The 50,925-nt window shown below is 36.5% G+C and overlaps 7 protein-coding genes across 11 annotated transcripts; 4 read left to right on the top strand and 3 right to left on the bottom strand.

Moving 5' to 3' along the window:
- Positions 1 to 6,019: 6,019 nt before the first annotated feature.
- Positions 6,020 to 7,381, bottom strand: LOC132272995 (F-box/kelch-repeat protein At3g23880-like). The gene has a single exon (XM_059774042.1). It carries the CDS (start codon positions 7,379 to 7,381, stop codon positions 6,020 to 6,022), a length of 1,362 nt encoding a protein of 453 aa, XP_059630025.1.
- Positions 7,380 to 12,872, top strand: LOC132272994 (uncharacterized). Its single transcript, XM_059774041.1, has 8 exons — positions 7,380 to 7,487; positions 9,454 to 9,538; positions 10,067 to 10,194; positions 10,409 to 10,474; positions 11,278 to 11,346; positions 11,589 to 11,664; positions 11,743 to 11,807; positions 12,057 to 12,872. The coding sequence occupies exons 1-8, from the start codon at positions 7,380 to 7,382 to the stop codon at positions 12,126 to 12,128; spliced, it is 669 nt and encodes a 222-aa protein (XP_059630024.1). The 3' UTR covers positions 12,129 to 12,872.
- Positions 12,873 to 13,895: 1,023 nt separating this feature from the next.
- On the bottom strand, positions 13,896 to 16,370 carry LOC132274700 (S-adenosylmethionine synthase 1). The gene is made up of 3 exons (XM_059776037.1): positions 16,249 to 16,370; positions 14,306 to 15,389; positions 13,896 to 14,177 (listed from the first exon to the last, which is right to left on the bottom strand). Exon 2 carries the CDS (start codon positions 15,378 to 15,380, stop codon positions 14,307 to 14,309), a length of 1,074 nt encoding a protein of 357 aa, XP_059632020.1. The 5' UTR covers positions 15,381 to 15,389; positions 16,249 to 16,370; the 3' UTR covers positions 13,896 to 14,177; position 14,306.
- Positions 16,371 to 17,148: 778 nt separating this feature from the next.
- Positions 17,149 to 28,481, bottom strand: LOC132274697 (protein GFS12). Of its 2 annotated transcripts, none has more exons than XM_059776029.1 (16): positions 28,307 to 28,481; positions 28,095 to 28,183; positions 24,930 to 27,107; positions 24,428 to 24,755; positions 24,126 to 24,341; positions 23,898 to 23,970; positions 23,603 to 23,808; positions 23,442 to 23,504; positions 22,545 to 22,753; positions 22,303 to 22,414; positions 21,666 to 22,187; positions 20,149 to 20,459; positions 19,798 to 20,041; positions 19,653 to 19,726; positions 18,358 to 18,496; positions 17,149 to 17,487 (listed from the first exon to the last, which is right to left on the bottom strand). In XM_059776029.1, the coding sequence occupies exons 1-16, from the start codon at positions 28,430 to 28,432 to the stop codon at positions 17,338 to 17,340; spliced, it is 5,040 nt and encodes a 1,679-aa protein (XP_059632012.1). In that variant the 5' UTR covers positions 28,433 to 28,481; the 3' UTR covers positions 17,149 to 17,337. The 2 variants fall into 2 exon arrangements, with proteins under 2 accessions (XP_059632012.1, XP_059632013.1); XM_059776030.1 differs by having other exon boundaries at positions 28,095 to 28,180.
- Positions 28,482 to 30,416: 1,935 nt separating this feature from the next.
- On the top strand, positions 30,417 to 36,810 carry LOC132274695 (signal recognition particle 19 kDa protein-like). 2 transcript variants are annotated; one of them, XM_059776028.1, is made up of 4 exons: positions 30,417 to 30,595; positions 31,989 to 32,195; positions 32,355 to 32,454; positions 36,177 to 36,810. In XM_059776028.1, the coding sequence occupies exons 2-4, from the start codon at positions 32,019 to 32,021 to the stop codon at positions 36,308 to 36,310; spliced, it is 411 nt and encodes a 136-aa protein (XP_059632011.1). In that variant the 5' UTR covers positions 30,417 to 30,595; positions 31,989 to 32,018; the 3' UTR covers positions 36,311 to 36,810. The 2 variants fall into 2 exon arrangements, with proteins under 2 accessions (XP_059632011.1, XP_059632010.1); XM_059776027.1 differs by having other exon boundaries at positions 30,418 to 30,595; positions 32,012 to 32,195; positions 36,177 to 36,809.
- Positions 36,811 to 39,954: 3,144 nt separating this feature from the next.
- On the top strand, positions 39,955 to 43,064 carry LOC132274694 (probable E3 ubiquitin-protein ligase RHA4A). Its single transcript, XM_059776026.1, has 3 exons — positions 39,955 to 40,380; positions 40,531 to 40,616; positions 42,287 to 43,064. The coding sequence occupies exons 1-3, from the start codon at positions 40,165 to 40,167 to the stop codon at positions 42,498 to 42,500; spliced, it is 516 nt and encodes a 171-aa protein (XP_059632009.1). The 5' UTR covers positions 39,955 to 40,164; the 3' UTR covers positions 42,501 to 43,064.
- Positions 43,065 to 44,044: 980 nt separating this feature from the next.
- Positions 44,045 to 48,934, top strand: LOC132274693 (uncharacterized). Of its 3 annotated transcripts, none has more exons than XM_059776025.1 (9): positions 44,045 to 44,678; positions 45,780 to 45,893; positions 46,387 to 46,455; positions 46,561 to 46,580; positions 46,654 to 46,706; positions 46,809 to 46,839; positions 46,999 to 47,077; positions 48,364 to 48,503; positions 48,663 to 48,934. In XM_059776025.1, the coding sequence occupies exons 1-9, from the start codon at positions 44,504 to 44,506 to the stop codon at positions 48,666 to 48,668; spliced, it is 687 nt and encodes a 228-aa protein (XP_059632008.1). In that variant the 5' UTR covers positions 44,045 to 44,503; the 3' UTR covers positions 48,669 to 48,934. The 3 variants fall into 3 exon arrangements, with proteins under 3 accessions (XP_059632008.1, XP_059632007.1, XP_059632006.1); XM_059776023.1 differs by having other exon boundaries at positions 44,057 to 44,678; positions 48,644 to 48,934; XM_059776024.1 differs by lacking the exon at positions 46,654 to 46,706 and having other exon boundaries at positions 44,053 to 44,678; positions 46,792 to 46,839; positions 48,644 to 48,934.
- Positions 48,935 to 50,925: the final 1,991 nt, after the last annotated feature.

Below are 50,925 nucleotides of genomic sequence, written 5' to 3'. Positions count from 1 at the left end.
ATAGTTTTTTGTCATCAAGTATCATCACAATTTTACCTTTCTTGGTAACACACAATAGCTTCAAAGAACTTATATGTCTCTCACGTATCCAGTGTGGGATGACAATTAACTTGGTCCAAGAATGATGCTCACCATATTGCTCCATAGTCCACGCCTCAAAATAGTTCATATCACTGGTACTAAAATATAAACTGAGGCATCCCTTCAAAACCGTCAAATCAAACATATCTCCATCATTTATACAATTTGGTGATGGCATCTCCTTGAACTTGTGATCCACCATGTCAAAGTAAACAATCACACACCCATATTGCTTCTTAGATTGGTTTGTAACGGGTTTTGCATTGCAAGAAACGAGGAGATGTTCTTTGTAGGAATCACCGAACATAAAAGTTGGTGGATCAGAGGTTCCAACCATGCCCAATTTACCGGGAGAGGGAGGTCCAACTCTAGCAGAGGTCGACGACTCTCTATTATCATTATTATTGATCAAGGCTTTATAAGCAACCATGTGTAACACTCCATTGACAATAACGCCAGAACCACTGCGACAACCCAAATAAGGGAAGTGCCTAGCCTCTGTCCAGGATTGACTTCTGAAACTGTAAACCACAAAATCTCTTGCACGGAAAAACAGCACCTTGTAGTCATCCAGGAAAGAATCATAGCAAAATCCACGTGGTGGATAATTGTGATATTTAGGAGGACGTGAGAACCTCTTGTATGCTCCAGTGGATGGATTCCACAGTACACATATGTCGTCCAGAAACGACAGTACTAAACCATTACAAGAACAACTCAATACAGCAGCTTTCCTATACTTCTTAAATGGAAAGCATCGTTTTTGCTGTGAATTATCACTGCAGTCATAGGCTATGGAGTCGAAATTTTTGTGATTACGTCCGTTGTAGCCCCAGCGGATGATACTTTGACGGTCAAACTTAATTGATTCATTGAGACGTGATCTCGCGAATTGGGGATCGGAAATTGCATCAAGCCATGATTTACTAACGCACCTGAATCGCAACACAGACTTGACGGGTAGTTTCAAGAGTATAATGTGTATGATTTCATATGGCGTGTCACCATATGAATTTCTTCGCATTTTTCTTCGTTTTATCATGGCTTCGCTCTTGTCAGCGGCACAAGGATTCACTCGTTTTATCATGGCTTCGCTTTTCTCAGCGGTAGAAGGATTCATGCAGGAAGGGGAAAAGTTGGCTTGATGAGCGCAGATGAGGAAGCCGGGAGCAAGACAACCACCCCGAATCTGCTGGTGGCGTAGCAGCTTCTTTCTGACTATATATACATATATAACAAGAGGGTCTACTAAATAAGTTACCAATTAAAATAATAATCCTATTCTACTCGGGATTTATTTAGTTCAATTCTAACTCTTTCCTAATCCAATTCTAATTCTCTTTACACTCCTAAAAACGAAGGAATTAAAACAAAGCCTAGTGTCACGGGCTTAGAGTTTCAGTACCACTCTAGCTGCTCCCGTGCGGCACCAAGACGTTGCTTTCACTCTCGCAAGTACTTGGTCAGCCTAACTCCCGTGCACACCTTAGCCAACACACTCCCCTCGTGCGCTTACTAGTGTTGTAGTTGCCCTCGCCCTCTCCTCACCTGGCTTGCACACTCACACACACTAAGGCACTTAAGTTGGCAAGGAAAGAACACTTCTATTACTTCAAAGAATGCTTTGTACAAGGCTAGCACTCAAGCTCTCTACAAGGCTCTCAAGACTCACTCTAGGACTTGTTGTTTGCAAAATGAAGTCCTACTCCTATTTATAGGCATCCCCATCCCTAATGGATGGCTAGGATGCATTCTAACCAACGGTGGAGATTGATTATCTAGAATCTTCTTCCACCTTCTTCACACTTCCATACTTATCTACTAGTATCTACAACATTCTAGAATTCTCCATACTACTCCACACAACTCTGGAGAACTCTAGAACCTTCCACACACTTCTACACATTTCTACACATATCTAGAATCTTCCACATAACTCTAGACTATTCCGGAAGACTCTAGAAACTCCACTTGCCATGCAGTTGTCATGCAGCGTCCTCCTCAGCGTCTGCGTGTCGCCTGCGTGGCACAACCTCCATAGGCGGGGCGTGACATTCTCCCCCACCCATTTCCGTGACGCCCTCGTCACGGTTTCTTCAGCTGACCCAGCCTCTCGCAGGTCATCAGCACTTGCGCATATGTCCTTGGCCCAAACGTACGAGCGCCCTTCGGGAGATGTGAAGTCCTCACGAGCTCCATCGTGTTGACTGCCACCTCTGGACTCTCCTTCCTGCCCACGAGCGGCACCATACATGCGGCCTTACCTTCCTCGCCTCCAAGTATCATAAACGCACCAAGGCATGGTAGTGGCGCGGCGTTGTTCCTGTCCATGAACTCCAGCCCCAGCACTATGTCGTGGTCGTCCATCTCCGTAACTTGGAAGTCAGCCTTGCCCTTCCATCCTTGCATGCATAGCTCCACCTCCTTGCACACTCTACTCACGCGTGCCTCCTCGGAGTTGACGGCCTTGATCCAGCCCTCCGTCTTGCGCATCTCCAAGCCAAGTCGTTGCGCCTCCTCCGGGGTAATGAAGTTGTGTGTAGCACCCGTGTCTACCAACGCTTGCACGGCTTTGCCACCAACCTGCGCATCCACATAGCGCACCCCAGCTACCTTCTTTGCCTTGCCCTTCTTCTTGGTGTCATGCGCCATGCTACTCAGCATCTGCATAGCCCCCATGCACCTATCTTCATCGCTGCCCGCATCGTCCACCCTGCCCTTGCCCTTATCCTTCACAAGGGCGCTCATGGTCTTCTTGTTGGGGCAGTGTCACAATATGTGCGGCCCTTCGCACAAGTAGCACTTCGGCTCCCACTTGCCCTTATCGCGGCGCTCCCCTTTGCCACTAGCCTTAGACCTCTCTCCATGGTCCTTACCTTTATCATGGCGTGGGCGTCTCTCCTCATCGCTGTGCTCATCATCGCTAGACTTGGGCGAGCCCCGTTTCTTGAAGCGCCGGTCTCCCCCACCTTTGCCGTGGTCCCTCTTGGGAGACGTGGCCCTCTTGTCATCGCGCCTAAAGTCTTCGAGGCGCTCCGCTATAGCCATTGCGGATGCCAAGTCTCTAGGCTCCCTCCTTCTCAGCTCTGTGGCTACCCAAGACTGCAACCCATCAATGAACAAGCACATGCGTTGCCACTCCGGCATCTCTGGGATCTCCAGCATCAAGTTGGAGTACTCCTTCACATACTCCCTTATGCTGCCCTTCTGCTTCAGGCGCCTTAGGTTGATCATGGCGAGGTCCTCAACGCACTCGGGATAGAACTGCCTCTTGAGTTGCCTCTTAAACTCCTCCCATGTATCAACTGCTCTTGCGCCCCTACCGGTGAAGCGCTGTCTCCACCATAGAGCGGCAGTGTCCGTGAGGTACATAGTGCCTGTCTGCACCTTCTCCTCATCATCCTCGATCTCCATGCACTCGAAGTACCGCTCCATGTGCCAGAAGAAGTTGTCAATCTGGCGCGCATTCCTTGCCCCATCGTACTCCTTGGGCTCCGGCGCCTTCTTCTTCCTTGGCTTCACCACGACCTCGCGCGCCTGGGAGAACTCCTTCTTGCACTCGGCAATCTCCACGCGCAAGTCATCTACCAAATCATGCAAGTCCCTTTCTTTCTCTTGCGCCTTGTTGGCGATGCCATCAACCAGCTCGTAGAGCTCCGCCATCCTTCTCTCGAGCCTATTAAACTTGGTCTCCGTGTAGACCAAGTGTGTGGCAAGCTTCTCCTCCAAGCTCTGCTCTAAGATGTGGACTTGGTGGTCTCCTCCGCTAGCCATGTCTACTCCAACAAAGCTCCCTTGACGAACCTGCTCTGATACCAACTGTCACGGGCTTAGAGTTTCAGTACCACTCTAGCTGCTCCCGTGCGGCACCAAGACGTTGCTTTCACTCTCGCAAGTACTTGGTCAGCCTAACTCCCGTGCACACCTTAGCCAACACACTCCCCTCGTGCGCTTACTAGTGTTGTAGTTGCCCTCGCCCTCTCCTCACCTGGCTTGCACACTCACACACACTAAGGCACTTAAGTTGGCAAGGAAAGAACACTTCTATTACTTCAAAGAATGCTTTGTACAAGGCTAGCACTCAAGCTCTCTACAAGGCTCTCAAGACTCACTCTAGGACTTGTTGTTTGCAAAATGAAGTCCTACTCCTATTTATAGGCATCCCCATCCCTAATGGATGGCTAGGATGCATTCTAACCAACGGTGGAGATTGATTATCTAGAATCTTCTTCCACCTTCTTCACACTTCCATACTTATCTACTAGTATCTACAACATTCTAGAATTCTCCATACTACTCCACACAACTCTGGAGAACTCTAGAACCTTCCACACACTTCTACACATTTCTACACATATCTAGAATCTTCCACATAACTCTAGACTATTCCGGAAGACTCTAGAAACTCCACTTGCCATGCAGTTGTCATGCAGCGTCCTCCTCAGCGTCTGCGTGTCGCCTGCGTGGCACAACCTCCATAGGCGGGGCGTGACACTAGGCTTGCTTGCGTAAGAAGAATATGGAGTGGAGTTAGCACTTTCACAATCTGATACGAAAAATTTCTTGAATTTAGTTTAAGTCGGTGAAAATAAGGCCTCCACCTGATGATGAAGGTGTCAGTGCCAAAGTTTATACCTTTGTCGTTATTTCCGGCTTTCATAAAGAGTAATGCTTTGGGGTTCAATTTTTTTATGGGTTTAAATTCTGGTTTGATGATGTGAAAAAACAGATTTTGTTAATTTTTGGATTGGGTATAGTAAAAAAAAAAATGCATTTGGCTAAAGGCAAAAGCAAATATGTCTAAATAACATATTCTTCTCACTAGGTTCTCCACAGACTACGTGACATCTATAAAACTGATTGATATATCATATATGTTACAAAATTGACATCTATTTTGCATTATTATTTGTGATGACAGAGAGAGAAAAAATAAGAATATGGTTGAGACTAATTTGTAGTAAATGTCATGAAGAAGATTAAGTAAAAATAATTTTCTCCAGTTACTCATCTAACAATGGTGATTAACGCCACCTCCCCAACATATCCTTATCATCATCAAGTCAGCAAGTTAAGAAAGAAATTTATTTTATTTTACCAAATATATGAATACCACTGTATACATTACACTTTATACAATATAGGGTAAATTACATTGACCTCCATTATGATTTGTCATAATTACAGGGATCTCTTCTATAGTTTGAAAATTTATCTGGACCTCGCCTAAAAAATGAAACTATTCAGACCTTTCTTCTGTTACGGTCAATGCCAATCAATGACGGATTCTGCTGATGTCATTCACTTAATTAAGTAAAATTTTCATAATACCCTTCATCCATCTACCCTCCCTCAATTTCTCTCTCTACTCACTTTCTCTCCCTATATTATATCCATCTACCCTCCCTCAATTTTGCTCTATGCAAAATTGCGAGTATCAATTTGCATGATTCTTTCATGTATTGGATCTAAGTTGTCATCAATTATGTTTGTAGCCTTGCTTATGCAAGGATTCCAGCTAAATTTGCTTTCGGATAGGATGAGAAGTGTTGTGGAGAGCTTCAATGATGAATCGTTGAGAGTGTGCGATTTTGATGCGTTTGGTGGACCAGTCTTTGCTATATGTCTTTATTTTCGTTTATGTTTGGGTGTATATATATATACACACACAATGACATAGTTTATTAGTTCACCTAATACTTAAAAAGTATACAACAAAATAATAAAAAAACAATAGTGACCTTGATGCTGATTATTATGAAGTTTAGGAATATACATTCTAATTATAGTAATTAATTAACACAACAAAAACAAAACATAACAATTACGCCATTTTTTTCCATACAAAAGGAAAAATTTATATTTCTTTCAATATCTAATATCAAACATAACAATTATCATAAGACATGAATTAACCTAGAAACTAGAAAAATAGAAATTATTTGATTGACTTCCTTACAATTGTAGGTTTTTTCCTCTTTCCTTTTCCTTGAGGTGTTGGAATGGGAAAAACCAAACTATCCACAATAGAAACTGCCCGTGGCCTTGTGTCAACCTCTGTTTGTCCAAGATGAGTGCACATGTTGTTTTTAGGATTATAGATGAATAGCTTTATGTGATCAAGTATCATCACAATTTTACCTTTCTTCGTAACACACAATAGCTTCAAAGAACCTATTCGTCTCTCACGTATCCAGTGTGGGATGACAATTAACTTGGTCCAAGAATGATGCTCACCATATTGCTCCATAGTCCACGCCTCAAAATAGTTCATATCACTGATACTAAAATATAAACTGAGGCATCCCTTCAAAACCGTCAAATCAAACATATCTCCATCATTTATACAATTTGGTGATGGCATCTCCTTGAACTTGTGATCCACCATGTCAAAGTAAACAATCACACACCCATATTGCTTCTTAGATTGGTTTGTAAGGAGTGGTGCATTGCAAGGAACGATGATATGTTTTCTATAGGGATCACCGAACATAAAAGTTGGTGGATCAGAGGTTCCAACCCTGCCCAATCTACCGGGAGAGGGAGGTCCAACTCTAGCAGAGGTCGACGACTCTCTATTATTATTATTATTGATCAAGGGTTTATAACCAGCCATGTGTAACACTCCATTGACAATAACGCCACAACTACTGCGATAACCCAAATAACTGCGATAACCCAAATAAGGGAAGTGCTTAGCCTTTGTCCAGGATTGACTTCTGAAACTGTAAACCACAAAATCCCTGAAACCGAAAAACAGCACCTTGTAATCATCCAGGAAAGAATCATAGCAAAATCCTCGTGGTATATAATTGTGATATTTAGGAGGAGGACTTGAGAACCTTTTGTATGCTCCGGTGGATGGATTCCACAGTACACATATGTGGTCCACCTTCAGAAATAACAGTACTAAACCATTACAAGAACAACTCAATACATGAGCCTTCCTATACTCCTCAAATGGAAAGCATAGTTTTTGCTGTGAATTATCACTGCAGTCATAGGCTATGGAGTCGAAATTTTTGTGATTACATCCGTTGTAGCCCCAGCGGATGATACGTTGACGGTCAAACTTAATTGATTCATTAAGATGTGATCTTGCGAATTGGGGATCGGAAATTGCATCAAGCCATGATTTACAAACGCACCTGAATCGCAACAGAGACTTGACGGGTAGTCTCAAGAGTATAATGTGTATGATTTCATATGGCGTGTCACCATATGAATTTCTACGCATTCTTCTTCGTTTTATCATGGCTTCGCTCTTGTCAGCGGCACAAGGATTCACTCGTTTTATCATGGCGGCCAGCGATAGAAGGATTCATGCAGGAAGGGGAAAAGTTGGCTTGATGGGCGCTGAGGAAGCGGGAGCAAGCAACCACAACCACCCCGAATCTGCTGGTGGCGTAGCAGCTTCTTTCTGACCATATATATATACTAGTAAAAAGCACGCACATGATGAATGTTTTGTAACTTATGGAAATTTTTTTTATATATATATATTTTAATTATTTTATAGAAATTATTTTATTTTATTTTATTTATATATATCCTTGTCTAATTAATTTTTTTTTATTAAAAAATTTATAATAAATAGGCAAATACATATGTTATATGTGATAAAGTTCTATTTTAAAATTAATTTAGTGTTTTATAGAAACTCTTTTAATATATCCTTATTTAATATGATATAGTTTTATTGAAAATAAAATAGGTAATTTGTGGTAGAATTTTATATAAATTATTTATTTTCTTAATATAAGTATCATTGCCTAATGAGATTTTATTTTATTAAAAAACTGTAATTTGTGTTAGAGTTTACAAAAATTATTTTATTTTTTATATCAATCAATAAATATTTTTTATATTAATAATTCTTGTCTAATTAGATTTTTTTTAATTAAAAAAGTCATAATAAATAGATATATCAGTAATTTGGGTTAGAGTTTTATATAAACTCTTTTAAAAATTTATTTTATTTTATTTAAATATATCCTTGTCTAATTTGATTTTCTTTTATTAAAAACCTCATAATAAATATATAAATTTAGGTTATATGTGATAGAGTTTTAAAGAAAATAAAATAGGTAATTTATAGTAGGGTTTTATAGAAATTAATTTATTTTCGGTAAATATAAATAGATAAATACACGTTATTTGTGATAGCGTTTTATAGAAAATAAAATATTTAATTTATGATAGAGTTTTACAGAAATTATTATTTTTTCTTTAAATATATTCTTGTCTAATTAGATTATACTTATTAAAAAACTCATAATAAATATATAATGTGATAGAGTTTTATAGAAAATAAAACCGCTAATTTGTAGTAGATTTTATAGAAATTGTTTATTTTCTTTAAATATATTATTGTTTAATTATATTTTCTTTTATTAAAAAAACTCATAATAATAATCCTATTCTACTCGGGATTTATTTATTCAATTCTAACTCTTTCCTAATCCAATTCTAATTCTCTTTACACTCCTAAAAACGAAGGAATTAAAACAAAGTTTAGGCTTGCTTGCGTAAGAAGAATATGGAGTGGAGTTACCAAAGTCTAGGTTTCTTCTTATAAGGCCTAAAGTAAGCATTGTTCATTAAAATAATCCGTTACACATTTGTTACTGTTGTAATATGTTGGGTAAACGTGCAACTAGATTAAGCAAAGAGCAGTCTTGGCCAAGATCAACTACTCCATCACTTCGATTCCAGCATTGCCCTTCCTCCAGCATTGCCCTTCCTCCAGAAGTATTCTCAATAATTGAAATCTGTCGCCCTCTTGCTACCGCCCTCCCCCAAGACCGCCGGACTGATTTCGCGCCTGTCATCCTTCATTAACAGCTAACAAGGCCGTTAATTGTGGTTATTAGCTTAAAATTTGATCCCCGACTATATTTCCCAGGTTTGGCCTAATTTTGGGCTTCTTTGCTGTCCCAGTTTTTGGGTATTTGGCCAAATGGTCCACATTGTAATTATACTTTATTCATTTATTACAGTTGCTTAAAATTCCCCAAAAAAAAAAAAATAAATAAATAAACTTTTGGTGGTCAACTGACATACCAGTGGAGTTTGAGTTCCATTTTTTCAGAGAAATGGGGCTATTACAAATAAATGATTTTTTACAGTTGGACTATTTACCTTTTTCACGCGAGATGACCAAATTACCATTTGACTACTCACTTTACCAAAGTCTTGATACTCTCTCGCACGATCTGATCTGCACACACCACCACACCCACATTCGAAACCCTAGCTCTCAGCAGAATGAACTGCTCGCAAGTAACTCTCGCCTTTCATATACATCTTTGATACACACACTTTTATCTTCACTTTGATCTCTGATTCGCCTGTTTCACTCTGTTCTTACAGTCTCAGGCGAGGTGCCGGAAAGCCGGTGGTTTCGAGGAAGTCTGGGTTTCTGTTCGTGAAGCGATTAATAGAGAGACATATATCGGTATGTTCTTCTTCTTCTTCTTCTTCTTTCTTTTTTCCTGTCTTGCGTGCTTTTCAATATGTTTTGTTTGGTTAGTGAGAAAACCGTAGGAAAAATGAAGAGATTAAGCTTCGGAATCTTACACGTTTCATTTTGAAGTTCTCAGGGAAAGATTTGCTTTACTCAGCTTTCTAAAATCACTCGCCCCTGTAGCAAACCCACCATATTCAATCTTTCAGTTTAATCAATCACTCTCAATAGGTAAGATTGTTCTGCACTCTACTCTGTGCATATATAATTTATGTAAACCTTAATTTTAACCCTAAATTTGTAAATCCTTAGTTTTAGCTTATGAAAATCTAACTAATATGATTATCTAATTTCTCTAAATAGTCGTTCCATTTGAGCTCCAAGCTCATATAGTGTGTGTTGCGTGAAATGGCACCGGGAGGGATAGATGTCAGCTGCTCTGCCTCAAAGGAAGAAGTATTACCGGCTAATGTTGTTGTCGGCATGGACCGTTTGGGAATCGATGGAGGAACATCTTCTAATCTGATTCTAATGGAAGCTCCCAGAGTGACAAGGAAGATGACGAAGGTGGTGTGCAAATCAACTGCTTTTCCGAAGAGTCGGATAGTGTTACTCTCCACTTTCAGATCATACGTCTTCAAAAACAGGTTGGTTTTCGTCATTGAACCTTCCTTTCATGACTTGATTGCAGTGTCATCACTTATGCAACCATTAATTTGATTATTCAATGATTTTTTTCTGCTTTATATTCGGATTCAAGCAATTTTCTTGATGCCCCATTTCACAATTGTTGGAACACTCTTATTGTTACTTGATTTTACTTGTTGAGGGTGGTTGTAATTTACTTTCGGAAAAACACAGATTATTGATGTGGTGTATGCGAAGCATTGCTCAGATGCAGTAAAATTACCCAATATAAGTAGTCAGGTTCGTATTTGTGTTTCTGTTTTTGTGTCAAAAACTAGATATTGTGTGATTATGTAGATTATATGCAGCTTTTATTTCCTGTGTAAGTTTACATTTATCATACTTTGTCACTGGATTATTATGTACTTTAACCAATCTTTTTAGATTTGGACTGTCAATGTGCTTACAGTTACATAAAGAATCAAGTGAAATTGATTCTCCAGGTCTAGTTTTTTGCTTTTGATTTTATGTTAATGTTGCCAAATTGAATTGACTTCATTTTTCCGAGAGATTATTAAAAGTCAAAGTGTCTAGATATTTCTTGATGCTGGCAGGAACTGTGTTCTGGATTGTGGGAGATGATTCTATTGACACTATATGAAAAATCACTTATTCTGAGGATACCACGTCAAAAGTCACTTTAACTAATCAATAATTTTATTTTATTATTATTATTATTATTTTTTTTTTTTTTTTTGTGCGTCAAAAGTCACTTTCAGAAAGCTCGTGGCACCCTGAACCATTAGGCATTTGTTTTAAATGAAACTAACTTTGTGCGAACAAAAGAAATCAGCATGATGCACATTAGAACTCACAATTATCTAATATATAAATTTTTTTTTTTTACTGTATTTATTTCTCTGTCTTCATTTTGTTTTTTTACTTGCTATGATATCATAACTGATACAAAGTATTACGCAGTCCTAAAAAGGAAAATAGGAAACTACTCAATGCTCCTAAACACAGATTTAAAAAAAGACTTTCTAGTCAGTTCTTTAGCTTTCTTCTCTCTGGTGGTTCTATTTTCTATACTGTTTTTGTAGATATATGCATGGATCGGTTGCAACTCAGCCAATTTCGGAAATTTATATGCCGCTCTGCTGGCAAGACCTGTAAGTTGACAATTTCTACATCATGCCTTTCTGCCATTCATTGTTGATTCTTTGGGATAAGATTTTCTATTATTTCAGCAAAAGTTTCAATATCTAAAGTTCAATTTTGATAATTTAGAGAGGGAATTATAAATAACTCCATGTGTTGATAATCTTGCCATACTTGCTTACAAATGTTCAAATCATCTGTCATTATTATTTGATTTGTCATCATCATCTTATAGTTTAATGGTTATGCGCAGAAAAACACAGTTAGTGTTACTTCCATAATTGGGGGAGCTTCTGATTATACAGGATCTGGCATTGCTCGTCGATTAGGTAAAATTGTGATATGCATTAATTACTATCACAATATTTTATTTGGGTTCATGGGCTGACATGCAACTGTCCTCACAGTTTTGAAGACTGGTCTCAATGTCATATTGGCTTGCAACATACCAAAAAACAGCCCCATGCTTGAGGTTTAATCTCTCTCTCTCTGTGTCTCTCTCAATGTGTATATGAACAATATAAATTTGCATAAATATTTTATTTCTCAAGTTCTATTTATTCCATATTTTGTGATGTTTAGCTATTAACAAACTGACTTGATAGTGTGGATTTCATCAATCAGCCTTGTTTGGGTGCATGCATAATTTAGCGTGTTGGATGTTCTTGTTCCTGGCTGTAATACATTGTCTGGCCTCTTTTTTCCTTAAGGTGGTTTTCAGGCAGATGCTGAGAAAAAGCTGGTGCAAAAACTAATCAATCTGGGATACGCTAGGCCAAAATCCAAAGGATGACCTTAGTAGCCGGAAGCTGAGACTGGTATGCTAAACATGAAAGATACAATTAGTTTGTTTATACTTTATAGCGATTCTGCTGGCACTGTGATACCCACTATAGCCCAGGAAACTGCAACCAGGAGTTCTGGCACCATTGATGGATCATGCTATATTGTTTTACATTCTGGTATTCCTTTTTCCGATGATCCTGTGCTTTAATGTCCTGTTTGCGTTAAGTTCAACTGTTGGTAACAAGGTCTTGTTACATAAAACTCTTACAAGGTTTAGTCTGTACGCTGGCTACTGTATAACTGAACCATTGTTGGATACTGTTGAAGCTCTCTTCCTTCTTACACGGGTCATCGATATAATTGCTCTATATTTAAAGGGTGCAACTGGAATTGTTAGTTTGCTTATGTGCAGTCTTTCTTAAGTTGTTGTGATGCGCTTCTTGGAAATGTGTGTGTTTTTCGGTTTAAAAAAAAAAAAAGGTCGTCACCCATTATTAGTACCCACCTATGTGGGTTTCTTATTGGAAGTGTTTCTTTTCTTCTTTTCATTTTGTGCGCGCGCCTGCTCTCGTCTTCCTAGGGTGTAAAGACTTGTCATGGCAAGCGATTCATTGAGGTACCATGTAGCAGCAAATCACAACAATGGACAATCAGCTTGCGGTATGTGTAATTTAAAGGCAGAGCGAAAGCCTAAATTACTAAGCGTTTGAATGATTTATCCTTCAGTTGTCGTTGATTGTCTTAAGAATAAGTATTCATTTCCTCCTTTTCAGTGTCACAGACGTTCATTGTATTATAATTTTCCTGCTTTCGGTGTTTGGAGATGTTCCTTGTATAATAAGGTAGAAAGGATAATGAAAAACAAATATAAAGGTTAAATAAGGCCTTTACTGAGGATTAAACCAGAGATTGAAACAATTAATGAGAAACCATGCATTTACTGATTACTTCACAGTTAACAGTGAAACTTCAACAATTGAGTGCATTCACATGTTTTTGAGTGTGTTTGAATGCTGCCGTTAGGTTGTCTCTGCTTCTTTATAAAAGATATATAGATACATTGTATTAGAGTGCGGTAGCGGTATCGGATAGGTCTATTAGGGTGCGGTGGCGGTATTGGATACTTAATACACTTTTCTAATATGCGGATATGGCTCGAACATGTGTGGATACGGGTACGGCTAGAAGAATTCTGAATGGTAAATATTTTGTTTTCTGGTCGGACACGGCTGAGACACATGGTGGCAATGATACGTTTTGGATACTTTCAGGATTAGTCGGGTTGATTTTATAATTCAAATTAGTGAGTTATTTATGACTATATGGATAAAATGGCAAAAATATATATTACTTATATCTTCTTCTTCTGTTTTTTTTTTTTTCTTTTTTTTTTTTTATTGTTGTATCCTGATGTCGGAGGTGGTGGTGGTGGTGTGATTGGGTTGTTAAGTGGTGATGACTGATATAGTGTATTGTATTTGGTATCTCAAAACAGAGAGGAGTAAAATATCGACTTCACTGCTTCACACCGACCTGCAACGGAGTTGATATGGTGGTATACACTCTTTTCCGGGAGCCAATCTTGATTCATCGAGAGTTGTGATTATGTTTTTTATTAACAGGAACAAACCAACTACAAAGGAAAAGAAGCATCAACGAATAGAGCATGTATCTGAGAGATGGAATAACAGACCACTCAAAGATAGATGACTTAAAGACCTGAAACAATGGTTAGCGATGAGAATTTACTTTTTATCACATAAAGATTTCATCATAGGAAAAATGATTCAGATAATACAAAACAACAAAAGAGAAACCAAATGAGATGTTTTCAACAGAGGAAAAATGATTGAACAACACTGGGTAAATACAAGCAAGCCATATTGTTTTCTATCATAGGAAAAATGATTCAACAAGCGGAGTAAAACAAACCATAGATGGCTAATACAAGCAAGCCATGTTGTTTTCATTTATTCAACAAGCTGAGTGAACAAACCATAGAGTGCGAAAGAAAGAGTCCCTGCGAAACTTCCAATAGACAGCAGTCTTCCAGAACCTGCCATTTGCACCCGTGCTAAGATTAAGAATGATGGCAACTATATCCAGATTAATGGCAAATATAAACCCAGGAAATAAAAATAAAAATAAAAAGACACAGCAACACAAGCAGGAAATTATGTGTACCTCAGTGACATGATATCCCAATGGATCCGAATCGAAGGGCTTCACAATTTCCTACCCCGTGAAATCCACCAAAAAAATCCATGGGCAGCATGGTCTTCAAGAAGCTGCCATTGCCACCACCCCTCTCGTGATCCAGGTTCATGGTAAGTATGTCCGGCCCAAAATCAAATTCCCTCTTCACAATATTGAGAATCTCCTCGTGGGAAATGGTGCCAGTCCCGTATGTGTCTACAGAAACAGACAAAGGTTCGGGAGCACCGATATCATAGTAAACATCCACTCTGCACCTCCGGGCATACCCCTCGGCCACAATGTGCTTTGCAGCCAGCCTGGCAGTGTTCTCTTTGGGCTCCTGATTTGCGAAGTCGCCCCACCCACCAAAAACGCCCTTGATGAGCCTGGCGCAAGTGATACTTTCATAGCCGGTGGAACCACACCCAACTAGAAAGTAGGGAGATGGTTGGAGGTGGATGAAGGTGTTCTCATCTAGGTACTGCTCTGGGATAACATCCCTGATTACCGGTAAGAGACTGGCAACAAGCTCATCAGTGACGACGACATTATGTTGAGTGGAGATGTGGATGGTGTGGATCCGAGTGGGAACCATGGTTTCCTTGTCGTACTCAAAAGCAATATGGATTGTACCATTCGGTCCCAACGAGGGGCAACTGCCCTCCCTCCAGGCTTCACTTAGGCGAGCAGCAAGCCTGGTTTCAAAAACTTGGCCGATGGGCAGCATTTCAGGGGTCTCATTGGTGGCGTAGCCAGAAATGTGACCCCCCCGGTAAGAACGCTCAAATTGGAAGACAACATTGCACTCGTGGCGATCTGAACCCAAACACGGTAATTGATGGCAACTGAGCTCCGCAATTTTCAATAAGTTTACACTGGCCCGGGTATTGATTCGTACAAAGGCCGTGCCCGTGTTGTTCACCCTGGAAAAATGGCAATCAACCTCGCTATGGGAGTCTTGGTCCCTGCAGGCCATACGCACGTCTCTAAGGATATTATTGGACAACACGCCAACGTCCCCAATCGCGTGTGCACGGAACACAAGGGTCTCCGTTGGGCCCATTTGGTAAAGCTGCACAGCAAGATAATGTAACAGTTCTCTCAACAAATAAATGAATTAAAGGTCACAGAACAAAACACACAAAAAATGGAGGCAAATGTTGAGCAGGCATACCCCATAATTGACAACGCTGGTTTAAACTTAAAAGTTCGTGAAAATGGTAAATAATAATAAAACTAAGCAAAGTTTCAATATTATATTATATTTAGTTCCTAGTAACATTTTTTACTAGATTCAAATCAAGTTAGACACATCCTAAAGGGTAGATTCAACATAAGCGTAACTTTTCACATCATTTGAATTTTGAATAAACTGAAACAAATAAAAGAAAAGATGGAGAATTGATTCTAACTCGATTAACCAGTTTAAAATGGGTTTGATTATTTTTTTAATAAGCAAAAATGTTTTTTTTTTTTGCATTATTTGAAATGAAGTTCAGATATTTCCCTAAAACAACAACCCATTTCCTGTTCAAACATAAACAAATATGAGTTCTCTAAAAATCAACAACTATAAAAAACATGACAACACTTAGATAATCCATGAAACTAAACATTTTTAATTCGCAAAAATGTTTATTTTTGTTTTATTTGGGAGCAAGATTAGGCTTTTTGATCCTACAAAATCAACCAACAATCCAAATGGCCAAATCCAACCAATTTCTTATACAAAATCAAATAATGAAATCTCTAAAATCAACAATTATAGAAAACATATAAGAACATTTAGATCCGTGAAATTAAACTAAAACCACGTAAAGTTTGTTAAACTTATCAAAGCAAATAAATGAAAAAGAGCACAAATATTAAAAAATTTAAATCAAGCAGGAAAAAAGCTACAACATAACAAAACAAAAAAATAATCACAATACCTTGTTCGCAGAGATGGTGAGAGAGTTGTGCTTCGTAAAGATGGGAGAGGGGTATGAAATAATCACAGCTTTCTTAACTGTGAAGTCAGGGGGGAAAAGGAAAATAAAAAGAAGTGGGGGAAAAAAAGGTCTTAAAAAGTCACAACTTTAGTTAAAGACTCTAATAAAATAAATTCATAATGGAAAAAAGAAGATTAAATTATTAGACAATATTATTATTTTTTTAATTATTAGACAATTGAATAACTTAAAAATTACTAGGATTGAACTTAAAATATAGAAAAGCATAAGGTATAAAATAAAAAAATAAGTCAAATTGGACTAAGCTTCAATCTAGAAGAATTTATACCCGGATTTAACGCGGTCGTGTCAGTGCTATCATCTAAATTCAACTAAATTCAATGGATTGGACTTATACCCGGATTTAACGCGGTCGTGATTTTGCTGGCACCGTGATACCCACTATAGCCCAGAAAGCTGCAACAAGAAGATCTTCTTACACCATTGATGGATTCTCCTATTCCTTTTTTCGATGATCCGTCTTTATGACATATACTTTTCCGATGATGGCTATTGTTAGAGTTGTCCGGATCTAACTTACTAGCTTAAATTTTTTGGTCGAATTTTATACCCACACTAACTTCTCACGAGGTAAGTTGAGGCCTTTCCAATCTGACTTGTAACTAATGAGTGCATCTTTAGCTTGCTGATATCAGTCACTGATTCTAATGAAATATGTATTTTCAGTCACTTCAACATTGAACAAATTAACGAACACAAAACTGGGGATCTACATGATTCTTCTTAATATACATCTCTGATCCTCGGAAATGAACAGCTACCACTTTTAAGGTTGTGTCTTACCCAAAAGGTGAATCTTTGAAATGATCCACAAGCTCAGGTACAAATTTGAACTAGCTGTGTTGATCAGGAAGGTCAATAAGGCAAGCCTTTTCACTAAGACAAATAAATAGTTAATATGAATGATATACATAATTTACAATGAAAAAATATACTCCAGCAATTTCCTGATTTGGAGAATGGGCATATCCCAATCAATCATATATGTATAGAAACCGAAGGCAAAATCTAACAACAGACTCTCAAGTAACCATCTTCTGTTCCAACGAAAAACAGTCGCGAAAATGGCAGAATACTTATACTCGATAACACAGACATGTTCCTCATTCCATTATCTGCCATGTAGAGATGCTGAGGTGTCACACGATGCTGCCCATCCTGCCACCATGGAAATTACATAATTTTATAAACAAGAATAATAGAAATGAACAAAACAATGATCCCAAAATTGAACCTGCATGAATGAATTGATAATCTAAAACATTAACTAGAATTCATCTATTAGACCACGTTAGCATCGGTAGGCAAATTCACTTATAAATCATAACCACCATGAAGAATCCAAGTTGCCAACTCAAGTTTCATGGCTGATGATTGACATGTATCTCTATCCAATTCCTTATTGTATATTGATACAATCATTATACCCAAAAAAAAGAGTGGTGTATAAGAAAGAAAAATATACTTCTAAAGTTGAAAGAAAAATATACTTCTAAAGTTGATCAGATGTCTGTGTTTCTTCCATTAAGATCACAAATGCACACATGCCATTTTAAGAAGCAACCAGATTATTACCACTGCCAATTTGCCAAATATATGGAAATCCTTCCATTACTGAAGCAAACTAATCATACAAAAACCAATCACATGATTTTGTTTCTGAATCAAAATGGTCAACACATCCAATCAGAACTCAAACTGTTAAAATTACCATTTTATCAGAAGAAAAGTTGGGTTCAAGAAGAAAAGTTGTCATACCAACAAAGCCATATAACTCTTAGCCATGCAATTGAATGTGGCAACCTGAAGGTAGGATTACTCCAACTAAAAGGTCTAATTTCTAGAAGTTTGTGCGCTTTTCTGTATAGATGAATGGATGGGACACTAATTCAAAAAAAAAAATTTAATAAAAAATAATAATAATAATAATAAAATTTAGGAGGCCCTGCTATATATGCAACAAACAAGGCCATGGTTGTCGTGATGCAAGTAGTATGCATCAGCGAAGGTAAAATTTTCGTAGCATACCTCATCTGCAGTTCGAGTTGTTAAAGAGGAAAGCCCAATCTTGTTTCTAGATATTGAAATCACATCTTGTCCCCACACAGAGAAACCAGATACACTGTCATTGTGACCCCTGATAACAATGGACGACTGTGATGGATTCCTGCAAGAGAGGGTCCACAAAGGCAACAATCAGAGGGGAGGAAAGATTTAATGAACTTCAACACTACTACATTACATAACCACATACGCTACTTCCAATTCATTCAGTATAGGATAATAGAAATTGCAAGTTTCTTTGGAGGAAGTCATCATTTGAATTGTTCCAATAGAAAAAAGAATCAGAAAATCTTAGCTAAGGAATCCATATGATGGGAAAAGACAGCCCACTTGTATAGTTAGACATGCTCATATGCACATAAATCTCTATGCATTAAGAAGGGCATTAAACAGTTCTAGTCCCGCCATGACAGAGTCCTGGGGAGTGAGGACTCGAGAAAGACCTAACTTTTGATATTTCCATAGTGGCTGCTTTGAGGATCAAACTTACGCTGGTGGCACCGACGCTCAAGCATTTTATTGCCGAACCAGCAGTGATCCTCATAAATCTCTATACATCAACATACACATATGTATACATATTGGAATGTGAATTGGTGTAAATTATATTCCGGTGCAAAACTTTCCTTCCCTTGTTATCCACTTCTGTAAGATTTTGAAGCAGGCTGAGAACGACCAGCGCACTAAAATTCCTGGACCGTCTGGACATCAATAGGGAGGAGAGTACACACCTTATTTTTTTAATACTTATTATTATTATTAATAATAATATTTTTTTGGGAGTGTGAGCGAAAGCGGGGGGCCAGGGTTAATAAGTGACATGTCACAAAAGATCCTTTCCATTATTATTTTAATCTCAAGGTGGTTTTCAAAGGTCATCTTACCATGTTGTGCCGAACAGCAGATCAAGGGAACTTCAATCACTCGGTATCTCTAATAACCTACCAGGGTTCAATGCTTCTTATCCAATAACACTTGCATTGAAATGTTGTCAGGAAGTTTTAGTAAGGGTAGATTTGTAGTGAAATGTAGATAGTTGTATATATGCCTTCATGTCCCCAAGGTATAGGAGTCCACCCAATAACATAGTCATAAGAAGGCTAATGCTCAAGCCCAAGATATGTATCATATCACATAATTAATATCACTCACAATCTCTCTTGGTTGATGCCTGGAAGGAATCATGCTCATTCACTACGTGTTTTTAAAGCGCATTGTCTAAGAAATACTCATAGAAAATATGGTAATTTGGGGATTACCTTCTCAAGTCCCAAATTCGTAGAGTCTTGTCAAGAGAGCTGGAAACAAGCAGATTGTCTTCTGGTGCAGCTAACTGCAGGCGGGGAAAGATGAATGAAATGCTAATTCATTAAAGTGGAATTTGATTTTGGCAATTTAACATACCTTTGTCACATATCCATCATGAGCCCTCCATGAGGCAATAACATTTCCACTCCTCACATCAAGCAACTTGCAAATACCGGAACTAAGTCCAGCAGCAATCCAAGATGGTGAAGGCACAGCTCCACTAGCTTGCATTTTGTCAGATCCACATGAGCATATGGAAGATATTAGGGAAGGAAAGCTGGATTCAACAGATTCACTCCTCCATAGATGAAGTTTTTGACCTCGAGCAATATCAATAAATCTGCATGGCAAGGTGAAATTTAGAGAACTGAACTGCATGAAAGAGAGAATTATTCTTCATCTGCATCAATTGGGAATGAAAATCTGATTCTGGAAACAGTTATTTACCTAAGAGAACCATTTCCCGTACCAACTACAAACTTTTCAACAAATTCTAAGTGGTGCATACAGGTGTATAAGCTCCCATCGAATGTAGAAGTCAATATTCCACTTGATAGTGGATTGGAATTCAGCATATTGGGATGGTCAGTATTTGCCTTTGATGCAGCAGCCAAAGGGCTAGCAAAATGTGCAGAACTAGCAGATGATTCAGCAAAAACTGATATTAGTTTCCCTGTTTGGCTATTCCAAACATGTATTGTTCCATCACAAGAAGCTACCCTTTCAAGGGAGGATAGGACACAAATGTCATTCACGACCTGAAAGTTGCATAAGTAATTTCAGTTGAGCAGTAACTCGAACAAATACCCACATGAACTTAAAACTGACATAGGCCAGAATCAAAGATCCTTGGAAGTGGGCTAACCAATTAAATGAAATACATACAAGAAAATGGTCAAGAGATTTATGATCAATCATTAGAGTGTGGACAAACATTAGAATCAACTCCGCAATATGTTATCAACTCAAATTCAGCACTAAATTCATTGTCAATAGCTTCAATGAAGAAATTTATGTTTAAAGCGAGCACTTCAAATAATAGATTCAATGACAAGATATTTTAGGTAAAACAGTAAAGACAGCCTAGGTGTTAGCAGCTCATATGACAAGATATTGCTGTTGTTTAGCGAATGTTTTGGCACTCAACTATTATTTATCAAGAATAAGCCTAGATGTGGCTTGTTGTAATAGAAAAGAAATGAGAAAGAGAATTCAGGTGGCCGGCCTCTTTCACATGGGATTAAGGCAAGCGCGATGATGATGAATAAGAATTTGATAAATGCAAATACAACTTCAAAAACAGTAAGCAAAACGTGCATAAGACAAGACCGTCAAGGGCTTTTGATAAGAAATGAAAAGAATTCATTATGACTGACTATTATTCAACAGATTAACACACAATTGAATCGAAATCGCTCCATTTTGCTCTGAACCAATGCACACCTCAAGGGAGAGTTTTTTTTCATTTAAGTGTCGCTATATTAGCCACTTTCTACTCAATTTCAATGCATAGAAAATTAGTCAACTGTTTTAACTACAACTTTTACCTTTAAGAACAACGCAGTAGCCTAGTCAATGATTTATTTAATTAGTATTCTGAATGACAGCACAATTGTTTTTCCTCAATTGCAAGGAAATGAACAAGAATAACAGCCATCACAGGCCAAAAGAATAGGTAGTTTGCACCCCATAACAGACACGACCAAATTCGTGTTTGCTTATTATGTGGGCTACAAGCAGCAAAAACTATTGCACAAAGCAGCTGCACATATGAAAGAAAAACTAACAAGAAGAATTGGTCCTCACTTTGATCTTTTCAGAATTCAATTTTAATACCAGCACTTCTCAAAAACAAAGCAAAACAAGGGGGAAAAAGGGCTTCTTAAACTCAGACAACAATTTTGATTTCTATGAATCGTATAATACAAATGATCTAATATAACCCAAAAAATAGAAGAACAAACCTCCTCATGGCCATAATAACCAGATATACAATTGATTCTTGATAAGTCCCACTTCTGAACGGTTCCCTTGAATCCTGGACCAACTCCTGCTGTGAAAACTGTGCACTCATCTTGGCAAACAGCTACAGACCTTAGTGCTCCATGATGCGCACGGACAGAAGAAATGACAGATGCCCTGATCTTCCATGGAAGTTCATCTTTAAGACCCCCAACACGACCCAGAAAATCAGGCCCATCCCAGCTAGCTGCCGGACTAGGGAACCAGTACCAGGGTTCAAGCTTTGTGAAATTTGAGGTTGTTACATGCCTCTCGACTGACCTCTGCTGAAAGTCATTCAATTGCTTAAGAGGCATCAAGTTTTTGGAACTTCTATTTCCTTGTGATTGTGGTATTGACCACCCAACCCCGTTGAGCAACAGTTTAGCAGGATTGTATTCAGATGTCGAGCTCTTGCGGAAACCAGGCCTTTTAGCATTAATATTGTCCAAACCACTTCGAGATGATTCCCCTGTGTATTCCCACTGAATCACGACAGGCTCAGAAATATGAAGTGTGACAAGCACAAATATGTGGATCTAGTATTGATCTTCAAATCAACAAATGCATAATGCTCTTCGGAGCATGAAACAAGAATACCTTCCAGTTATGACACCGTAGAAGGAATTGCTCAAGAAGCAACCATGTGGCACAACACTGACGAAGTTTCTCTATGCCGAGAAGAGATGCAAAATGTGGATACAAAAGAAACCTGCAAATGTGCTAACTAATTAAACAGATGCTAAACAAGATGAGATTGTATGATACCACCCACAAACAGTTAACGAATCACCCTAAAACAAAGTATTAAAGAAGATGGTATGAATATGATGAGCACCCACACAAGGTCCATACGGCTTTCAATATGATCCTCCTCATCTGATTTTGGTTTGGAAACCTTCAAGCTTCTGCTAAGAGAACCAGAAATGTCAGCTGTTTCTTGAGAGAAAGCAAGCTCGTCAAAAAGATCCTTGAGTTTTGGCAGGACATGCAATGCTGTTAAATTTGGTCCAATCTGCTGACAAACTGCAATGAGACTTGTAGCAGCAACCTGGCAAACAGAGTAATTATGGCATAAATGAAACTTTTAAAACTGATTGGCCAGCATGTGATGCATGACAGAGAAAGAAGGGTGATGGCATTATAAGAATCTACTCGATACACTACCACCAAGTGGAGTCGCTAATAAATGGTTGAATGTAACAGTAAAACAAAGGTCAAACTTGAACTATTTCTTATTCAATTGATATCTCTTCTAAGACAGGCCGCAGTCATTACGCATCAGGAGTACTTCCTCTGATGCACAGATCTGCAATGAAATGAATGATGTCATTCCACAAAGGTCAAACTGATTCGCCGCGTCATCTAAGAGTCCTACTGGGAGTAAATTGGTCAATTAACGTGTCAAATATATCTTTTCACAAGGTCAAAAGGCATATTAGTAATTTTTCATAGTGTCTGAGCTCTGACACAAGATACCACATGCCAAACATTAGGGGTGTCGTAGCCTCATAGGTCTCAGGCGCCACACTTCGCATTTATGTGTGATTAAGCTAAACCTTAGGGAGCGTCAAAAAATTATTGGTTCTCGATACTTGAAAAGATATCCCACAACTTAACAATTAAAGGGAGGATAACTCAGTGTTACATCAGGAGAAAAAGTGAAATGCTACACAGATATTTATAATTTAAATGTGCGTGACATCAATGTGAAGAAACCAAAATAGACATTTGAACACCTGAAGCACAGAAATTTCCAAATTGGTCAGCATGAGAACCATTAGATGCAGGCAACTTCCATCCTGCATCGATAACGCAAATGCAAAATGAGTACGTAATTCAAATGCTCAAAGAAGCAAACAAGCAAAATTAAGAAAAAAATAGATAGCAAATCTCTTACTTCAAAGAGCTCCTTTACAACCACCTCCCTAGGCAAGACTGCAACGAGACCATTCAATGAAATTAAACAATCAGAAATGGCTAAAGTACTCCAGCTCTGCATTGGTTCAGGCTTATTCACATGTGAAACATCAACGCACGAACGAACAACGTTTCTTAGTAATGGTAGAATGTGTCTGACAACAAAATTCTCCCCAAAAAGACCACCTGAAAAGTAAAAGAGAAATTAGATTACAAGCTGAAGAAGCAAATTTCCATGAAAACATCTATCTCATCTGCCAATAAACTGAGCATACCAATTCTAACCAGGACATCAATTCCATCATTACAAAGCCCTTTCCCAAAACAGTGAATCAGAGGCAAGATTGTCTGATAACTGAAAGGTTAGTATGTTACAACAACAGAAAATTTACACAAGCAAAAAAAAAAAAAAAAAAAAAATGATCTTTTTTATTTTTTGAAGGATGGAAAACTTAAATTCCTTCATCAATCAAACAACAAAACTGGTAACACTAGATCTCAACCTGATGAATTGTAACTGGTACACCAAGCTCTTCGCTGGAGCCAATTAGCAGCACAGAAGCAGCAGCAGCTGAACTCTTATGAGGAGCAATGTACAAATTTGATATAACCAGAGGATGTATTGTCTCCAGATATGCTTGTTTACCTATTCGGTTCCATATTTCCCGCACAAATGAGTCTTGGAGAAGAGAAACCTTCAAATGTGAATAACCTGTAGCCTGAAATAAAAGCCTCATTAATTAAAAAGTCGAGTAAGAAAATCATGTGAAAAACGGCATGTTAAAAAACAAAGTTCTTAACTAGCCTGAAGAATCTTCCGGATGGTAGGCACGATCAGTTTCTTTACTGCTTTAGATTTCAGACATTTTAAGAATTCTTTCAGTAGAATACAAGCCCACTCAGCCTCAGTATCTGACAGAGGAGACTCTACAAGTGGTAAGCAATATGGAGCACACATTTCAGCTGCAAATGTTCCCATTGCTCTGAGGGCACCTTGTTTTGCAAAACTTGCAGCATAACAAAGACGGGAACCATCTTTTGCTAAAAGTTGAAGTGGCGCAAGAAACAAGTAGGATGATCTAACTGTTGTGGGGAAGTAAGGAGATTCCAAAAGACATTTAGCAGAAGGCCTCCTGATATTTTGTAAATGAAAATAATTTATTAGTATTGAGAAAGTCCCTTAGATTTTGTAGAAATAGCAAAATGAGAAGAAAAAAAGAAGAAGTTAGGAATCACATAGATCCCAATTGTGTTTGACCAAAATTTAACCACTTTTAAGGTAAGAAAAGGGAATGAGACACAAATACCTTCTCCAGTCTTTCCGAATGCATGCTTCAACAAGCACTTCAGTATGGGGGGGAAGTTCGTGCATCAATCTAGGTAAAACACTGTCCTCCAAGTACACAGCTAATGAGGTTGAATCAAACAGTGGCCTCCTCAGATAAAGTTCAGCTAAAATGCACCCAATAGAAAATATGTCCTTGGCAATATCTTCAGAAAAAGTCCTGGAACAAGATGATTTCTGCCTCCAAAGCAGTAACTCCTGATATCCCAGTCCCATAGAATTGTCATCATCCACCTCAATATTCTCAAGAAGAAAATTGAAATCAATCGTAGATGGCAACCCATTATTGCAGCCAAAGTCAGGTGTCCTGAATATATTCTTCACTAAACTCTCACTTGGAGGCTCTTCCACGAAAGAGTCATTCTTTACAAGATTTTCTATATGATAGCAATATAAAGGACTCAAATGCTGAGCATGTTCACAAAATGCAGCTGCTGCTTCTAACTCCTGTAAATTAGCAGTTTCACGAAGGAGAGGTTTCTCAGCCTCGATTTCATTGACTATGTACCTAGGTGTAGCTACTTCATTGGCAGTATCACTACTTTTCCTGGTAACAACTTGACGAGCAGGGTGTGGTTGAGTGAAGAGCTGACGGCGTCCTACCGACCTGGGCATTGTAGGGTCCAATGCAGGCAGCATAACATTTTTGGCAGCAAGAGCTGCCTGACCTGACATTTTGTACCCAAAAGTGATGTCAATCCAATGATGAATTTGACATGAAACCCGATAGCTTTCTAAAGCATCTCGATGTACTTTAATAAACTCCTCAGGAGAACCAGCCCATGAGGGTACAGCCAAATCAGTCATACCAGAATGTAGAGAATAAAATATTTGGGGATCACAGTAGAGCTCAGGGATACACTCATCAGGGGTCCATTGATAAAGTCTTTGCATAGTAGAAGGATACTCATTTGGTTCATAGACCGAACGAACAGCCATACGCAAAACACTCAAGGGTAGCCTCCTTGATTTGTAACTGCAGACAGCCAGTTCAGAAAGGCATTCATCTGAAACGTGATGCGGGAATTCAGATGTTGAATACGTGAAGTCCAATTGTTCATCACCTTTTGCCAACCGCCACTTGCTCTTGGTCAAGTCTCGCCACCCTACATCATTATTCTCATCGGGTTTCACACTGAAATCTATGACCCATGGCATTACAGTATGAAATGTATGGTCACCCCACCTTCTCCCAGATAATCTGTTTAAGATGAGAAGATACTCAAAATTACTCAACTCTCCCCTCCACCAAAGATCAAAACCAGAATGCCAATCGATAGATTGGAAAAGCTTCAAATCAGCATAAAGTCCTTGAGAAAGACAGTCCTCAATGCAGTAACCTATTCTTGATGGGTTAATGGACCAATCTTCATTTGTTGAACCTAATTTGGAGCATAACCGAGATTTATTAACAACACACAGCCATGACCAGCATGAATCAGTCAACATTATACTGGATGGGCATATATTACCATGGGCAACCCCTAAACCATGCATGTGAGCCAAGGCAGAGAGTAGCTGGTAGATTAAAAATCTTATATGCCATTCAGACTTGATGGCATCGGGGCTATAGTGAAGAATGTTTTCCAAGGTGTAAGGAGTTTTTGGAAGCACTAAATTGATATAATTGGGTGTTTTTAGCATCCCTAAGATAGGAGCTACATTCGGATGCCTCAGACAACCAGGAAAGATATTCTCATTAAATGAAGGAACCCCAAGTAACTCAAGAAAATTTATGCCATCAAATCCTGTTGCTTTTCCTCCAATCAGACGAGTCAGTGAGCTCAACACATGATCTTCAACAAACCCAGTTAATAAGTTCAAAGTAATCTCTTCAAATATGGAGTAGGAAGAAATGCCAATCCGAGCAATTGGAGCCAAAGCAGTGATCGTCCTTGTGCAAGAAAACTTACCTGAAAAGTTGCAGGTTGTACTTTCGCATCCTAATGCACCTAGGGATGTTTTTCTGCCACCATTCGACAAACACTGAGATTCGTTCGATTTAGTATCTAATGAAGGAGTTTCAACACTCCACGTTCCAACACTGACCTCTGCTTGATCTTGATTAATTACCGACAAAAATTTGACATCACTCTCATGATTATTATTACTCTTACCATCTTCCACACAGTATTCATCACTGTCAATAATAAAACAAAGTTGAATAACATCATATCAAAATCATATTAGATTATAGAAACACAAGGAGGGTATTCTGTATATGCTAGATGTAGATTATATGTGTAGCTATCTTCAAATTGTAGCAGCAGAAAGAACTGCTTACTACATAGATAATTATTCTCCCTTTTCCGAGGGTTCCATTTAATCAATGTTTGCTTTAGATGTTAAAGTAGCTGCTGGTTCAAATTACGCTTGACACCCATAGACAACTAAAATAATATTATAGGACATTTCAACATCTGCAACAAATTCTCAGTGGTAATGAATGAAGAGAAGAAGCCGTTTGAATCGTGTATTGAGTTTTTTTCGCAGAACCTAAACTAGCCTCCAGTAATTGATGTGTTGTATTAAATTGATTTCTTTCCTAAGGGTTGACCTGTACAAAGAAACCCCCATTTATGAACAATGTGATACCCCAGTGAGCCACCTATAGGCTTCAAGAACAATATAAATAACCACATATTCAGTGAACAAAAAATTGACAATCCCACTTTGCCCAGAGTTGCCAAAACATTCGGGCAAACAGCCAATTCAGGCCAGAAAGATTAGCCTACTAATCCAAACTAAAAAACCAGGACAAGAGTACCCTTCTAGATTTACACTAGTTTTGCTTCTCATATACAGATTCCTTCTCATCTCCCCCAATGGTCAAAACCCGCGTAAATCTTTCTGATACTATGTTCATTATATCATTGCCTTGTTGCTTTGATTCTTAAACCCCGGTTTCAATCATCATATACCTCTCGTTTCTACAAATTATTGCTGTCATTCAATTAGAAGCTCAATTGAATAAATTCAAGACTCCAATTACAAATTAGTTGTTCGTGCTTCCTAGCAATGAAACACAAGTCTTATAGCCTAAATACGAGTTTTGGACAACAAAAAATAATTTTCATAAATTAAACTGGATAGATAGATAGGCGAAAATTAAAATCACAGAACATACATGTATTTTGCCAAGCAATCGTCTTCACGAGTGGGCAGATACACCAGTGTGAACTGAGGTAAAACCTCCCCGCTATAATTTGCCATCTGCTGCAAAATCCAAAATGACATGAACGAAATTGAGAGAAGGTTGGTAATATATAAGCAGTAGTATCACATGAAATTATATAAATATGTGTGTATATGTGTAGTGTATATGTGTGCGTATGGTACCTGAACAACTCCGGTTGAGCCGAAAGGGAGGGCCGAATCAGAGATGCCATGGGAGAAGATGACTTTGTCGGAGAAATCGGCACAGATTCGACTTTGAAGGCACTCGAAGCACATTTGATCTCCCATTTTCTCGACAGATTGGGACTTTAACTCACTCCATCTTCACAACCCAACCGAACTTCTCTGATTAATCAGAGTTCTGAGGTTTGGACGTCGCAGTCGGTAGTCTAAACGACATAGTTTTCAGATAACTTTTTTTATTTTTCTTTTTATATTTTCCTCTAAAAATAAAACAATTTCCCCTTCTTCCTTGTTTTTTAATTTAAAATAAATTGGATCAAGATAAATTGACGGATAGTCTTAGACTGGGTATAATTAATTACAAGATGTGTCAGAGTGGCACAAAATGCCAAGAAGTCTATTTTCGAATCAGCTCTTGATGGGTCAAATTTCGAAGAGTTTATTGGAGATGTTCTAAACAGGTAATTCGACTATAACGAGATTGTTGTTAGTTTATGTTGGGGGAAAATGTAATAGATTCTTGTCCAGCTAGATTTAAATGGAGAGGATGTTGAGGTCATAAGAGTAGACAGACATTGTCATCTAATAATCTAGGTGCTTGTAGATGTCATGCCCAGCGTTGTCTCGATGGTTCGTTTTAATGTTTAAATTGTTACCAAGTACACTTTGGCTTTAGAGTAAATGGGCAAATAAGATGCTCCAATCACGAATTTGAATTTAATTATCATATAACAACTTAGTTTTTGAATTGAGTATTAGATGGTAACTGGGAAAAAACCCAACCCCTTACACCAATTAAAAAGATAAAAATTTACTTCAGTTTTTTAAAAGAAAACTATTTTGAGAAAACTATCATATAATCAATTTTTAGAAAACAATTTCACAAATTTGAACCAAGTTAAGTTTTTAAACTTTTTATACAATTTTTTTATTATTTGGATAAGAAAACTAAAACACGCACTCCAAATACCATGACTATTTTAAATAAGAAAGCATAATTAGGGGTGCATAAAGAACCGGTCGGAAGCGATTCGAATTCGATTCGTCAACGGTTTAGTCTCAGTTATGATTCCAAAATTGATGAACTGTATTTCGGTTCGGTTCCGATTCCAAACCCTTCGGAACCAAACCGAACTGATTTCATTATATTACAATTTATAGTCAATCATTACAATTATAATTCCATAATATATAATATATATTATAATTACAATTAGTCCATATATATTATATTACAATTTATAATTACAATTCCATTATAATATAGGAGTATATATATATTGTATTATAATTATAATTATATTATACTTTGTTAATTTTTTGTTTGTCCCTATAATATATATTTTGTTTTCTTAGAAGAAGTAAATAAATAAATAAATAAATATATATATATATATATATATATATATATATCAATTTTATCTAAATAGAACTGTGGAACCGAAATATATTCGGTTCCATCTTTCACAATTCGATTTGAATTCGGTTAAACTTCAAGTCCCAACGATTCCAATTCGGTTCCTATTTATTAAAAACTATCTGAAAACGTGATTTTCATTTTTCGAATTCGGTTAGACTTCAAGATCCAACCTAAGTCACATCGATAGGGAGCGAAAGCGTCAAAATCTAAAATTTTTTAGAGTGGTGGCGTCTTGAGAGCGTATGTATAGTAGGCTTAAATAAAATTATGTAAAGTCATGATATATATATTTTTATTTATTTAAATCCAAATACAAATATATTTATGATTATTTATTCCATTAATGATATATGTAATATATATATATATATATATGGTAGTATAGCAACACCACCATAAGTAATTAATGTATTTGAATAATAGTGTAAGTAATATAAATGCATAATATAGGTGTTCCATATATAAAATAAATTCGTATGAAAATCGCGAATTAGTAAAACTAATTCGTCAATTACAAAAATTGAATTCGCGAATTTTGTGTAAATTTATTCCCAAATCATAAATTCACGGGCAAAGACTTTAGAGCGGGGTTATTTAGACGAACCGTGTGATTTAGTTCCCAACAATTCGGGTTCAGTTCCTATTTACTAAAAACCACTGCATAATGTTTTAAAGACACTGTACACTTATAACTTTGAAGGGGGGTATAAAGTTCTTTCCGTCAGCCCAACTCCGCCATTTCTCTCTAGAACGGACGCTGTTACATTGCAGATCATCTTGTCGTGTTCGGCTGTCTGCACTGTGGCCCGTGGGCGACCAAGGCAGCTTTGTGTGGGATAACAAGGAAGGTAACCGTTCTCTCTCTCGATCTATTTCTTTTCTGGACCGGAATATTTGTCTTTGCTGTGATGGTTTCCGCTGTGTACGCCGACTTTAAAACCCTAATCCATTTTGGAATTTTTGGATTGGTACGGTGAATACTCCATGTATGACTCCACTATATACACACCATGATTTTTTATCAAACTAAAATCGAGATGTCAAGAATTTTACGCATTAAATGAAGTTTTTGGACAAAATATTGATAGGCATTGCACAACAAGGCATATTTCGTTATTTACTGGAAAAAGGCTGTGTGATTCAAGAGTTTTTAAATTTTCATTTTGACGGCCATAAATATTATGAGATGAAAGGTGCATTAAATTGAACATTCTGCTTTAATGCTTGAAGGGGTTTCTCAAACTTTTTTATGCTATCCTATTTATTTAATTGATAAGAAAAGGCATCAACGTGACTGTGGATCACTTGTCTTAAGTTCTCATGATTTCGATTTCGTCTAATTACATTTAGGAAAGAAATAGATTGTTAGTTGTTTCCTTATGGTCTTGCCACTGATTGAATAAGCCAAGTAAATATGATTCAAATTTATCCTTGCTGTGTTCGGTTGCATGAAATTGGAATTGGAATCGTAGAAAAATTAGTTGAAACTTTTAACTAAATTTCCTCCAATTCTAATTCCAAGACAATGCATAGCATCCATGTAAATTAGGCTCAGGAAACCACTCACATTTCACCATGTTAACAAATGGACTAGGAAGTTACGATTCGCCAATTGCTAACCTTTTTTTATAAAAAGAAAAGAAATCCCAGAACTGACAATGGGAAGTGGTATATTCACGTCCATTTGGTTGCTTCCATGGTCTTTTAGTGAAATTGTTGATTTAGCTGTTATGGATGGACATGAAAACAACCCAAAAGGCCTTAAATTTCTCTCAATATCTTAACTTTCTTTTTTTTTCTTCAAAATCATACAAGACACTTTTTACAAAATATTTTAGTAGGCTAATAGCTCAGCATCCATGTGAGTGAGGTAGTAGTAGTTCAAATGCTAAATTGCTCATAGAATTTGGGAGGCTTTAGCACTCTAAGTTTGTTGGTGTCCATGGTTGCCCCATTAGATCTGTCCAGTTACCTTTTGTTGAAGTTCTTTGTGTGTTAATTTATTTTCTCTTCACTTATGGAGTATTTAAGAATCATGACTTGTTAAGCGTTTAATTCATAAATAAGACTTTCTTTTTTGTTCCTGGTCATTCTTTATTTGGTCCATTTTATAAGGTTTCTAGGGAAATCATTTACGTGTTCATTATTTTTAGGATCTGCATGTTTTCTGTAATTATCATATTTTCTCTCTCTAAGGTTCCTTAAACATGCAATACTAAAGGTTTGTCTTGCTCTGAAAAGTTGTAATGTTGTAATACTGATAGAGGAGATATGGATGGAGAAATCCCTAATATCAAGAAGTGGATTGTACTGTATCCTATTTACATAAATTCAAAGAAAACTATAGTAGAGGGAAGGCGAATAACCACAAGCAAAGCTTGTGAGAATCCTACTTGTGATGAGATTGGTGACTGCTGCCGCCATCTTAAACTCCCATCTGCTGTTGAGGTTTGCAGTCATAATTTTGCAATTATCTTTGTTGAATATATAATTTGTAGACGGTCCCTATCTTTTCTTGCTTATTTGTTTTTGTATTCTTAGTTTAGCTATCAAGTTCAATGGAGTTGTGATTTTTTATTCGTTCTGTGACATGTTTTGCTGTTGAAGGTTGATAAGGCATATCCACGTGATTTCATGCAAAAAGGAAGAGTGAGGGTATTGCTAAAAAAGGAGGATGGGAGTTTATACAATCCAGATATTTCTTCCAGTAAGTATCATCCTTATTACTATTTTTGCTATTACTACCTGTTTTCTTCTATATTCATATTCCATTTTCCCCCTAAATTAGATGTCAACATTTGCCTATTGTTCCAAAATTTTCACTAGTGTATGCATTTTTTTCCTAATAAGATTATTGCAATATAGAGAGATGTGATTCTCTTTTCTTTCTTTCTTTCTTTTTTTTTTTTTTTTTTTGCAAATACATGTCCATGCTGAATGTGTGTTGGGCATAATGCTTCTTAGATGCTCCTAGTCCTAGGTGCATTTGCACCATATGCATGTTCTTAATAATTTAAAACATAAATTTTATATTTCAGAGATTTGATCGATACTTCCAAAACATGCCTTATGTAAAACATATTGTAGGAGAAGTCATGTCTGACACTCATGGACAACAATATATAGACAATATTGGAATCCCAAACCTTTCTTATTTATAAAAATTTGGCGTTGCACACTTGGCCATAGGTTAAGTGGGCTATGGATGCTCTATGCATACATTTAGTATATAACAAGAATTTAATTGTGACGCGAAAAGTATAACAAGAGAATAGTAGTGTGCATAATATATTAATTTTGAATTTTATAGTTCAAATTAGTAATTCTTAGCATAGCAAATTTAGGAGTCATTGCTTGGTGCAATTGTAGAAGGTTGGTCTGGCTAGCTTGAGGACACGGTTCAAATTTAACAACAGTCAGTTTGTGCAAAATAATATCAAACATTAGGTCTTTCTTGAGCTTCCCTTTCCAGCACTCTTGGTGCCATTCACACGAGGCAGTGTGTTACAGCATTGTTTAATCTAGGCCAAATTGCGCTAAACCCCCCCTAAGCTATCGAAAAGTTGCAAAATACTATTTTTGTCACCAACAAACACCCTCAAGCTTTCAAAAGTTGCAGCATGACCCCTTTGACAAACGGAAGTCTAACTAGTGTTAAGGTTCTTTGTAAAATTACAGAACTACCCTTCCTCTTTCTTCTTCACTAGATGACACAACCTTAGACCCAAACCTCAGCAAACCACTCACCATCCCAAAACTCAAAGCTCTAACCCTCACCCAATACCACCAAGGAAAGTTCTATCACCTTGTACAAGACGTAGTCGCTTCAAACACCGTCCTCTTCTCTACTTGCCAGAACCTCACTCTCTCCTCACCACAAATATTCACTTCTGTGTCAACCCATATCGCTATAAAAAAATTGGCAGATGAAAGCAAAAACCAGTTTGATGTAGACTTGTGTTGCGTCTCGGTGCCTTCGAGGAAGAAAGGTGAGTGGCTTGTTCTTCCCAATTTGAAGGAATTTAAGAATTACATCTTCAAATGAATTGAGAAAATTCCAAATTTGATTCAAATGAGCTTGCTTTAGCAGCTGGTAATACCTTTTAATACAGACACTGCATCTTATTGTGAATCAAAAGAGGCTGGGGCATGGTTATGAGAGATCATTTGGGAAATGTTATTAGAACATCTTTCTTTTATTTCAATCAGGTGGTGGATTTGGTTATGGCTATGAAGCTTTTACATTGACAAAGGCTATGGATGATATTATGACCTTCGTTTTTCTCATTTTATGTTTCAGTCAGATTTAGAGGCGGTGGTTAAAACCATTAAGAGGGCAGTGAATTGTAAAAGGAAAAGTGATCACCTCCAGATAAAAAATGTTGACCGATCATCCCATTATTGCTGAGCTATTAAGAGGATGGGACTGTAGTCACTGTACCTTATTTCCAAGGACTTTCACACCTAGGTTAGGCAACTTATTTTTTTCCTAGTTAGGTTAGGCTAGGCAATTTCCATTTCATCATTATTAAATGTTTATCTTTCCAAACGTCACTAGTTTCTGGGGAAGCTTTCTGCTAAACCTAACTTTATTTTTAAATTTTTCTTTGGGGTGGCAAGGGGAGGTTGAATAGGAGGAGTTCGTTGATCCCCAACTTCTACACAAGGGCCAATATTTGGGATTAAAGTGATAGGAGGCTTTTTAACGATTTTATTTTATATATTTTAAGGAAACAAAGGTTTTCCCTTGGTGTTGAAATCTCTTAATTGGAAAAACCATGCCTTTTCATCTTCCCGTTGACTTGGTACCTCATTGGAATATCTTTCTTGGAGGCATCAGAGATTCAGAGATGGGGTTATCATAATAGACAGATTATTTTCTTCTTATTTTATTTATTTATTTATTATTATTATTATTTTGTTTTTGAAACCTTTAGGGTCTATCTTGCCAACAGAACAAAGGTTCGTTCCTCTTTTTTTAAATCTTAGAAGCCCAATTAAAAGTCTGATCCTTGTTGTTGTGGAAGGCAATAGTCATGTGTTGAAAATTTGATAAAGATGAAAGGGCATTTCATAGAGATACTCCAATCTCGTGAAAAAAAGGTAGCTGATTTTTCTGGTAGATCTGAAAATGTTGTCTTTTAGGGTTTGTTAGGCAACATCTGATTTCTTGGCAAAAATGGATGCAATATTCATAGGAGAATCTTCTTGAGGCCTAAGTGCCACCTTAGGTCTTTTTGAGTGTGGATTTTTGTTTCTTTTCTTTAACTGCCTCTCTCCATTTTATTTTCCCAATGTCTTTTGTTTCTTGCAGCACAAGATCAACCTCTTTTTCATGGCATATTTTTACTCTTCTTTAAATTTTTTTGCTTCCTTTTGTTTTTCTTGTAAAACTGCATGTATTAGATTAGGAACTAATTATACCCACAGATGACCTATGCATAGGTGACACTGCATCATATCCATTTTTTTGTTTTTTTTGTGTGGAATAATTTAGAACTAACCGGTGGCTTTATTGTTGCACCATACCATGTGATACAACTGGGATATGGGATGAGCTATCTTGTTTGAACTACTTGATAAAGCTTTAGTATGATTGACCTAGTGCCTACTGCCTACCAAGAAGAATTCAATATTATAATTTTTTTAAGGTCATTTTATAATTGAAAATATGAGGGATGTTGCCTGGTTCAGCAGTTAAACATCAGTTCCAGTCTCGTGAGTTCAAGACTCAGAACAGCCACAAAGAGTGAATACCATAGGTTAGGCTCCTCTTGAGTCCTCCCTCCCCAGGATTCTGCTGTAGCCTGACAAGAACCTGGTAATATCCCTTATAATTTAATGAAAATATGTTGTTTTAAAACCCAACCCCCACCAACCCCCCAACCCCCCCCCCCCCCCCCCCCCCCCCCCTTCCAAAATGATTAGTCAGCAGTTAAGCACCCCTAGGTTTGGAATGCTAATGCAGATTTTGGGCACTTCTCTTCAAAAGCATATGTTACTTCGCTCCTGTATATCTTAAAATGAACCCCAGCCAATGTGCACAGACAAATGAATAAATAAAAGCAGAAACGAGGGAAAAAAGAAGGAAATAATTAATCATCACAGGCTATGTGTTTTGTTTGTGCTGATGTCCAGATATGCAATTTAGTGCATGGGCAACTATTTTGTTTCTAAGGTAGGACGATGTGCCTTTAGTATGCATTCCTCCAACAGGAAAGTGAGTGTCGGTACCAAGTGTCACCATAGGACTTCCACAGACAATCAATCACAAGCCAAATATGCTTGCTTATTATGAAAAAAATAAAACGTCTTCTTTTCAAACTTGCATTCTATTCCTTCTTTGTCGAAGATTACGTTTGCTTGTGTAGTGATTATTTGCAGGAAAACTTCCACATTACATCGTTACTAATGCAAGCATTTATGCAGGAAAACAACTGATGGTTCGTGTTGCAGAGTTAGTACCTAGACAACCAGGAAGAACCAAGAAACAGGAGCCTGCTGCATCTACCTCAGGCGCTGGACCTTCCAAATCTGGGAAGGGTGGAAAAAAGAAGAGATAGCTTCAATGTTTGCAAAATCCACCGCTTCATTCTCTAAGAATAGGCTTCTTCTGGAGAAGCTCTCAACTTCACTACTACTGGGATTCTCTGGTAGAATTTTTGTTTCTCTTTTTGTTCGTTACCCTAATTGTGATTTGATTGAACTAAAACTTTCTGTGTTTTGTGGGAAGTGTCATGTTAGTTATGCATGGAAATTTTCTTCCACAAAACTTCGAAACAAATGAAAAGGTTGAAAGGATATGAAGTAATATCAAATTTACTGATATGCATGATGATGAATATGCTACTGCTGCTGTTTCTAGTCGGAATTTCCATCTCTGACGAATTCCGGTGTCGGTGTGTCCATAGATCGTAACTTCTAATCAGTTGGATGAAGTGGATACAAAGACCACTGGAGGACATTTTAATGTAGATTTGTGTAATCAAATTCAATTTGAAACCATTTCAAATGTTATTTAGAACATAATTGGATGTCTCAATGCCATGAATGCACTCTCTCTTTCAGGTCCTCGGGAGACGCAAGCCAACCCATTCCAAATTTCCACTATCCTGCAGCATGCGATTGCTTTTATTTTTAAGATTTTTCAGTGGAAATAAAAATTTACCATTGACCGGACTCGGTATTTTGGTAAGAAATTACAAGAATTTATGATCCATCGATAAAAACGGAAATTTTACACCCCAAAATAATTATTTGCACCAAATAAAAATTATCCTGAAATCTGATGTATCATGCACACAAGACTTCTTTAATTTATTTATTATAAAATGATTCTTGTTAGTGGCAAATGATTTTTTTGGTTGTGCATTATAATCATCCCTTCACCATTCACAGCTGCCATCTCGTAGGATTACTTTTAATAAAAGTGGGAACACTTTGTTTGATTAAACAAATATGTGAGATGGGACAAGAAGCAAAATATAATATATTATATATATAGAGAGAGAGAGAGAGAGCATCTTTCACATTATACACCAACAATAGTGAGATCTCTTCAATAAAAAATTAATTGATATTTTTTGATAGAAGGTTGCACTCACATGCATTCTTTTATCTATATATATGTTGAATCAACATTTTATAGATGTTTGAGAACACTTCAGATTGTTATTTGTTAGAGTTTGAAGAATGGTTTTAGAATTTTGTTTTAATTTTTTAAAATAAAATGCTAAGACAAATGAATGCTAATTTTAAGTTCGTAAATCAATAAGAATTACGTTTGATTCCATCCAATCCAATTCAATTCTAGAATTCGATAGGTTATTTAGAACTAAATTTATATTCGATTGGTTATCAATTGAATATCTGATCCAATAGCTTAATTCAAAAAAAAAAAAAAAAAAAAAAAAAAAAATTTGTTTAACAAAATCAATATCAAAAGAGATTAATTAGCTTTTTGACTTTTAATAGAAATTCAATATCAAAGAAGGAAAAATAAAATATATTTTTTTATAAAGAGGTATAAAACTAGCTATTTGACTTTTTATTAAAGAAAAAGAAGAAGTAAAGAGAAACAAAATAGAGAGACGGGAGAAAAAGGAAAAAAAATATGATAAACAACATTTTAATAATATGTAAATATTATATCTATTATAATATATTATATTATTTTTTATATGATTATTAAAATTTGTTTAGCTAATTCATATATTATTTTTTATGAATCATAATTCATACGGAGTATATAATTTGTTTAGCTCGCGAATCTAATTCATTGACAAGTCTCCTAGGCGCCCTCCATCCAACCCTTTGACACGCCCTCCATCCATCACTATTTGGACACAAAAACAAGATATATAAAGCCTGTCAAGTTGGTTTCTCCATCAAACATCAACTTGTAACCTAATCAATGTTACGAAGGACTCAATGCATGCCTAATAGTTGGTGGCTATTCACATGCTCACGATTCCGATCAAAGTGCTGATACCCATCAAAGGTAGAATTCTGTCAATTGGCTGAGGTTGATATTAGGTTTACAAGTGGTTATGCATGTCATTGACTTGCCAACCTTATAATTCTTTAGATTTAAGTGGAAAATCATAAGTTTCTTTCAACCTAGATCCTCTGTTTATTTCAGAGATTAACATCTCATTTGTTTATAATAAGTTCAAATTATAATAAAATTAACGAGTTTGGATTCTCTCCCGTGCAATAAATGGATGGAAGGGTGGAAACCACCCCACAAGCAGAGTGGACCTCCCTACTGTAAAATTGTCTCGACCCTTTCAGTGCATTGAATTGTAGAGTATATCCAGTTTAAGAAACGAATGGAAGGATAAAGATCATCCCCACAAACATAATAGATTTCCCTACTATGAAATGATCTTCATTAAAGAATTTGGATCCTCTCCTGTGCACTAAACGGATGAGAGGGTGAAAATCACCCACAAATAAAGTGAACCTCCCTATTGTAAATTTATCTCTACCCTTTCAATGCATTAAGCCAGAAAGTACATCGAGTTTAAGAAACAAATTAAAGGATAAAGTTTACAAGTGGTTATGCATGTCATTGACTTGCCAACTCATAATTCTTTAGATTTAAGTAGAAAATAAATCATAAGTTTCTTTCAACCTAAATCCTTTGTTTATTTCGGAGATTAACATCTTATTTGTTTATAATAATTTCAAATTACAATAAAATTAACGAATTTGGATCCTCGATCTCCTGTGTACTAGACGAATAGGAGGGAAAAAATCACTTCACAACCAGAGTGAACCTCCCTAGTGTAGAATTATCCCTACACTTTTAGTGCAATGAACCTTATAGTACATCGAGTTTAAGAAACGAATGGAAGGATAAAGATCACCCCCACAAACAGAATAGATCTCCCTAATATGAAATGATCTATATTAAAGAATTTGGATCCTCTCCTATGCACTAGACAGATGGGAGGGTGAAGATCACCCCACAAGCAAATTGGACCTCCTTACTGTAAAATTATCTATACCATTTCAATACATTGAACCATAGAGTACATTGAGTTTAAGAAACGAATGAAAGGAACCCCCACAAACAGAATAGACCTTCCTATTGTCACATGATCTCTATTAAAGAATTTGAATCCTCTCTCGTGCATTAGACGGATGGGAGAGTGGAGATCACCCCACAAGTAGAGTGGTCCTCCTTACTGTAAAATTATCTCTACCCTTTCAATGCATTGAACCATACAAATACAACGAATTTAAAAAACTGATGAAAGGATCACCCAAACATAATAGACCTTCTCTGTTGTGAAATGCTCTCTACCCTTTTAGTGCATTGAATCGGTCAGGGGACCGAATTCAATATTAACATTAGTGTGAGGTGTTCAATTACTTGACAAGAGGCAAAGTCTCACAATTTGATGGTTAGCTTTTGTAACAACTAACCATTACCAAAGCTAATCATTTTTACTTTCTTTCATCAATCAGGCAATAATTCCCGAAGTCCCCTTTTTTTTTTTTTTTTGTTTGGGTAATGAGTAAAATTTGAAGTCATTAACATTGTGGGAATGCATAATGATGTTGGGCCCAAGCAAAGATTAGGGATGAGGATGGAGGAGCTAAATCGTTCTTGGTGTTGGGCCCCATATCTTAGTGGTCTTGTCGCATCACATAAAAAGGAAGAATAGAGAATATATTGTTGATCTCAAAAGTTCTGTGCAGGCTTCTATTGCTGGCTCTTTTATTAAAAGTAACATTTTTAGTGAGTGTTCATAGTTCCTCTTCTCATTCTTACAAATATCCTTCAACCTCTCCCTCTGTGTGTGTGTGTGTGTGTGCACCCATTGATGCTTAGTCACCATAAATACACTCAACAAGGCCATTGGACCTCTCCTGTATCACTGAATTCTCCTAAAAATCAGTGTTTTTGATGGGCACTCTTCCTCAATCTCCAAGCCCTCCTCACTTATATTCACAAGCACTCCAATTAAAGCTTTACCAAGCTTTCATATTTTCAATCCCAATCCTCTTCTCCATTATTTTGTTTTTGTTGTTTTATTTGTTCTACCTCAAGAGGAGGGCTTATTCAGTACCTCCACCAATTCTTCCAACCACTTTGAATCAAGCCTCCCCTTGTATTCCTTCAGTAAGTCATCTCTCTCTCTCTCTCTCTCTCTCTCCCCCCAACATCAAGAAATGGCAGAACAAGAAGAATATAAACACACACACACACACACATACATGGGATTTGCTTGATTTTCAATTTGTTTAATGTGGTGTTCTGTTTTATATACAGACTTTTGAGACTGGTTTGAAAGGAGAACTCAAAGACAGGCTTGCTATAGTCTTGTTTGATGAAAATCTGAAGGCAAGGGATCCACTGTAAGTATTTACATTTGAGTTGAGCAATGGGTGGTTGTTAAAGCTTGCATTTAGAAATCAAGGAAATTTCCAAAAAATAGGGAAACATGATCAAACTTGACTCATTTATGTTATGAGTGATTTTGTTAGATCACAAGTTAAATCTCCAATAATTCAGTTCCTCTTGTGAGTTATGTTGTTTTCTTGGTAATTTTCATTATTGTGATGTGATGTACAATCAATCAATTCCTCCTACATGTGCACTCCAACATAGTTGAAATGGTGGGTCCATAATGATATGGACAATTGAGATTGACCACTCACAAAAGCTATTTCTCAATTAAAGTAAGAGCATGAAATTTTGAAAATAGTTTGAGAGCGAGAATGCCTCTACAACTTATCTTTTTCACTCTCATGGCAAGAAACTCAAGCGCGCACATTGCCCCTATGAAAACTTGAACTCGACCTTCCAAAGTAGGGCCTCTAGACTCTTTATATACGTATATCTAAGTATGAGTATACTGCATAGATCAAATTGAGTAAGTAAAATCCTCCACAATTATATAGAAATATTTATATATTTCAACAAAAAGAATGGTTACAAGCTATGCTAAATATTAATAGAATTACTTGGAATATGATTATGATAGTATTTCAGTGGCATTGGTGTTTTTCCTCAATTATCTATGCATGTTATATGATTTACAACTAACAACGAATTCGATTGAAATGTACTAATTCAAAGAGGGCAGGGTGGCAGATTAGGACAATCAGGAATTTGAAAGTGCCTCAGATTAGATAAGAACATATTCCTAAAGCACCTGTTGTTGATAATGTAATCTATTCTTTTAGGCAAATATGCCCTGCATAAACTATATTTTCATGGCTACAACTTTTTCCCTTTTCTTTTCTTGTTAGTTAGAATCTCAAACGGCATCCTCTACTTTCTAAAAGGTGTATTTTTTGGAAATTCTAACCACAAGAAAGGAGCATAGAAGATAAATGGGATCTTAAAAGAGATGCCCCATAAATTATGTGAGCAATTGTGCACTTTAGATAGGTTCATGTAAGATGGTCCCTCAGTGAAGACTGAAGAGTAGGAAGATCAATCGATGAAGAAAACTCTGCTACCAATTAATGTAGGAAGGAAAAGTGAGAAAGAAGATAGAGAACAAGAGAAGAATGAGATAAGAGGGAAGTAAAGAGAGAGTGTGAAGAAGAGAAGATAATTAGGGGGAAGGAAGATAAAAGAGGAAGAGATAGAAGTGGAGGAGAAGGGATTGAACCAAACAATATACTCTGTAGTTGAAATATTTCTCATAAATCAGATTATATATAGACTTTTCTCTCCAACCTTTTCCCTCTCTCTTAGGAGAAAGAAGTGAAGTAACCGAACCAAACAATATACTTTGTAGTTGTAGTATTCCTCATAAATCAGATTATACATAAGACTTTTCTCTCCAACTTTTTCCCTCTATTCTGTTCTTTCTCCTTTCCTCCCACTTCTCTCCTCTTCTTCACTCTCTCTCTTTCTTCCCTCTTCTCTTATTCTTCTCTTGTTCTCTCTTCTTTCTCTCTTTCTCTCCTGCATCACTAATCAAATTTGCCTTGCACTAAATAATCAAAATTTCCAAGTTTTGCTTTCTTGTAATACTAATATTCTCCCTATGGAACTCTTGAAAATATGACAGATGTTGTGTTTGCCTGGGAGAATTTGAGATCAAACAGGAGCTGCACCAAGTGCCATCATGCAAACACCTCTTCCACGTCGATTGCATTCACCACTGGCTTCACTCCAACACCACTTGCCCACTTTGTAGATGCTCTGTTGTGCCTACTGCTACCAAACTCGATCATTCCCAGCCGCGGCAAGCTATTGAACCAGACATTGCAGCCTCAGGATGACCATATGTGTGTGTGTGTGTGTGTGTGTAACCCCCAAGCAGCACCAATAGAATAGCAAATTGCAACAAGTTATCTGTGTTTGCTCAAGAAATCAACTGCAGATGATACTAATGGAATTAAGGATCACTTGACGTTCTTAGTATCCAAAAGCTAAATTCATGAACCTAAGTGATGCCTAGAATTATTCAAGTTGAAATGAAATGGTTTCTAATACTCTCATATGCATAATTGCATAACATATATTCTTTTAAGCTCTTACCTCTGTCAAAACCTTTTGTGGTAGTGGCTGTTTAAGGATTATTAGGTTTGTCATGCACAAATTCTAAGCGTGTATAAGTAGAAGTGTACCTCTATGCGCGTCTTAAAATGAAAACCCTGGACATCGATCAAGATTTTTTTTTTATGTGTTCAACTTGTAAGAATACACTTGCTGTGTTGTCCGAGTGATTAGGTTGTCTGTTCAAGCCTTTTACCCTTTGCTCTCCTCACCGCTAACCCTTAACATTATTGTCATTAAATACAAAATAAAAATAAAAAAACTTGTAAGAACACCTGTTGAAGGAATTTTTTTTTTAATTTTTGGTGCATCACTTTTTAGAAGATCAAACTATCCTTAGCCCTGTCACCAAGAAAATACCACTTTGAGTTGGGAAAAAAATCCATTCTTCTCCCTTATATTCCTTTTACCAGTCTCTTTGTTTTAAACCGAAGAAGAAACACGGGATTAAGAAAAGAATGACGATGAAGATGAAGAAATATGCTCCTGAAATATGTTCATTTATCATTCTTTCCTTGATTTTTTTTTTCTTTTTGTTTTCGTATAAATATTTATCATTTCAAATACAATATTGTTATATTTTGGGTTGCATGTAGTTGGTTGTATGCAATTGGAATTGGAATTGGAATTGGAGAACATGGCATAACTGAATTTTGTAGTAAAGAGGGAATTATCCCTCAAAGCTACACCCTATTAGTATCTTTTATTTTATTTTTTTATTTTTTTTTTTAAATTGTGTGCTTATTTTGGAGAGTAACTATTTTATTTTATTTTATTTTATTTTTAAAAGAAAAAGCAAGTGAAGTGCAAATAGAGGAAAATGAATGTATTTTCTAAGAGTCACTAGTATGTTATTTTATTTTAAACAAAAATAATAATTAATGCAAATAAACAAAAGTAAAGTGAAAGAGTGGTGACTCTAAAAAGAATTAGCCGACTTTTTTCATGGTTCATCTCCAAAAATATTTAGGAAGTTTACCATTAAGTTCTACCTTTTATTTTCAAAGATAAATAAGTTATCTTAATTTTCAATAACACCAATAGTCTTACTTTTAAAATTTAAGTTCTAAACCACTCAAATTTTCATGTATACCCTTACCAATTTAGATACAAAGTCTAAATACAAAAAATAGTATTTTATTGACATTTTTGTAATAGAAATTTTAGTCTTTTGTATATTAACAAATTCATTGAATTTAAATTTAATTAATTATAATTAAATTCACATTGAACTATTCATTAATTGACCAAAATTTAAAGGAATATAGTAAAAAAGAAAAAAAGAACTACATATCAATTTTTCAATAAAGTAATAATTGCAAAAATGTATTTATAATCTGTTAAGGGTATAAATTAAAGATATAGTGATTTACAACTGTTAAAAGTGGAATTAATTGAAAATTCATAAAGAAAAACAAGACTTTTACTGATAATTTTTTCGAAATATTCAACACCAAATTATGAGTAGTGGGTTGATCTCTCACGAACAAAAGCCTCTCACTTTATTTAGTGCATGTACACGTGGCAACATGTGAGAGCGACATCCGTAATAACAAAAAATGATATGACATTAATTTATCGATGAAATGACAGTAATACCCTTGTAACATCATCTTGTCCAACTCCATGAGACACTGACCTGAACCATCACTTCTGAGAGAGACTTCTTCAGATCACAGAGGGGAAAAATTTTATAGAGAGAGAAAGAGAGGAGAGAGAAAGACAGATGACGCTGGGGTCGGAGACGCAGGCATATGGAGAGCCCTCATACTGGGACAACCGTTACGCACAAGAGCAAGGGCCTTTCGATTGGTACCAAAAGTACCCATCTTTGGCTCCTCTCCTCCACCTCTACATCCCTCGTCACCACCGTGTCCTCGTCGTCGGCTGCGGAAATTCTGGTAACACAGCCAATTATATATATATATATATATATATATATATTGGAATATGCGATCTCTATCTAAAGATCTGGTGTGTGAATTGTTTTGTTTGGCTTAAGAAAATGTTGCTTGGGTTGGGTTTTTGATTGTTTATTATGATTCATAAATAATTGAGTTTTTAGTGTTTGTAATTATTGGGCATTTATTCTTTTTTATTGTTTGATCTGGATTTGTAGTGTACTTGGAAGAACAATTGGTAGTCTCTGTATCAGCTTTGAATTAGGTTTTGCAAACATTTGCATTCAATTATTCTAATCCATTTAGCAATTCATTCCACTACAATCACTCACTGTAAATAGACTGAAATGTTACAATTGGGAGCAATATTTTCAATAAGTGAAATTGCGATTGACCTTTTTCTATTTTCAAAAATATACAAATTTGGGAGGGGGTTGTTGTGGGTGGGCTTGGCTGTGGTTTAATTAGTACCCTATTATCTTGATGGTATAAAAGGGAATTACCCTGTTGATGATATGTCTATTGTTAACATCTATTAATTAATAAATATACATACAGTATTTACCAACTGTCTAGAAGTTGTAATAAAGTTCGAATGGGTGTACTTGTCTTCATTTACATTAGTAGTCTAGGTCTTGACATTGAAAGTTCTAGTCTTGACTCCATTAAGACAAGGATTTTCCTGTTGCTCAAAAAATCTAAGAGGTTAGATTGGTCAACTTGACAAGAAGAGACAGAAAGTTCAGATTTTATGTGTGCTTATTACTTGCAAAAGCAATGACATTGAGATTTGCTCTAGGGATTACTAACGAAAATATTATGGAAGCATGCTTTTTCATAAATGTTTCAAGGTTTTTTTTTTCCTCCTTTTGTTGTGTGTGTGTGTTATATTGGGCTTTATGTGGTTATGTCATAAAGTGAGAGATAATCATTTGAATGTCCAGGAGAAGGCTTTTTATGGAAGGCACAATTTCCTTGTCAAAGTCCCTTTTCTTTTTCATCCTTTAATAGATAATGCATGTTCGGATGCATTATTGGCAGTAGCAATTTCATACATTTACATCTTCATGAGACCACTTATTATGCCATTTTGGTTCCCAGCATTTAGCGAAGGCATGGTTGACGATGGTTACGAGGATGTTGTCAACATTGATATATCCAGTGTGGTGATTGATGCTATGCAAAAGAAATGTAGTAATCGTCCACAACTGAAATGTATCCTATCATAATTTGACATATTGTGGAAATATCTGGTTCTCAAAATTTAGTTCAGCAAGTATTAGAATTTTTTTTCCTCATTGATCAGTACTGTAGGTGTTGCTAGATTGCGATAGGTCAGACTTGATGTGGATATTCTAGGGTCTGACTTCAGTCATGTGCACACATATGCATAGATTTTCATCTCAAGATAATGCAGTCTCTTTGTGTTTGGCCTCAAGCTGGTTGGCCTGATAATTGAATGGAAATCAAAAGTCAACTACTAATTTGGAAGAAAAAATATCATCATAGAAAATGCAGTGTATGCTACATGAAGGACTAAGGACGCCAGGATCCATACCTGTTGATCTAAATAATCAGAAGGACCTTAGATGCCTGTGAATATTGGCAGAGATATTAAAGAGGGTGAATGTTTTACAACTCTTTAAATTATAAAGTTCCCCAATAAGGAGTTGCATGCCACGGTTGCATTTTCCTTAATAATGAGCAGATATCAAAATGGATGTCACAGATATGAGTACCTTTCAAACAGATTCCTTCGATGCCGTTTTTGACAAAGGTAAACTTAATGGCATTGCTCCCATTAACATTGCATGCCATGAGTTGCATTTTATTTAAATAGTTTTAAATCTATTGCTGATATTGTTTTATATGCTGCTTACAGGAACCCTAGATTCTCTGTTGGTGAGTGTGTCGTTTAATAATATACTCTATCCTTACATAGAGCTGATTTCTTACAGAAAGTATTTGTTTTCAGTGTGGCCATAATTCACGGCAAAATGCTGGTAAGATGCTCGAGGAGGTTGCAAGGTATATTAAAACAACTTCCAAAGTATAACACTACTCTTTCATATCGTTACTTTTTCTTTCTTGATCTGTTGATATATTGAAGCAGTTGATGACAAACTATAGGGTCCTCAAGGACAAAGGAGTTTATATACTGGTATAGTACCTTGTTCTTTATACCATTCCAAAAAGCTTATTGTTTTTGTCGTTTACCTTTTCCTTTTTCCCCTTCAATTTTTGAGAATTTACTTAAATTATCACAGCATAGCTGTCTGCATGTTACTTATCAAAAAAATAAGTTTCACACATTTTGCAGATTACATATGGAGCACCAAATTATCGTGAACGCTTGTTGCGAGATGCGTGGTCATGGACAATAAAGCTACATGTGATAGGTTAGTTAAAATGCCGATGTGGTCTAATCATCTTATTTCTAGAAGTAAAGTCTCTCAGATCATGACCTCCTAGTCGTTGCACAAATACACATATATACACTTTTTCTTTTTCTTTTTTGATAAGTCACATTTACACATACAATTCTCACATCTGCTTTTTCTCTTTCTCAAACACCTATTCCCACACGCGTGTCCAAACACATGCAACCTCACCCAAAAGATGGGTACAATCTTAAATTCATGCATGATTTCCGATTAACTTTTGATTTAACTATTTTTGTGCTCAACAAAGTTGCATAAGGTCCATATTTCTTAGGATGGTCTTAGAGAAAATTGGCCTTACGCCCCTGGTCTCTCTGGCATTCAAGCATTTTATATAACCCGGTGGATTGCTACCATGTCATTGGTGTCTAGCTAAGGATTCGACTCCTCTTCGGTATTGAATCCATCAGCATCTTTTTCTGGTGAACCCAGCAGCCAAGATGTTGCTATGTCATCTAGTACGGAAAATACCCAAAACCTTCCCAAAGCTGTTGTTTCATATTGTTATAACGTAATATATTTCTAATATTAACAGGATGTTGTTTACTTTCAAAGTTTTAGGGTTCTGTCAGGCCATTCGTCTCTCTCCCTCTTTTTCTCTGAATATCGTGTCTGTGGGGATGGTGGTGGTTGGACCATGGATCAGATTTCTGGCTATGTAGAATTCCTCCACCGTCTACCAAGCCCCCTGCTATCTCGCCCACATTATCTCACTTTGATCAAATCACAATCCCATAACTGAGATAGGTCCTTAGTAGAAAGAAACAGAGAAGGAGATTGGCATCTCCAAGTAGACAAGATTCATGAGGTGAAAAGGGTAGCCAATGGCTGTGATGGTGGTGTGGGTGAGTGGTAGTGGAGGGGTCAATGAAATGGGTTAATCAAATCCCAAGTCATTGCAAACGAAAGAACTACCAGTTGTGAAGATGAGTCTTTCTAATAAATTTCTATTCGTGGGTATTATTAAACATTGATTTGTTGCTCAAAAAATGGGTCTAGTGTTGACAGCATAGACTGCATCACATTTTCCCCGTTGGTGCTATAAATATAAAATGCAGCATTTGGATTGGTCTTGGGAGATTATTTCATTCGATGATGTTGCAAAATCTTGGCTGCTCAATTCACCGGTGGAAGCAGTGGATGGATTCAGTAACAAAGAGGAGCCGAATCCAATCCATCCAGCTATATGCCTTTGTGTGGTAGAAGTTTTTTTTTTTTCTGAATTTGGCTGACTGACCATGCAGAGAAACTTGTATCAGAAGGAAGCTCCGAACATCATAAATGGGACCTAACTTCTCCTCTTTCATTGGATGATGATGGGAGCTCCGTGGAAACAGTTCTTGGAAAGAACCCTGATGTTCATTACATTTATGTATGTACTAAGGTCAGTGTATACAATTTCCTCTCTCATTGTTCACTTTCTTTATTGCTTTCAAAGACCCACTTGCCTGAACATTGTTTGAAAGATCCATGCTTTGGTTTTATTTACATTTATGATTATCTTCATTCTCTCTCCTGATTTAGGATGATTCTTTACGGCCAGGCTTGACGCATGAACCGGCAGCTGTTTGAAGTAGTAGAAGGGTATTTCTGTCATTTGTAACATGAATTTTTATGCTCTAGTCAAATTGGTGAATATCTTGTGATTGAATAATATATTATGTAGCTTACATATATGGTGTCTAATTTGTACTTAAAATGTTGCCAGTCGCAGTTCTCACTGGATATGTAATAATGTTTACAATGCCACCGTCAGGTGAATTGTAATTGGACCGGTTCTGCTATAATGGTTCAGTTTCGAAATTTTTCATGGAATCCTATTTTAGTTAGAAAAATATGCTTACATTGGCCTCCTCGAGGCGATGTTTCGGTGTTGACACTTTGAATTTAGAATTAGAGAAAATTTAATACAAACTTTTATCTAAAGATTCTTTAATTTTAAAATCAAGAACATAACATTGAAGTAACCATATTTTATAATTTGCCAATTCTCAAAAAAAAAAAAAAAAATGTATAATTTGCCTTAACCTGTTATCTTGATCTTTCTTTAAACTCTCAAGGATTATGAAATTCAAAACGATAAATTGTAGTTTGATTTGTCTTTCTCGGATTATGAAATTGTGTTATTTATTATTTTTATTTGTAAATAACGAGGATATATAAGCATCTATTGTTATGTAAGTCGGATATAGAAATTGATATATTATTTTTTGTACAAAACGACTGAATTGATCTTGCATTTTCACATATGTTCGCAATTTTTGTGTATATATTGTGTATTAGTTGTTTATCGTTCTTCGGGTTCAAGTCTAATTATGAACTTGCCTAAACCAAGAATCCACTTTTGCCTATGATAAGTGCAGAGTTTGTAATGTCAGTTTAATTTCTGAATTTCAGTTCAACGTTCATGCATGAATCGAGTCATGAATGTTTGAAATGAGAGAGCAATTTTAGCATGTTTAATTAGTTAATATGAATTTCTTATGTTATTTTTTTTTTCTATTTAATTAGCAATTTTATGTTATTTTGTTTTCTATGATGACCATGAATGCTCAACCTTAAGCCCAACAAAATCTGATAGGCCACCAGGTTATCATTGACCCCATTTTAATAAAGTACGCTTTACTCTGTGTGCCAGTTGCATGCTCTATAATCCAAAAATAGAACATGTTGGATCATGGCATATATAGTAATTGTGCATCACTCACCATTGGTTATACTCTTTTAGAATAGGAAAAATTACATATAAATGGAGTCAAAGTTCCATATTTACTTAGAGGCTGAGTTAAAATTTCATATTTCTCTAAAATGGATTGCTGAGGTGGCACATGGTTTTTTACTGTTTAGAAATTGTGGTGCCTAAAATACCCTTCCGCGAAGGTACTACTTTTTTGAACTGAAGGTACTATTTTTTAGCGTCCAGGTACCATGTTTTTTAAACACCCGTGAAGGTACTACTTTTTTGAACTGAAGGTACTACTTTTTTGAACTGAAGGTACTACTTTTTTGCACTGAAGGTACTACTTTTTTGTTAAGGAAGGGCATTTTAGGCACCATAATTTTCTAAACAGTAAAAAACCATGTGCCACCTCAGCAATCCATTTTAGAGAAATATAGAATTTTGACTCAGTCTCTAAATAAATATGAAACTTTGACTCCATTTATATGTAATTTTTCCTTTAAAATATATATTTTTTAATTTATTTTTTGTTGACTTGCAATATATATATATATATATATATATATATATATATTAGGCTGGTACATTGGTTGGGCATCTTTTCCCTTTTTCTGGATTATTTTGTAAAGTTTTCGAAAAAATTGTATTAACGATGTATAAAGGTTATACTCTTAATTGTATGCTTATGTTGTGACTTGGTTTTTTGGTACCTTTTACTGTACTGTTATTTGGATTCCGGGCTTCTTGTTGGTTTATTATTCTAGAAGATATAATAAAGATCAATATCTATTAGTTCATCCTCATTTTTATTTTTTATTTTTAGCACTTCTTACACATTTCATAAATTTTCATTTGTATACGTGTGCAATCAAATTTTATAATACTTCCTAAGAATCTTTGCGAACGTGTTGTTGTTTTTCAGCGGGTTTTTGGTTCCTGTTTGACCCAAAAACAGTTCGACATTTTTGTGATGACGTAGACGGTCACCATTGGAGGAAGAGAGAAAATGCCAGAAAAACAACTGAAAATCCCATATTATCATATATATAATTACGTTTACTTGTTCTCCACTCACTTCTATATAAGCACTATTATATTATCCTACTTTCGTAACTTTTTATTTATA

This window comes from Cornus florida, unplaced genomic scaffold, assembly GCF_030987335.1.
Source record: "Cornus florida cultivar Cherokee Brave unplaced genomic scaffold, ASM3098733v1 CherokeeBrave_3.0.0_Hap2_Chr09, whole genome shotgun sequence".
Lineage (NCBI taxonomy): Eukaryota > Viridiplantae > Streptophyta > Magnoliopsida > Cornales > Cornaceae > Cornus > Cornus florida.
Note: the sequence above shows the minus strand (reverse complement) of the source record. Positions and strands in the feature narration are given on the sequence as shown.

Excerpts from the sequence above, each read along its gene's own strand:
- LOC132272994 (XM_059774041.1), top strand. The coding sequence starts at position 7,380 with ATGGCGGCCAGCGATAGAAGGATTCATGCAGGAAGGGGAAAAGTTGGC. Across the intron at positions 10,475-11,277 it reads TACCCAATATAAGTAGTCAG|ATATATGCATGGATCGGTTG; the intron begins GTTCGTATTTGT and ends CTGTTTTTGTAG. Across the intron at positions 11,347-11,588 it reads CCGCTCTGCTGGCAAGACCT|AAAAACACAGTTAGTGTTAC; the intron begins GTAAGTTGACAA and ends GGTTATGCGCAG.
- LOC132272995 (XM_059774042.1), bottom strand. The coding sequence starts at position 7,381 with ATGATAAAACGAGTGAATCCTTGTGCCGCTGACAAGAGCGAAGCCATG.
- LOC132274695 (XM_059776028.1), top strand. The coding sequence starts at position 32,019 with ATGGATGGAGAAATCCCTAATATCAAGAAGTGGATTGTACTGTATCCT. Across the intron at positions 32,196-32,354 it reads AACTCCCATCTGCTGTTGAG|GTTGATAAGGCATATCCACG; the intron begins GTTTGCAGTCAT and ends TTGCTGTTGAAG. Across the intron at positions 32,455-36,176 it reads CAATCCAGATATTTCTTCCA|GAAAACAACTGATGGTTCGT; the intron begins GTAAGTATCATC and ends GCATTTATGCAG.
- LOC132274697 (XM_059776029.1), bottom strand. The coding sequence starts at position 28,432 with ATGGGAGATCAAATGTGCTTCGAGTGCCTTCAAAGTCGAATCTGTGCC. Across the intron at positions 23,971-24,125 it reads TACCAGTTACAATTCATCAG|ACAATCTTGCCTCTGATTCA; the intron begins GTTGAGATCTAG and ends TTCAGTTATCAG. Across the intron at positions 17,488-18,357 it reads CAACTCGAACTGCAGATGAG|GATGGGCAGCATCGTGTGAC; the intron begins GTATGCTACGAA and ends CCATGGTGGCAG.
- LOC132274694 (XM_059776026.1), top strand. The coding sequence starts at position 40,165 with ATGGGCACTCTTCCTCAATCTCCAAGCCCTCCTCACTTATATTCACAA. Across the intron at positions 40,381-40,530 it reads CCTCCCCTTGTATTCCTTCA|ACTTTTGAGACTGGTTTGAA; the intron begins GTAAGTCATCTC and ends TTTTATATACAG. Across the intron at positions 40,617-42,286 it reads CTGAAGGCAAGGGATCCACT|ATGTTGTGTTTGCCTGGGAG; the intron begins GTAAGTATTTAC and ends AAAATATGACAG.
- LOC132274700 (XM_059776037.1), bottom strand. The coding sequence starts at position 15,380 with ATGGGCCCAACGGAGACCCTTGTGTTCCGTGCACACGCGATTGGGGAC.
- LOC132274693 (XM_059776023.1), top strand. The coding sequence starts at position 44,504 with ATGACGCTGGGGTCGGAGACGCAGGCATATGGAGAGCCCTCATACTGG. Across the intron at positions 46,456-46,560 it reads CGATGCCGTTTTTGACAAAG|GAACCCTAGATTCTCTGTTG; the intron begins GTAAACTTAATG and ends TGCTGCTTACAG. Across the intron at positions 48,504-48,643 it reads ACATTTATGTATGTACTAAG|GATGATTCTTTACGGCCAGG; the intron begins GTCAGTGTATAC and ends CTCCTGATTTAG.